The 60987-nt window shown below is 39.5% G+C and overlaps 1 protein-coding gene across 1 annotated transcript; it reads left to right on the top strand.

Annotated features, from left to right (window-relative positions):
- The first annotated feature begins 2487 nt into the window (after nt 1-2487).
- DTD1 (D-aminoacyl-tRNA deacylase 1) lies at nt 2488-55558 on the top strand. Its single transcript, XM_053459149.1, has 6 exons — nt 2488-2619; nt 3702-3792; nt 8000-8235; nt 15078-15175; nt 52484-52647; nt 54934-55558. The coding sequence occupies exons 1-5, from the start codon at nt 2577-2579 to the stop codon at nt 52637-52639; spliced, it is 624 nt and encodes a 207-aa protein (XP_053315124.1). The 5' UTR covers nt 2488-2576; the 3' UTR covers nt 52640-52647; nt 54934-55558.
- The last annotated feature ends 5429 nt before the right edge of the window (nt 55559-60987 follow it).

The following is a 60987-nucleotide window of genomic DNA, read 5'->3' as shown; positions in this document are numbered from 1 at the left end:
GAACACTATTTCTGGTTATGGTTGGATGAGTTTGTTGTGGAAGAAGTTGACCAGCCAGCCCGGTCCAGGTCTTAAGGGCCCTTTCTGAACAATTTTGAATTGACATGAGGTGACAGGAACAAGAGGTAGCAGGGGTCCCTCAGGGCCCCTAGAAGGATGGGAACCATCGCAGGTACTACCCCTATAGTTACACCAATGGCTAAGGAACAGCTACTTAAACTATGAATTTATGGACCAGGTTGGGGATGTGGTGGGGCCCACAAACTGTCCTGGAATGGATGGAAACGGAGTGAGGGATCCCAAGACGGCAAAGGAACCCTCTGAAATTTAGATGACCACCAGCCAAGCCACAGCCCGCTGGACGGAGAATCAACTGAGTTTCTCCTGATTGACATCTTATATAACTGGAACTGTTTTCCAGAATGTCTTATCAGAAATTCACCTAAAATACAATTAAAATATGTTTACATAATCAGAGTAGAAATGTTACAAATTAAAGTTTTATGATAATTATGACTAATATTAAACTAATAAAGTATGCTTACATGATCAGAAATGTTCTTAATACATTTGCCATTAATAAAATGCATTTTTATATATAAAAAGGTGATTTTTTTTGTAAATATATTACTTTTGTGTACCAACATCTGAGTAGAGGCCAGTTACGTCACTTCCTGTCTCTGATTGGGGATGAATGACCTCATAGACTTTGTTTTCAATTTTTTTCGGAACCACTGGCCATTATCGAATGCTTCGTTGTGTCCTTCCGTAACATAGTTCTACCAAAAAGAGGCTGAAGATGTTACTTTTTTGTGGCCAATAGATCTATAGCGGAACATGAGAAGGTAAGGTTCCCGAACCTTAGAGAAGATGGCTAAGGAATGAGTTGTTTTACAAAAAAATCAAAATTAGGTATTTTAATAAAATCAAATTACGATCAATCCATCCAAGAAGAATTCTGCCCGTTCACTCGTTCGTCCGACATGCTTTATAAAAGTAAATCTATTCCATGTTCTTGGTCTTTGTCGTTTTCCAGAGTTTAAGGGGACATCACCCAAAAGTAATCATAGGCATAACTACAGGGGGGCAAGTGGGAGCAAATGCCCCCTAGATTAATACTTGCCATCACTTTTTGCCCCACCCCCCACCAAATTTGAAAACTCTCCCCCAGCTGCAGGACCAAGTGACACAGTGCCATCTAAACATATGGGCACACTGGGGAGTTGCGGGCGCCTGATGAGCAGGTCTGTCACTTCAGACCTCAGCTTCCGAGCTCCCTAATCACTACCCACAGGGTGGAGGATGATGAAAGATGGAACATGAGAAACGTAAGAGATGGGGAGAAACGGAGGGAAGGGCTGTGTATAAGTACATATATATATATATATATATGTGTGTGTGTGTTTGTAAGCTAGTGTGTGTGAGGGCAGTGTGTGTATGTATGGGCAGTATATGCATGTGTAAGGGCAGTGTGTGTATGGACTGGTGTGTGTAAGAGCAGTGTAGTGTATTTGTGTGTTTGTAAGCTGGTGTGTGTGTATGTGTGTAAAGGCAGGGGTGTATGAGGGCAGTGTATATGTATATGTGTGTATGGACAGGCGTATGTAAGGGCAGTGTATTTATGTATGTGTTTATGGGCAGGTGTTTGTAAAGGCAGTGTGTGTAGGGCCAGTGAATGTGTATATGTGTGTTTAAAGGCAGTGTATGTTGGTAGTTGTGTGTAGGGGCAGTCTATGTGTGGGTTTATGCACAGGTGTGTGTAAAGGCAGTGTGTGTGGGCAGTCATGTGTAATGGAAGTGTATGTGTATTTTTATGGGGAGGAGTTTGTAAAAGGCAGTATGTATGGGCAGTTGTGTGTATGGGCAGTTGTGTGTATGGGCAGTTGTGTGTAAGGGCAGTGTATGTGTATATGTGTGTTTATGGGCAGGTATTTGTAAAGCCAGCGTGTAAGGGCAGTCTATGTGTATATATGTGTTTATGGGCAGCTATGTGTAAAGGCAGCTATGTGTAAAGGCAGCATGTGTGGGCAGTCATGTGTAAGGGAAGTGTATGTGTATATGTGTCTTTATGGGTAGGTGTGTGTTAAGGCAGTGTCAAAAAAAAACAACCTTGGTAAAAAAAATAGTTGGGGATGGCACAATATTCAATTCTTACCTCAGGTACAAAAGGAGCCAGCTACAGCTCTGACTCAGGGAATTGAAAGGCAAACATTCCTGCCAACTCCAGTTTTAAGTGAAGGTCATAATGAGTTTAGCAAACTAAAAATAAACTGTACTATACATACCTGTTGCAATAAGTATGTTTTGGGAGAAGGTGTTTTGTTTTAACTGTAAGCTTTTGGTTTGTTCTTGTGGTAATAATAATAAATAATAATAATAATAATAGTGTTCATCTTTACATTATCTCACTAAATGAGGATTCTTGAGAAGCTTTACTGTCTAAGCAGCAGCAACTGGTGTTACTCTGTACAAACACGAGAGGGCGCTCTTAGACCGAGCTGGAAGTAGGAAGCCAAGGAAACAGGGGCTGCTCCAGCTAGCTGCTCGCAGACACTATCACCCGGCAGCTGGGCGCAATGAGGGCTGTAATCCAAAGGGTCACAAAGGCCAGTGTCGCAGGTAAGTGATGGGGGACATGTCGGTGTAACCAGACTGTTAATGTAACGGTAAACCCGTACAGTAAGTGTATGCCGCTGTAGCCCCGAACAGGCAGGCCCGCAGCTTCTCTCAGTAAGTGAGCGACCATACGTTTCAATACATTTATTTTAATTACTTTATGCGTGGAGCAGGCCCTAAATGATCTCATGCTGCGCGCTCAAAGGGTTAAGGCAAACGGACAATACCCCAGCACCGGTCATAGCAGTGCCAGCTTGTAGGACAGCTCGTGACAACCTTCGTGGAGGCCCACGTGAACTGCGGGAACCTGTGCAGCTGTCAGTGGGAGTGTAGTCTTCCTCATGTCTGCTGAGCCGGGTGTAGAGTGCAATGGGAACCAGCACATACACTGTTAATTGCGTCTTTCTCTCTATAAAGAGACACACACACACACACACACACACACACACACACACACACACACACACACACACACACACACACACACACACACACACACACACACACACACACACACACACACACACACACACACACACACACACACACACACACACACACACACACACACACACACACACACACACACACACACCCCGTTACGTATTTAACTGTTTCTATCACACGTGCCCTATTTCCACCAAGTTTTTAAACTACTAATATTGCCATATTGAATGTGACCGCTCCGCTGATCTCATTCACATCTCTCATGGTCTACATCATGGTCCCCAGCCCCCTTTCACATATAGACAGAGCATAAAGCTGTATGGATGCTGCTCATTTCCTCCACATATCGCAGCAGGTTATATACCAGTGGAAGCTGGCAGGCAGACCAAGCAGAGGACCTCTGGCACATCATGGCGGCCCGCTATTGGGGAGCCAGGCCTCCATAAGGCTTAAATGGTAAACAGATGGATTTAGTTTGCCTATAACAGAAAATCAGCCCATGAAAGCCAACGCAATACAAATGCCTGACAGATCTACAAACAGGGTAACCCATAGATGTGACAGTCCTCATCCAGACATACACAGGGACGTATTTGTTAGATTAAATAGAAAAACATGTCAACCATATGTTTTCACAGTGGGCGATGAACAGCTCAGCTCCATTGGACGAGGGATCTGCGTTTTGCTGGGTATTTCCGTGGAGGATACGCAAAGAGATGTAGATTATATGTAAGTGTTTTCTTGTTTCTCTATTGCATTGGATGGTTTCTCTCTGTGTGATCAGTTTGTTTAATGTGTGTACGTCAGTCATTACCTGTGCCTAAAAGACCCTACAGCTATCGTATGTACCTTAATGCATATAAAAGCTGCGCGCTCCCTATATATTTTTGTGTTCTGCAGAATCCTGTCATATGGATTTGCCCTCCCCGTTAACTGAAGTGCAGGCATCTCCCTATACGTGATATACGTACCCTCCTGTCGGCACCGGATCGGGGAAAGCTGTCATGTGTGGAAAGCACGCACATTGATCTCAACAGACGGACCTTCCTGACACTGGCTGCCCCAAGCATAGTTCTACGTAGATAAATCAATGAGATGACTTTCAAGAAACCTCGCACATTTAAATGATGCTTAATGCAGGTATTCATGGAAAAGAAGCTCACTGGGGTTGGCCTTTAATAATGTAAATGGAAGCCCATGAAACTACAGCTCCCCTGCAAACTCCCTCTTTAGTGAAAAAACCCAAATGGCCAAGCTCCTAACACACTCAGTGGCAAACTCTGTTTATTCTTAAGCTGGTCACAGCGTTTAATATAAGTATATTTAGAACTGAGTGTCGAGGTTCAAGTATATTATTTCCATTCCCAGTTATTTATAAAATGCTCACATACATAGATTTCTCTTTGTCAACGGAAATAGGATAATAACGGGTATAAAAATCAGCTACAGATAATGTGTAATGGTATGTAAAATATTCTGGATGTGCATATCGAAGACACAAAAACAGAGGTTGCTGAGACATAAAAAAAATATTTCTATGGCCTATATTATAATCATACCTGGGACTTTCTGGGCTTCGGCTACCCGGAGCCTTCCATTGCGGGACGCAGGGAGGACTGCCCACTGATGGCAGCGGGAAATCTCTGGGTCAAACCTGGAGAGTTCCCTGGTATGATTATAATCCATGGCATATATTCAAGACACTTGCAGCAATCAATATTTCCCAGTAGATGGCTCTAAAACACAGATGGCCTAAAAAGCCATGGATGTGAATGACCTTTATTCAACCAATGAATGGATTAGCCCTGAAGGCTCCCCACATTGCTTGGGCTCAGAGATCCATATGTAAAGGATTAATTGGACGAGGTATATAAATCCTGCTTTTCTGGGGTTTATTCACTAAAGAGAGTTGTGGTTTCAACTTTCTCACTTCACAGTGCCATATGAAGGGCCAACCCCAGTGAGCTTCTGCTCCAGGAAGAGCTTGCCTAGGCCTGTACAATGTATAATTAAATCAGTGAGGGTTCTATCACCCATTGAATTATACATTGTAGAATGCCTGCTAAGCCCTCCACTCTGGAGAAACTTCATCATGAATAGTGAAGTGAGGGAGCTGAAATCACAAATCTCCTGCAAACTCTCTTGACAGCTCTCCGTGTAGTGAATAAACCACTCTGTCTTTTAGTTAAGGTCTAGTGCAGGGGTGTCCAAGTTTTCTCTGCAGTGGGCCACTTCATCAGAAATGTATGTGTGGGTGGGCCGCACTCATTTTTCAACTGAGAGAAAATATGACACTTTAGCTTTAAAATGCATATTAATACAGGGTTAATTTGGCAAAATGCAGAAAGAAAAAAAAAACCACCGAAAATAATCATCCGCAGGGGCCCTGCCGCTTCCTTCTGTGTTGCTCAGCAGTGTCTCTTGCTCCGTTGAGGGGACGCAGGAACCCAGCGGAGTCACGTGAATGCGCGTCACCTCACGTGACTCCGCTCCGTTCCTGTTGCCCTGGGCAGGTTCAAGCAGACTGCGAGCAATGCAGATGGAGACAGCACCCCTGCGTAAGTCTGCGGCACCGGAAGATCTGCAGTTCAGGTAAGGGTGGGGGAGGGTGTATGAATGAGTATACGTGAATGAGGGAATGAATGTTTGTGATGAATGAATATGCATGTGATAGCATGGATGTGTAAGTAGGGGGGGCCAGGGCACAGGGAGGCTGTAGGTTATGTGCATGTATTGGCTGCTTGTTCATGATAGGAGTCTCATTGCTATGTTAAGTATATTAGGGCTGCTACAACTAATCGATAAAATCGATAATGAAAATCGTTTCCAACAGTTGCCACCTTTTATGACTTTTATTTGAAAAATCTTTTACTCATCTACAAAAGGAAGTAAAACAACTAGCGAAATAGATTCTACTATTTGTCCTGAGTTTCGAAATACCCAAAGTTTTTATGGTTTTTTACAGTTTTTTGTAAATTATAGGGCAATAAGTACAAGTAGCGTTTTATGATTTCCAAACCTTTTTTCTAAATCTGGTCATTCTGCCTCCATCTCCTCTGTGGAACATTTTTGAAGCCAGTTAACTAAATTTAACCCCATCAAACCATATATTTTTAAGAACTAGACACCCAGGGTATTTCAAATCCTGGTATTTTAACCCTTCCCATGCACTAATTATACAACCCCACTTTGTCAAACTTTGTAATAGTAATTAAAAAAAATAAAATTCTCCCAAATTGTAATTTAGTTATAAATATACAGGTCCTGGTATATGTCACTATCAAACAACACCCCAATATGTGTTCAGCAACATCTCCTGAGTATGGTGATAGCCCACATGCATAGGTTTGTCAGATTGTTTGGCTGGTAAAAGGCTACTTTTGGGACATGCGTAATTCAGGTTTTCAACAGACTTTTAGCATTTCGTCATTCTGCCTCTATCTCCTCTTTGGAACATCTTTGAAGCCGGCTACTTCAATTTACCCCATCAAACCATATATTTTACCAGGTATTTCAAATGCTGGTATTTTAACTCTTTTCATGCAAGATATTTTAGCACCAGCCTTTGCCAAAGTTTGTGGTGTTTTTTTTTTTCTTTCTTCACACAAATTGTACTTCAGAAATGAATTCATGGCTCCTGGTATACGTCACTATCAAACTGCCTCATGTCCTAAGTGGGCCATCTTTGAAGCTGGATAATTCAATTTACCCCATCAAACCATATATTTTTGAAAACAAGACACCCCAAGGTATTTCAAGTGCTGGTATTTTAATCCTTTTATGCATGAGGCCTTTGTGGTAGTATTTTTATTTTTTTTACACAAATTGTACTTCAGGAATGAATTCATAGCTCCTGGAATGCGTCACTATCAAACAACACCCCAATATGTGTTCAGCAACATCTGCTGAGTTCAGTGATACCCCACATGCATGGGTTTGTCGGGTTGTTTAGGATTTAAAATGCCACATTTTGGAAGTGCGCTTTTTTTCCATTTTGCTCAGTCTGTGTCTATACCCTGTCTTTGAGCCTGGCCACTCCAATTTACCCCATCATGTTTTATTAAATTAGCCACCCCTTGGGTATTTTTCTAACTTGCTGAACAGACATTCATGGTGGAGCAAGGCAAATGGTAATTAGGTAAAGAATGACTGAGTGTGTTGCAGCTGCAGTTCAATTTTGATAAATATAAAATAATGGACTTTGGGTGTAAACAACCCTAGGTGGGATATGTCATTGGTGCACTGTTCTGACAGTGACAATGGAACAGAGGGACTTGTGAATAATTATCCCTAATAACCTAAGGGTAAGCAGGCATTAAAGTGTTATACAAAGCGAGCAGGGTGCTGGGTTGTATAGCTAGAGGCGTTAATAGCAGGAACAGGAGGTTGTTTTGCCATGTTACACATCCTTGTGTATGTGTGGCATGTTTGGATGCCTAGCTATTGATTCAGCGAGTGATGTCTTCGTTATCTTTTTTGTTTCAGTTTGCAGGCCATTTAATACAACACTAAGGGCATACTTTGAAGGGTTTTAAAAAACTGAAATAATTGCATTTTTCTATTTTGTTTAACAACGTATTTTCATTTTCATAATATCCTTCATCCATGAGTGGCAGATTTGCCTGGCTCCTACCTGTTTGCGTCATTTACATTGTGCTGTAAGACTGTACCTCATTCTGACTCTTAAAAAAAAGATTATCTGTTGTATATACTTTTTTTTTATTGGTCCTTGCAGACCAATGGTTCCCCCTCGTTCCCTATCCATTTCCTGCCCTCAACCCCACTCTTTTGTCATTTATTCATTCATTCACTGTTTTGTGTATATCTCTTTAAAGTAAAAAAAATAATAATTACGCTACAAATTGCATAGACTTTGGTTATGATGAAATGCAATAAAAAGCAAAACTTTCTGAACATCATTTTTATATTGCTACAGGATCAGAAAAATTCTCAACCTCCGAATATTTGAGGATGAGAGTGGCAAGCCATGGAGTAAAAGTGTTATGGATAAACAGTATGAGGTTCTCTGTGTCAGCCAGTTCACATTACAGTGCATCCTGAAGGGCAACAAGCCAGATTATCACATGGCTATGCCTTCTGAGCAAGCTGAGCCTTTCTATAACGACTTCTTGCAGCAGATGAGGAAAGCCTATAAACCAGAATTTATCAAAGGTACGGGAGCACCTGTTTGATCGTTTGCTAATGAAGTCATGTTACTCATTGAGAATGTTTCCTCAGAGCCAAGTTAAAGGAGAAATGTCATTTTCCAGATTATCCCCTTTTTTCTTACACTTACATGCATAATGTCTATTATGGTTTTGCTTCCATTTCACTTAGGTGAACCCCCCCCCCCAAAAAAAAACCCAAACGTTTACTTCTTTACCCTATGGCATTTAGGATAATAGCTTTATGAAGGAAATGAATAGTGGTCAGAGGAAGCCTGATACCCTCTGGCCCAAGGGCAGAGAAAGCCAAGTGCCTCCAGTAACCAACATACACACATTTACACACTAACACACCCTTAGACATATAAACTTACACACATACACTCATCTCTCCTTCACACTGGACTGGCTCGGGGGACAATTACTTTCCCCTAAAGGTTGTAATCAATGTCTAATGCTAGAGGCTCCTGCACACTGCAATAACATTGGGTGGCTGGGGCAGCGTTGAAGAGTCCAGGTAGTGTGTTCTATCTGCTTGAACTGGCAGAAGAATGCAATATTCATTGAGGGATCATGGATAAACAAATACTATGCATTTCCTAGATGTCAGAAGTGGAAAGATTGAAATCAAAGTACGGTAACTTAAAAACAGAAGAGTAAAATGAACATCAGAGATATGTGATTTTCAGTGCTGCATTTAATCATAGTTTTATCTCAGATTTGTCAGCAATGCTTGCCTTTTAATCTTTCACATGCAATAATATTTATTGCACTGGGCAATTTACGGTGTTCTAAATCAAAGCAACGGTATTTATTATTGATTACTGTTCAACCTCCATATCTATGGATAATTAGGTAGGTTCTCTCTTAATTTTTGCTAATCAGTATTACATCTGTTCAAGCACATCTCTTTTTGGGATGGCATCTACTGCAGACTTCACATCATCTGAAATAATGTAAAATTAACTGGTCTGCAGAGTAAAGCTGAAGATGTGTTGATATGCTTCCTTACAATGCCAACCGTTTTGTTTGGTCATGCAACCCACTGTCAATGAAATCTAGATTTGCAATCATAAAATATCTGAAAAAAATAGGAAATATGCCTTTTTGAAATGATAAAGGTTTTAAGAAAAAACAGCATTGAGACCAGTGCATCCCCTTTGTATTGTCCTTTCTTGCTTGGCAAGGTCCATACTTCTACTAGAGGTTTAGGCTCTATGCTTTAGAATTATGCGGTGCCAAGTGTTTAGAATAGGCAGGGCAATCTGGTTTCAAGGCCGAGGGGCTGTCACCCTCTGGACTTGCTGCTCTAGCCCTACAGTAGTTGGCTTAGGTCAGAATATGCCACTGCAGAAGTATAGTCTGTGTGGCTAGTGAGACTGTAGATGAAGTTGAAAGGTATGTACCATAAAATCTCGGGTGTAATACGCTCCTGTATATAGTACACAGGTACAACTTTATCCTACATTTCTACTAAAAAAATTCAGTACATGTGAACAATACATGCATAGAACTTTAGCTTTACAGGTAGCTTCACATACTCACACTTACATATACTAACACTACATATACTAACACTTACATATACTACGCACTTACATTGTTGCATACAAGCTTATTCCATCTACATTAGTAGGCTCAGTAGGAGGCTCTTTCCTTGTGGTCCAGCAGCTGGTGGCAGGTCTGGTCTCCGGCTCCCTTGTTGTCCTCAGACGCTGCGTGCCGGGAAATGACTGATAGTGTTAAACACGGCCGCCAGAAAATCCCTCTCCACCAGCATTCCCTCAGTCTGTCATTTTCTGGCGCCCAGATGCAGCTATGGTTTAAACGTAAGTGTTTTCTTCCCAGTTATAAGTAATCGGGTACAAAACGCACCCCCTTTTCAGGACTCTCAAAAAGGGGGTAAAATATGCGTGTTATACACAAGGTTATTAGAAACCCTCTCAAGACTGTTCATAGTTAAATTATAATCATTTTAGCGGGTGTGAAATACATTCGCTGTTACACCTGTGCTTATGTTTGCAACCGCTACAAAGATGTAACGGGCACGTAATCAAGAGAGAGTTATGTTAAATTTACTGCAAAAACTGTTTTTTGGCTTTTTTCTTGTTGGCAGCTGATTGCAGCTTTCTCCAAGATTACAGTATTTCTGCCACCAAACCACTTAAATTCAGTTTTTTTTCTATTCATGCAGCCAAACCAAACTGATTGCAGATAGGATGTGTTTGTCATAGTGGGAAGAAACGTGTTTAATTAGTAACACACAGTCCTGGCTTCCAATAAACGCATTCACATTTGCAGCTTGCAACAGAGCCAACATAAACCTATTACACTGATGGGTTTTCTAGTCTAATATTAGTCCATTCATGTAAAAAATATGAAATGTTTGTGAGGAAGTTTTAAAAGCAGAAAATAACATTTGTGAGCAGGCCCGGACTGGGACAAAAAATAGGCCCGGGCATTTAAGCCTGAGCAGCCCATATTTATTTATTTATTTATTTATTGTTAAAGCCCACCCTTCATGTACCATCTTTGCATTTAATCATTCACACAAATCATTAACACATTCATTAATGCAGTCTCACAAATCATTCAAGCAATTCATCCACACATTAATTCATTAGTTGTCATACGCATTCACACAATTCATCCACACATTTATTCATTCATTTTCATACGCATTCACACTACCCCCTCTCATCATCTTATCTGCCCCTTCTCACTATGTTCCCCCTTTTCACTATGTAACCCCCTTCTCCACTTATCAATATGTACCGCCTCTATCTATCCCCTCTCCCCCTTTCTCACTACCTAACCCCCCTCTGCCCCTTCTCACTGCAGCCCCTCCCTCACCCTACTTACCTTGTTGCCAGAGCAAGCAGCAACTGTGACCGCGCCTGTGGCAGGGCAGGATTGACTTAGGGGCTGATGGAGCTGCAGCTCCAGGCTAGTACCTTAAAATATGGCCGCATTAAGGCAGAGCCCCTTAAGCCCGCCGCAACTGCAACCGGGTCCGCCACTCTAAGGCAGAGCCGGCCTTAGGTGTTCTGGCGCCCTGTGCGGACTACTCCTCTGGTGCCCCCCCATCCCAAAAAAAGAAAGGAATAAAAACTTGTAACAAAACTCCCCTTTCTCACTATCTATCCCCCTGTATCACTATCTACCACCTCTGCCTCTTCTCACTGTTATCATTATATACTGAGGCAGACATTGACGGTGGTACAGCATAATACTTATCACTATATACTGAGGCAGAAATTGACGGTGGTACAGCATAACACCTACCACTATATACTGAGGCAGACAATGACGGTGGTACAGCATAACACCTATCACTATATACTGAGGCACACATTGACAGTGGTACAGCGTAATCCCTATCACTATACATTGAGCCAGACATTGACAATAGTGCAGCATAACACCAATCACTATATACTACGCCAAACATTGATGTGGTGTAGGCCTACCACTTCATTGTCTGGCTTAGTAGTAGGGATGCACCGAAACGAATTCTGGACTGAAACCGAAAATGCAGCATTTACCTGTCCGAAACCGAATATGACCTCCCCACACCATAAAAAAATCTAACACTTTTATTTAAAGTAAGTAACACACCAAAATAGGACAAAACAATTAAAAAACAATATTATATGTATATATATATATGATTGTTAACAGCAATCACATTCCTATCATGCCCAGGCATACCCAGATTCCAGAATGTACTCGCAGACTGCATGATAGGAGTATGATTGCCCTATCTACCCCTTCTCACTCCCTTCTGCCCCATCTACCCCTTCTCACTCCCTTCTCCCCTATCTACCCCTTCTCACTCCCTTCTCCCTTTCTACCCTCTTTCCCCCGTCTCACGCCCTTTTCCCTATCTACCCCCTCCTAACTATCTACCCTCTCCCTCTTTGAAGTTCACTTACCTTTCAGGAGTCCTGCGGTGGGGGTGCAAGGCCTCTGCCTCCCAGCTCTGCCACTGTATGGAACAGTATAGAGTGATGGGAGTTATGATGTACTTTTAGAGCATAATTAGATCATGAAAAAGACATTGGAAATGGTACAGCATAACACCCATCACTCTCACACACTTACCAATCCACACATATATACCAATCCACACATATATACCAATCCACACATATATACCAATCCACACGTATATACCAATCCACACGTATACCAATCCACACACATATACCAATCCACACGTATACCAATCCACACGTATACCAATCCACACGTATGCCAATCCACACATATGCCAATCCACACGGATGCCAATTCACACATATATACCAATCCACACATATATACCAATCCACACATATATACCAATCCCCACATATATACCAATCCACACATACACCAATCCACACATATATACCAATCCACACATATATACCAATCCACACATATATACCAATCCACACATATATACCAATCCACACATATATACCAATCCACACATATACCAATCCACACATAAATACCAATCCACACATACACCAATCCACACATATATACCAATCCAATCCACACATATATACCAATCCACACATACACCAATCCACACATATATACCAATCCACACATATATACCAATCCACACATATATACCAATCCACTCTCACTGAATATTTTCCTACCTTTCCTCTTTTCTCCTTACAGCTCCTTTTCCTCCTCTTCGCTCCTCTTCTTCAGTTCTTCTGTCTTCTCTGTCTTCTTCCGGTTCAGAGGGCAACAGCTGCTGTGCGCCGGGGTTTGTTGTCAGATCCCGGCGCACAGCAGCTGTTGCCGTGCAGATCACAAGGGAGCGGTATCGGAGGTCTTTAACAGACCTCCGGCTCCCTTGAGTGATTTTAAGCCGGGTTGAACCCGGCTTAAAATCACTCAAGGGAACCGGAGGTCTGTTAAAGACCTCCGATACCGCTCCCTTGCGAACCTGCTCCTCCAGCGGCGGACATTACTGTCCGTCTCTGGAGGGGTGCCGGGTGCCGCAAGTTGGCACCCCCTGATGAGCGGCACCCGGTGCGGACCGCCCCCCGCCCCCTAGAGTGTGACGCCCCCTAGAGTGTGACGCCCCCTAGAGTGTGACGCCCCCTAGAGTGTGACGCCCTGTGCGGTCGCACACCCCAAAGGCCGGTCCTGCTCTAAGGGGCCGGGAAGCCCCCACCAGGGCCGGCCTTAGGGGTCTGCGGCCGCACAGGGTTTAAATTAAAACATCGGGGGTTTTTTTCAACTTTATTTAACATCCTCCATGTTAAATAAAGTTAAAAAAAACTTTATTTAACATGGAGGATGTTAAATAAAGTAAAAAAAACCCCAATGTTTTAATTTATACCCTGTGCGGCCGCAGACCCGTAAGGCCGGCCTTGGTGGTGACTTCCCGGCCCCTTAGAGTGGCGGACCCGGTAGGTAGGGTAGGGGCCTGGAGCTGCAGCTCCATCAGCCCCTAAGTCAATGCGGCCCTGCCGTGGCCCGGCCCACCGGGCAAATGCCCGGTGTGCACGATGGCCAGTCCGGGCCTGTTTGTGAGCAATTGAGACTATGTATGACGTTGGGTTCAAGTGCATTTTAGAGATAATATCTAAAAAAAAATCTTATTAAGAAGGAAGCAGAATGGTAGATGTTGTGCTCAAACTAATGGGGTTGGATTCGGGGAATCCCTGCTGGGGAAGATTTGGGGTTTACTAGTAGACTCTTAACTAGACTTGTGCAAATGGATCTGCAATGGTTTCTGGCAATGAATTTCGTTTTCTGGCCTTCCGGTTCGGAACAAAATTCTGAAGGCTTTTTCCATTGACAAACTAGAATTGCTGTCATAGAAGTTGGGGACAACACTGAATGGCAAACTGTCCAACCAGAGTGCAGCAAGTACGCTAGTTGGAGCTTCACTTTAAGCCCTGTCCATCGTGACTGACAGTCCAAAAGATTTTATATGAATAGTTTATAATAATAGCAATATATACACACACACTGGCAAGAATTGGAATTACCAGCATTTATGTATAAATTTTTCTTTAAATATCTCAGAAGACCAACAATCAAGAATTTTGTATTTGCATAAAAGCTGGAAACGTTACAAAGTAATTTCAAAGAGTTTGCATAAATGGGGATGATTTAGTACTGTGGCCCTCAGAAGTGGGCACCCAGCCAAGATTACTCCAAGGGTGCAACACAGAATGCTCAAGGAGGTAAAAAAGAACCCTAGAGTATCAGCTAAAGGCTCTGTTCATGAGTCTGCCTTATGCTAAACATTGAACCAGGGAGGAAGCTGCTGCTCTCCAAAAAAAAAAACAAAAACCCAAAACATTGCGGTTTGACTGAAGTTTGCTAAAGAGCACATTGGCACTCAACAACGCTACTGGGAAAATGTTTTGTGGACTGATAAAACTAAGGTTTAAAATGACATTTTGCCCATAACGATCTTGGGGAGGTGTGTTCCGCAGGGTTGGGGGAGGAACTGCCTGTTGGGCCTATGGTTGTCAATGGGTGGTGTTTATCTGGTTGGTATCGCTGGCTTGGGCATTCTGATTCTATGTAAATATTCAATAAAGCTGTGGCCAATGCCTTACCCCACAATCGGTGTCCTGTGTCGTTATTGGGTTTATTGGGTTTATTGGGTTTAGTTGGGTGGGATTGGGATTTGGGTTTCGTGCTATGGTTAATCAGTAAACTAATACATGAGCATGCCATGTACAAGCCTTTCCGCTAGAAGGACTGCTCATCCAGAAAGTGATCTGAAGTTAAAAATCTAGTTGCCTTCTCATTTGTACGGTTTTATTAAGTTAACCTTTGTAGATTTTGCATCAAGTTAATGTGGTTTATATTTTGCAGATGGCAGGTTTGGTGCATACATGCAAGTCAGTATACAGAATGATGGGCCTGTGACAATAGAACTAGAGCCTCCTGCTGCCGCTACCGACCCAAAATATGTGAGTACCATATTATCTCTCATTCCAGGACCAACGTTATGATGTTAGTTCAGTAGTTAGGATGTTGGTTTCCAAAAGAAGTTTATAAGAAGCCTATGTAATGATTGGTAAATGGTGTTATTTAACACGAAAGTTATCATTCGCCGTCAATAGCCTACTCTTAAACAGACAACATGGGATATATCCATACTAGTTAGGCAGTTAAATGGTAATCGTTGTAACCACCCATTGTCCTAGATCTAAGTATTACCTACTTGTGTATAAACTCTATGCTGGGTAGTATTTGCCCCTTTCCAATTTTCTTCTATTTTTGTATTTTAAAATAATCCAAGTAATTGGATCCATGATCTAAAAAACTCAAGAACAAGTCATTGACTTCTATTAGTGTGGAAATGGCTACAAAGCCATTTATAATGCTCTGGGACTCCAATGAACCACAATGAGAGCCATTATCTACAAGAAAAAAATTGTCACAAAAGAACTTCAGGTGTCACTTGCCTTAGGGTGGCACAACTGGTTATTAGATTTGGGGGGAAATTACTTTTTTCACATGAGTGATGGGTTTTATTAACCTTTTAAGTGCGATAAGTATTGTTACAGAGCTAATCATGACAAGTACCAACAGAATAGTGACCACTTCACAAGTGCTAAGGGGTGTAGCAATGTTATACAAGCAACCTGCAGAGGGTGCTAGAGAGTTCAGTGTGAGTTGTAGGAACTGGAGTTTGGAGCTAACCAGCTCAGCATGGCAGTTGTATGTTATGAAGCTATGCATAATAAAGAAGCCTGTTTTACCCTTCACTAGAGTGCATCAATCTATGCATAGGAGGTATCAAAACATGGTGGCAGCGGTATGTGGATAATACTGAATTTCTAAACTGTAAAAGAAAACCTGGAGCTTTTGAGCAAAAAACAGCAGGGGCACAGAGAGGCCTTCAGAGCACTGAGAAGCCTGTTTGAGTAGCAGACTTATATACAGCTGAGAACACTGTAAGTAAGCTTACTGAGTATATCATGGAAGCTGTTCTAAAACCACCAGAAAGCTTGAATCTCAGTGCTGCTAACTTGTCACAAGCTTGGAGAAGCTGGAAAGAGGAGTTTACACTGTATGTGGATCTGACACTGACAGCAAGAGATGAGAACAAGAAGGTAAAACTATTTTATTATTTGATTGGTGTGGAAGGTAGAGAAATAGCCAAGACACTAAGCATCCCAGGTGATACAGAGACCCATGCACTGAGAGACATTATACAAGCATTTGATAAATACTGTGACCCAAGAAAGAATGAAACTGTGGAAAGATATAAGTTTTTTTCAAGGAATCAGGAGCCAGAGGAGAAAATGGACTCATATGTCACACATTTGAAAAGGTTAGCAACAACCTGTGAATTTGGGGATATAAGAGACTCTTTAATCAGGGACAGAATAGTCTGTGGTATAAGGGATTCCCAATTAAGAGAGAGACTTTTAAGAGAAGATGAGCTGAATCTTGAAAAATGTCTCCAAATATGTAGAGCCTCACAACTGACAAGAGAAAGTGTGAAAATGATAGAGAGTCCTTCTCATTCCATGGTGCATGCTGTAACACCAAAAGTAAGAAAGGCACATGTTAATGCAAGTAAGAGTACTGGATATCTACTGCTGTGTAAATACTGTGGCAAAAGACATGAGAGAAACAAAGAGAAATGCCCAGCTTATGGACAGACATGCAGGAGTTGTGGCAAAAGCAACCATTTTTCTACACAGTGTAAGCTGAAAGAAAACATTAAGCACGTGAAAGTACATGCAGTCACAGAGGATGCAGAATCAGATAGTTATGAGGATGTGATGTGGATTCAGTTACAGCCTGAAGCAGACAGTGTAAATATAATACAACAACCAACTACAAACAGAGCAACCCAGCTCTTTGCCACTATGATGCTGGATAAAAAGCCCATCCGATTTCAGTTAGATTGTGGGGCAAGCTGCAATGTTATTCCATATCATCTGCTGAATCAGACCGTAGACATAGAACCTACAGATCAAGTCCTAATGATGTACAATAAAAGCATTCTTAAACCCGTGGGTAAGTGCAGACTTAAACTGAAAAACCCACGTAACAACAAACGTTATAGACTGGAATTTACAGTGGTAAAGGAGGGTGACCATGTTCCTCTGCTGGGAATAAAAGCTGTTCAGGCAATTAATTTAATACAAGTGCAGTTTCACAACATTATGGCAATGGATTGTCACACAGGGCCACAGCAAACTGACAGCCAGGCACCTATTGATTTGCATACCTTACAAGCACGATTCTCAGATGTGTTTGAGGGAGATGGATGTCTGGAAGGTAGATATAAATTAGAAGTGAATGATAGAATTGAGCCAACGAAACTACCCAAAAGGAGGGTGCCTGTGTCCATGGTAAACCCTCTGAAAGCAGAACTCCAAGACCTTCAGAAAAGAGGTATAATAGCACCAGTACAACAGAGCACAGATTGGATAAGCAGCCTAGTTATAGTCAAGAAACCATCGGGAAAATTAAGAATCTGTATTGACCCAAAACCTCTTAATAAGGCACTGAAAAGAAACCATTACCCATTGCCTACAATTGATGATATTTTACCAGATCTTTCAAAGGCTAAAATATTTTCTGTCTGTGACGTCAAAAATGGATTTTGGCACGTAGAGTTAGATGAGCAATCTAGCTATTTGACAACTTTTGCTACACCATTTGGGCGATATAGGTGGCTTCGAATGCCTATGGGCATAAGTCCGGCCCCTGAAGTGTTTCAGCAGAAGCTCAACCAAGCTCTGGAGGGACTTCCAGGAATCAAAACAATAGCAGATGATATACTGGTGATAGGAGAAGGTGAAAATATGGAGTCTGCAATACAGGATCATGATAGAAAAATGACTCTATTTTTAGAAAGATGTAGGAAACACAATATCAAACTAAATTTTGAAAAATTGCAACTTAAGTTGACGGAAGTACCATACATTGGACATCTCCTAACATCTCAGGGTTTGAAAGTGGATCCAGAAAAAGTCAAGGCAATTCAAGAAATGCCCTCACCTACAGATGTGCGTGGGGTCCAGCGCTTCCTGGGCATGGTAAATTATCTGTCTAAATTTTGCAGTCATTTGTCAGAAATGTGTGAACCACTACGACAGCTGACACACAAAGATGCACTATGGGAATGGACGGAGCACCAGCAAACAACATTTGAGTCTATAAAGCAGACAATTGCAGAAATCACAATTCTGAAGTACTATAACCCAGAACAGGAACTAGTTTTACAATGTGATGCATCCGAGAAAGGCCTGGGGGCAACACTCATGCAGGAGAAGATGCCTGTTGCATTTGCAAGTCGAGCACTGACTATAACGGAATGTGGATATGCGCAAATTGAAAAAGAATTGTTAGCTGTGTTGTTCGGGATGGAAAAGTTTCATCAGTATACTTATGGTCGTCCTGTAGTAGTGCATTCTGATCACAAGCCGTTAGAGAGTATAACAAAGAAAGCATTACTAATGGCTCCAAAGAGGTTGCAGCGTATGCTGCTCAGACTGCAGAAATATGACTTCACCATCTGCTACTGTCCAGGAAAAGACTTACTTATTGCAGATGCCCTCAGTAGAGCTTATTTACCAATAACAACGGACGAAGGAATAGCTCAAGACATCGAGACTATCAATATGGTCGAATATTTGCCCTTGACACAAGAACGTCTACAATCGATACAAACATACACAGAAAATGACAAGACACTGAAACTTTTGAAAGAAGTAATTCTGGAAGGCTGGCCTAAATGTAAACAATATGTCCCAGTGGATGTTTCTCCTTTTTTCCATATACGAGATGAGTTGTCAGTACAGCATGGAATAATCTTTAAGGGGGAAAGAGCAGTTATACCTGAAGGTCTGAGACAAGACATAATGCACAGAATACATGCCTCACATATTGGCATAGGGGGTTGTTTACGGAGAGCAAGAGAGTGTGTTTATTGGCCTGGTATGAATGAACAATTAAGAACCTTTATCGAGAAGTGCAGTATATGCCGATGTTGGGAAGACAAACAAAGTAAGGAAACACTGCACTCACATGAAATTCCGAAAAGACCCTGGGAAAAAATCGGTACAGATTTGTTTACTTGGGATAACAAGGACTTTTTAATAACTGTGGACTATTTTTCTAATTTTTGGGAAGTGGACCATTTAAAGGACACCAGATCTAACACAGTTATTAGAAAATTAAAAGCCCATTTTGCACGATATGTCATTCCAGACATTGTGTTTTCAGACAATGCTGCACAATTTTCATCAGCGGAATTTAAAGATTTCAGTACAAAGTGGGAGTTTGACCATCAGACTTCATCCCCAGGATACCCGCAAAGTAATGGGAAAGCAGAGTCTGCAGTGAAAACTGTAAAAGGGCTGATGCGGAAGGCAAATCAAGCAGGGACAGATATATATCTGTCTTTATTGGATCAACGCAATACACCAAGCCAGGGTTTGTCCAGTAGTCCAGTACAAAGGCTTATGAGCAGGCGAACAAAGACTCTTCTGCCAATGAGTGAACAGCTACTAAAACCCAAACTTCTGGAGCAGACTCGAGTCAGGTTACACAAAAACCAAAAACGACAGGAACATTATTATAACAAAGGTGCAAGAGATCTGCCAGTGCTCCAAAGAAATGATTCTGTGCGAATACAGCCGGTGGATAACTACAACAAATATTGGCAAAAGGCAACTGTCTGTCGGCAAGTGGGACCCCGCTCATATGTAGTACAAACAGAAGACGGTCGATTGTTTAGAAGAAATCGTCGGCACCTAAGGAGAACAAGAGAACTGCCCAATAGGGAACCAGGTGGGGATCTTGAAGTTACTCTACCAGAAGTGTCACCTATCAACACTCGACCAGGCGAAAGCCCCATGCGAAATGTGCAGGAACCAAGAACACCAGAAGCATGGAACACTGGAGTACAAGGGACAGACAATGCAAATAGTCCAGGGAGCAATGCAGAAGACCAATATACAACCAGATCTGGCAGAATATGCAAAAAGCCAGTTCATCTGAAAGATTATGTCTGATTTTAGCTAATTTAGGACACCATTTGAAATCATATATCTTTTCTGTATTATACATGTTTATATTTACTAATGTTGTTTTTGTTTCTTTAAGAGAAAAGATGTAGCAATGTTATACAAGAAACCTGCAGAGGGTGCTAGAGAGTTCAGTGTGAGTTGTAGGAACTGGAGTTTGGAGCTAACCAGCTCAGCATGGCAGTTGTATGTTATGAAGCTATGCATAATAAAGAAGCCTGTTTTACCCTTCACTAGAGTGCATCAATCTATGCATAGGAGGTATCAAAACAAGGGGAGTGTTTGGAGAAGAATTGTGGATTCAGCTTCTTCATTGTTCATTAAAAGGGCCCAACAAGGGCTTAATCCATCAAGAGCAACTGGCCCTGTATAATGCATAATTCCATGGGTGAGGAGGCATTTTGAAATAATGTCACTAATTTACCTATGCATTATACAGGACATGCCAGGATCTTCCTACAGCAGAAACAAACCGCCATTAGCCCTTCATAACGTACAGTGAATTCAAGAAGTTCAGACCACAGCTTTCCTGCAAATTCTCCTGTCAATTCTCTGCTTAGTGAGTAGACTACATTTTACACATAACATGGCCTCTATCAACCCTGTGATGTGTATTGAGCATGTTGGAATTATATTAATACATGATAAATGATAGTTAATATTTGCTGTCTCAAAGGATTTGCTGTGTTCTACATTATGGTTTGGACAGGAACGAGCATGTCCGTCTAATCATTAAAATATCTAAGAGCTGTTAGAGGTTCTTTAACACTCCGTCTTTTACAGTGATTCACAATTTAATATAATTGCCATGCAAATTTCCCTTTGGAACTTTTCTGACTTGATATTCAGATTTACCTTCTTAGTATATTACAGGAAAACTCCACAAGAGGGCAGCAGTGATTCACTTCAGCCCCCCCCCCATATATATATATATAATCTCTGCATTCGGTATGTTACGTGCAGCGTGTAGAAATTATTGGTGTAATGAATCCTTCAAAAGGTTTTCAGGTTCAGTTTCCGTGAAGGACAGAGGAGTGCAGTAACTAATTTTTGGCCATATATGTCATTCAGAAATCCCATAATACATAGCATAGTATGTATCAATTGTGTATTGTATGGAAGGGGCAAATAATTATTTATTATTATAATTATTTTTTTTTTATTATGATGATCAAATACCAGAATTCCTTAGAAGGTCAAGATATCACTCATTTTTTCTGTTTTATTTATTTGTTTATTTCTTGACTGTCTAAGCCAGAGGTGCACCATTCCAGCCCTAGAGGTCCACAAGGAGTCGATAATTCTTTGATATCACAACTTTAGATGCAGGATCTCAAAAAGACATTTATTAAGCAATATGGTATCTGTTTCTTGTGTGTTGGCGGTCCTAGAGGAGTGTTCTCTGTCCGTGGGCTGTCAGTTTTGTGACTGTATCCAGGCAGGGCTATAGTATCATAGGACACTGAATGGTAAGCTCTAGAAGCAAATTAGAGATAAATGTAATGCCATATCACGATATATTTCTCATTTATCTTGTGTGGAATATCCATTGAATGTGCTCTATATGGGTTCTTTTAATTCCCATTTTAGGATCCCTTAGATGCCTGTGCTGTGTATGGTATGGTATATACAGCACTGTACAAATGGATCTTACAGATACCCCTTAGTTGCATTGGGGCCCTACACTTAATCTTATCGTCCAATCAGAGCTTCCTAAATTACAAAATTGATGGTATCCTGTTGCCATGGTGTCAAGTCTGTAGGTACATTTTTAATAAGAGCTTTTTGTAGATCTCAAGAGATCACTGGTTCCCACGAAATGGCATGTTCCGGGCTTTACTAGCTTACTATGGCTAGTACTAAACAAACTGAAAAGGGGTCATGCGTATTAAGCATGGATGACTAACGTTCAGTTGTGTGTTGCTCTCATTCTGTCTTTTACTTGTTTGTTTCTGTTGTTTGTTTTACTTCAAGTAAAATAAAATACTTGATGCTGGGGGGATCTAGTGCAGCTGTGGCCGTAGTACAGATCCGATTGGAATTATCCACTTTTGCGTAAGCATGCACAGTCGTGCAATGCAGACTATTATTTTGCGGTATTGTTGATACAGGTGATTTACAGGTGACTCAGTGTGATGTTAATGCAGTGTCCTTATAGTCTGCAAAGGAAGAGGTTGTATAGATTGAATGCAGCTGCCATTGCACTGAGCACATAGCATTACATGGGTCAATGTCGCTGTCTTTTCAACTATTAGATTACAGGTAACAGAGACTTATCCGTGTATTATGAATCTCTGAAGGCATCATGCACCATCTGTCAACATATGTACTTAAGTCAGTGAAAGGGAAAGCTATTTCTCTATGCAGCATTCAAATGTCAATGACATTTGCTGTGCACCGGATGTTAAGGCAGCCTTCTAACCTTGATGTGCTAGAAGCCTCAAATATTCTGTTGATGGGTTCAAATACATACGTGTCGATGGCTCTGTTAAAACTGCAATAGAAGTTTCAACGACATGACATTTCAGAGCACTGGTATATCGTCGTCCTTAGTTTTTAATTTTAGTTTCAATTACTGTTGCTCACTAAATTAAGAATGCACACGGACATAATGCACACTAATTTAACTTTTTGAGGTCAACATAATTCAATTGATCATTATCTTTATAACAAGTTAAAAGTTCAGTGATCAAAGATCTGTATTGAACTGGATATGTTATCTAGTTAGTAAAGTTATATCAGCCTATGCTACAAGAAATCTAGGAAGTAGGAAGCATGGATAACTTAAGACTTAAAAAAGGTTATGTACATTTCTTTTAAAGTTATATAGCCTAGATAGGTTTCAATACATGAAAAAAAAACCCATCAGATTATTGTGGAAGAGGTATCTCATTGTGGCAGAATTATCAGATTGAAGTTTGTCATTTTATTATTTCTGACGTGATTTAACCTTATAGTTAATCGATTTAAATCAGATCTGTCACTGTTAGAAAAACATATGCAATATTCTCGTTATATGGAGCTAGGTGCACAGTTTCCAATGTCTGGAAAATAAGCTTTGATAAACTACGTAAAAAACAAACTTACTTTATATTATGGAGGTCTCCATCAAATAGCAGGATAGCAGAAGTCGTCCCCATCTAAGCATGTGTAAGGAAGTCTCATGCTACTGTCATGGATCCCCTGCCAAAGTGTGGTTTGCACATATTATTGGCACTTTGCAGTTTACCATTATATTATGTTATTATTATTATTATTATTAATATTATTATTATTATTATTAAGTAGATACATTTCCTAGTGGAATTCCATGATTATTGCACAAGCCTATTAAGCAATACTGTGTTGTGCAGTTCCATACGAACTGACATATGATAAACACCGAGGAAAACAAAATGTGCTCTGGGCCCTGCTCACGAGTTTCTAAAATCTACAGGGATTAAAGGGCACAGAAAAAGCAGAAGGAAATTGGAAGCGTGTCTCGAGTTTTTTTCCAGCTGCTGGAGCGTCTCCCCAAATGGCACGGTGCACGTTGGGTTTGATGCAGATTTGTTTTGATACATTACCCTTATAATAGTTTCACCCCGGTGATATTCTTGTATTTACACTTTTGTGTAACAGCTTGCATTCACTCCCACTGAGATTTCCTGTCACAGCTGATTTCTGGATTCTGCTCTTCATCTCCACAGGATAGTTGTGTCTGGCAAAACACAGTTCTGAGGTTCCTACAGTTAAAGAGATACGACTCTGATGGTAAAGAAGGCCGTGCATAATGAATCATATGCTGCTGCATGTGTGCATACGGTGTGACTTAATAGTAAAAAATGTAAGTGGTAGTATACAGTGTAGTGCAGGGTACACGTACATACAGCGAAGGAAAAATGATTTGATCCCATGCTGATTTTGTTTGTTTTCCCAATGACAAAGACATGATCAGTCTATAATGTTAATGGTAGGTTTATTTGAACACTGAAAGACAGAATAACAAAACAATTTCAAATAAGTTATAAATTGATATAAGTTATATAAATTGATATAAGTGAAATAAGTGAAATAAGTATTTGATCCCCTACCAATCAGCAAGATGTCTGGCTTCCAGGTGTCTTTTATACAGGTAACGGGCTGATATTAGGAGCACTCTCTTAAACCCAACATGTTTCATGTTGGGTTTACGGTAAGGGGAGGGGGGGTACTTGAGACTTTACAAGTACTGATGCCTCATTATTAGCAGTGATTAGACTTTTTCGTGCATGCTGTCGCTTATTTTTTTTAAACCACATAAGTCACCCATACAGCATATGTGTTTGAAATCCTGGGCACAGTTTGCCAGCTGTGTACAGTGTATGTAACCACCCTAAGGGTAAAAATGAACAGCAAGTTATTTGGAAGGGTAAATGATGGAGGGTCCCATACCTGCAGAGACTCAGGTGTCAGTGATGTATTTATTTGGCCTGACCCTGGGCTATGCCCCCAGCCATCCACAGGACCTACGTGAATCAGTGTATCCTCTTCTATGCACTGCAAGTTCTATAAGCGCACATTATTTCGTGGAACGGGGCACATTGCTGTCACATTTCAAAGTACCTCACTTTGAAATGTGACAGCAATGTGCAAGGAGAGCTTTAACATCCCCATTAGGCACTATTGCCTACAATAGGATAATCTACCTAAGAGCACAGGACCTGCCTCCCTAGGTCAGAATACAGCACTGATTCCAATAATATGGAGATCCAAAACACATTTGGAGGGCAACATGCCCAGTGCAACTGATACAATGATTTCAAAATAAATATAAAAAGCTCGCAAGAGGGGCACAGAAGGGGTCCACCCAGGGTCAAATGCTGCTAAAAATGTGTTATTCGAGACACCCTGGTGACCAAATGTGTAGCATATGTGCCTATGGAGAAAATAAATATATTTATCAGCATATCCTTTATTTACAGCTGTTTCTACAGGTTGTAATGTCTCAAGACACATTCTTGCCAAAAAAAATGTGGTGTTTCGTATCATTGACTGGCTTGTTGTTGCTAATGCTTTACATAGAAAAACTATAATCTTCCAGGAGCGAAGGAGTTAAACATCACTGGAATACGTGCACTGTGTGTCCTGCTGAAATGTTACATTTGACTGGAAGGACTACTATTTCTATATAAAGAGTACAGATCCCGTTGGATTTTATTTTACCCTTTGCAGAAAACCCAGTGCCTCCAGCCCTGCTGCACATTTCAAAGGTTATCATTTATTTGTTGCAGAAATAAAATTTGAAATAAATGGGTTTAAGTAAAAGATTTATTTTGGGGATCAAAATCAAAGCAAGGCTTGTTTTTGTTTCTAGGATACTTCTACATTTTCACACGGTTTCTATTAAAGCAACATACATCAAAGCTTGAAAAATCAGGTTTTTACATATTATTATCATCTAATGATGTTCTTCACCAGCTGCTTTGTCAACTGACGTGACTTGCAATAAAAATTTTTGCTAAACTCTTGAAAAAAAGAGAAAATGCCCCACGCCTCTCCCTTTAACAATAGAAATACTAGACTTGGGCGCCGGTCAACTCTTCGTATTCGTCTTCGTGGGGAAAAAAATCTTATTTCACGAATATTCGCCCGTTCCTGTGTTCGGTTTGGGCAAATATTCGTGTACATTCCTTGTGTTCGTTTTTTTTCTTAGTTTTTTGCAGTTTTTTGTAGAAGGGGGTTGACGCGGTACGCACTACGCAGCAGCTAAGGTCCATACGAGCAACTCTATTGGTCGCCCCCTTCTGGCAACCAGTAGAGTCGCTCATACAGACTTTTAAAATCCTGGTGCTGCAACATGGGCGGGGAGACCCCACTCCAAGAGTTAATGGTCCGTACGAACGACCAATAGAGTCGAGTGACGCTAGCACGGCCCAGGAGTTAAAGGGAGGTGCTAGCGAGTTTATTGGTCGCTGGCAGGGGCCTCCTCTGGCATCAACCAATTGTTAGGTTGAACCTACGGATTTCCGCTCCTGTTAACCCCTGGGATGCTGCGTAGATAAGGTAGGCTGCGTAGATTGGGAAGGGATCGTGGAGATTAGTAAACGAAGACGAACACAAAGATTCTTCGTATACGTTTTGCCGCCGCCATGTTCGTTTCTACGGTATTCGGGCTGAACAAGAAAAACATGTTCGTTTTCATGTTCGCCGAATACGAACGCAAAAGTCTAATAAATACCAAACGATGAACAATATAAGATTTCTTCCAAAGTCAATATATATTACTTATCTCTCTGGCATTCAGAGGGTTTAAAGGTACGTTTCACAGGCTTGTATAATGTCAGCCTTATGAGTCACCAAAAGCGACTTGTCGTATTAATATAAAATTTGAGAGTTTTTGGTTGCCAATAGCAGCATCACGTTAGCTGCTTTTGAAAGCACCAAACCCAATAAATCTGGTGGTGTGTGATGCTAAAGATATTTATACACTAGCAATAGAAACAACAACAAAACTGACTGTAATTACCTTACAAGCAACCTGACATTGTCACAAAAAGATACTTATACTTAAAATGTTTTAAAAAGGATGACCTTTTTTTCAAAAACAAATTGAGCTTATTTATGTCTATAAAATAGCATACATTTAGATTTCTATGCTTTACTCGTAAATACTTTTTGATATGTCTTGCACACGTATTCATTAAAACATAAATGTCCCCTAGTTTTGAGCTGTTAGTGTGCATTGCATAGACTTGCCCCTGCTTGCTGTCTGATGCTCTATGCTTGCATGATGAGTTCTCATGTGTGTGCTGAGTGATGCACATGAATCCCTATGTGATGTTCTGACCTTGTGTCATCATGAAAATAGTGGCTTTAAAGTCTACTTTTAAAGTCCACCTTTTGTCCAGGAAGAAGGGGGCAAGTAAAGCCAATCAGACCCTATCCCCAACGTTTATTTAGATGCAAACTCACCGATTAACATACACATATCAACTTGCATGTATCAACCTTGCATGTAACTTGTCTTCAGTCCCCACTGGCATACAGTCCAATCTGCCATGGTACTACTGAAGCATCATCTATTATTGAGCTCCTATCTCCCAACGTGTGCCAGCCCATTCAAGATCTGACCAAAGGTGCACTCTCCTGTGCAAGCCCGACCTGCTGGTTCCGCGTTATAGGGGACTGCTGCTCAACTAGTCAGAGGGTCTCCCCAACTGGCTGATGATCCCCACTGCCTGCAATAGCCAGACAGTGGCGTAGCTGCATTAGACAGTGCCAAAAGTTGAGACTGTCCTACGAAAGCTAGGATACTTGCAAAGTATGTATAACGTTAATCACCACAATTGTCTTCTCCCTTTTAACCCTCTGTCATCCTAGTTCCAAGCTATACAGGACATTTCATCCATGGAATATTCTGTTTCCTGTTCTAAGCTGAACGCAGTAGTGACATTTACCAATTCATGGCTTTTTCATCGTTCTGCTGATGGTTGTATGTCAAGCTAATGTGTTTGGGAAAGCTGTGCCCATTATGTCAAGCATGAAAACAAGTGTCTCAGATCTGGTGAAGTGTTAATATAGAATTGTTTTACCCAACATGCTTCAGGGTTTTGACAGTGTGTGTGTGATACATAGACAGTCACCACATTTTTTTCTTACAATTATTCCTGGTTTGTCTCTTCTTTTGTCATTGAAAGCGAAGAAGAAAGGACAGAAAATAGTGTTAGAAACCAATAAGAGTGTTATAATCTTGTCACACAAAGGTTACTGCCTTTCATCTGCTATGATGATGTACATTTTCAGCAATAACAAAATAATTCTGTTAAAATAATGAGATAGATATTTTATATTGACGAATCTCAGAAGGCAGTGGGGTGACAAAGTAGTCTATTGATGCATTCATGAATGAAATTACCAATAACATCAGTCCAAGGGCTATACATGAAGAACTACGGGCCCCTAGCACAAACTAGCATAAACCCCTGGCTTGTTTTCTCTATAACAACTAGGATTTAATTATTATATCCAGAGTTGTCCCTTTTTTATTTACTGTTTAGTTTTGTAATGCAATTATTTGGTCTGGGGTTGGCTTCTTAATCTCTAAAACTATCGCTTATTACAAAATGTACTATCTTTTAATCCACAGCCACAAATATTCTGTTGGTATTTACAAAACTATCCCTTCCTTTACTTTTTTTCTGCCCGTTTGATTGTTCCCTGTTTCAAGCATATCATTAATTTGGATGTGGTTGATGTGGTGAAGGCATGGTACAGATTAACTGTTCTACTCAGAAAGCCGATAAATAAAAGCACTGCCTAATCACGCAGGCAAGAAGGCAAAGTGTGATTAATGAATTAGACGGCAGTGTTTGTGTAGCTCATTAATTGCCGATGCTGGCTACACAAATAGATTCAAACTGAAGGTTTGCATCACCAACTTAACTATGGGTTACAGTGAATTTCACCTGGAAGAATGTTGCCTTGCATAATCCATATTTATTAAAGGAAGGTTTCTTGAATATCCTTTCACCAACTATGCATTATACAGGGTCAAGCCAGCCCTCGTTGGAGGAGTGGCTCACAGGGGTTATGACATAATGCATAGTAAAAAGTATATAATTGACAGGTTCCTTTAATGAATAAACCTCATGTTTAAGACATATTTGTGTTAGGACATTGATACATGATGATTGCTTCTTGCTTCCTTAACTGGCCATTTGGCTTTTATGTTTAGTTGTGAGGCATTGCGAACTGATAAGATTAACAAATATATTGCCTGCCCTATCCTCGATAATATTTATGATGCTTTCAGCAAATAGAAGACAATGACTACTCGTTATATAGCCTGCATGGTTGGTTTTCGGCCCCAAATTAATACTTTTACATTTTCTATGTTAAAGTACATTTACTTTTTAACAATCTTTAATCTAGTTTATTTTTATAATTTGCTTATCAGAAACCTGTTAAGCAGTATGGGCCAGCATGAGTCCCTGCATATGATTTGCCTGTGGAATAGGTGGAGCTGAGGTGGAGGTAGATATCCTTATCTTTAGTTATGTTATCCCTGTATTACTGGAGACTCCCCTGGTTTTGCATACTCGTGGATTAGCTGAATAAGCAATGTAACAGCTACCAGACACCTATAAAACCCATTCTGTGAAAAATTATAGATCTGAGAAGTGGACACGCCATAGGGACACAATTTTTAAACCTTTTCTTTAGTTTCTATGCAGTTAAACCAGAATATTATAAGAAAAGAGTAGTTTTGACTCACAGTTTCGACTCTTCAGGAGTCAGGCAGAGGAAGTTACATTACAATGTTCTCATAACCATTAGGGACCACCAATCAACTGCTTTATCAAATCTGCTTCAACTAAGTGCTCATTTTATTTTGAACATGCTCAGGAATGGATTTAACACAAGGATGCAGAGCTCCATTCCGCAAGGTCCACAAACAGATGGATAGTTCTCTACTCTTGCCTTAAAACAAGTTGTTTAATAAAATTGTAATTGAGATGTTAATGCTCAAGCTAGGATATGCATAAATTGGGTATGTTTGCAGCCTTCTAAAACTACCGTGTTTCCCCGATAGTAAGACACCCCCGATTGTAAGACGTATCGGGAGTTTCAGAGGGGTCGGCTAATATAAGCCGTACCCCGAAAATAAGACATATGTCTTACTTTCGGGGAAACACGGGGGATTTGCCGGGTCCGCCACTCTAAGGGGCCGGGAAGTCCCCACCAAGGCCGGCCTTACGTGTCTGCGGCCGCACAGGATTTAAATTAAAACATCGGGGTTTTTTTTTTACTTTATTTAACATCCTCCATGTTAAATAAAGTTAAAAAAAACTTTATTTAACATGGAGGATGTTAAATAAAGTTTTTTTAACTTTATTTAACATGGAGGATGTTAAATAAAGTTGAAAAAAACCCCCGATGTTTTTATTTAAACCCTGTGCGGCCGCAGACCCCTAAGGCCGGCCCCTTAGAGCAGGGCCGACCTTTGGGGTGTGCGACCGCACAGGGCGCCACACTCCAGGGGGTGCCAACCTGCGGCACCCGGCACCCCTCCAGAGACGGACAGTAATGTCCGCCGCTGGAGGAGCAGGCTCGCAAGGGAGCGGTATCGGAGGTCTTTAACAGACCTCCGGCTCCCTTGAGTGATTTTAAGCCGGGTTCAACCCGGCTTAAAATCACTCAAGGGAGCCGGAGGTCTGTTAATGACCTCCGATACCGCTCCCTTGTGATCTGCGCGGCAACAGCTGTTGTGCGCCGGGGTTTCTTGTCAGATCCCGGCGCACAACACTGAAGCCGCGCCCACCGCTGTCCGTGCCCTCTGACCCGGAAGGAGACAAGAACTGAAGAAGAGGAGCGAAGAGGAGGAAAAGAAGCTGAAAGAAGAAAGGAAAGGTAGGAAAGCATTAAGTGAGAGTGGATTGGTGTATATGTGTGTGGATTGGTGTATATGTGTGTGTGGATTGGTGTATATGTGTGTGTGGATTGGTGTATATGTGTGTGTGGATTGGTGTATATGTGTGTGTGGATTGGTGTATATGTGTGTGTGGATTGGTGTATATGTGTGTGGATTGGTGTATATGTGTGTGGATTGGTATATGTGTGTGGATTAGTGTATATGTGTGTGGATTTGTGTATACGTGTGGATTGGTGTATATGTGTGTGGATTGGTATACGTGTGGATTGGTAGGTGTGTTGATTGGTAAGTGTGTGAGAGTGATGGGTGTTATGCTGTACCATTTCCAATGTCTTTTTCATGATCTAATTATGCTCTAAAAGTACATCATAACTCCCATCACTCTCAATTTTTTCCCAATATAAGACATACCCCGAAGGTAAGACATAGTGGGGCTTTTAGGGATAAAAAGAAAGTAAGACACTGTCTTACTTTCGGGGAAACACGGTAGAGCACTGTAGCTTTTGGAAAGGAGTAGCAAAGAATAGTAGAAAAGTAGTAAAGAATGGTGAATGAGAAAGCTAGGCTTTTGAGTCGAGATGAGTACCAGTGAAAGAAGCAGCGTGACATCAACAATAAACAGGTCACTTGGTGCCAAGTTGTAATTGTTTTTAGTGTTGAGTTGTTAAAGTGTTTAGATGCTGGAGAAATTCTTTGATGTTGACTTGACTTGAATTGTGCATCCCTGCTTTAGACTGTCAGAGCTTCTGATGCCTACTTACTCATGTGACAGACTTTACTCCAGTTTTCACTGTACTCACGGAATTTATAGATGAAAGCCCCCTGACTGCTATTTTGTATAATGAATATAATTGTAGTATATTCTTGAAAATGTCACTGTTGTTATCGCTATTATGCTAATCTCCAGTCAGATTTATTAATAAATGCAGTTGCGCCAAAATTAGCTGCGTAGAAGTGAGAGAGGGAACATGGAACAACAGGCATCTGACTGGCTTTTGTGTTATTAATTGGAATAAAACTGTTTAATGCTTTTTTTCTGCAGATTAATCGTTTAACTAGTGTCCATCATTAAACACAGGGCAAAAACGCTGCCTGAACCTTACCTTTTAATGAAATCGTGGATCATTATCATACTTGTCTCACCATCGTCATTTTTCCTCCTACCCCTCATCTCCATACCTCCTTCATGGCCATGCCCGGTTACACATTAGGACATGCTAATACAAAAGGAGAAGAGGGCCCTGCTCTCGTGAGCTTACAATCTATTAGGGAAACATTACAATTCACCATCTTCCTCCTCACTATCATCTTCAGGCCTCACAATCTAATTTCTTCTCATCAGCTTTATACCCATTATTATCTTCCTGGTCCAGAGGGCACAAAGCTGATGAAGTGTCAAGAGATCCAACTTTCTCTTGTGTTCTTGATGTGTATGTAGACCATTTGATATCCTATCACATGCAGCAGCTGTCTTTGTGAAGTCTGCTAGAACTGGTGAAGTGAAACGGTGTGCCAGTATCTAGGAAAATAGATTTGTTATTATAGAAATGTAAAACTTCATTTGTGGGCCAGTGCCGTAGCAAATGAACAGGGTAGGAAGCCCAGACCTAGAGCATCCCCAGGGAATATGTCTTATTACCAAACTTCCCAAATCATGTAGAGCCAGTCCGTCCCGGGTTTAGTATAGAATCCCTTATCATGTTCATGCGCTTCTGCTGTTCCACTAGTAGAAAAACAGATATTGTTATTATCCTTTCTGTGGACTGATGGGTTTTCCTGAGAATTATTGATTTACCTTCAACATATATAATGACCATGGTTTACTGATGCCTGCGAAAAAACAAAAAATAGACCGTTACTGCCACATGCAATAATCAGCGGATGTGGAGACACTATTTTTTTTTAACTAATTTTAAGGCAACCTTCTATGAACCCAATCTCAGTGAATAAAAAATATTCTTGTAGAGTCAATTCTGTCCTATCAAATTTTCTTTTTTTCTTTTTGATGTTATGACGGTTTTTAAACCAATGGGGGATTGAAATTGCCAAGTAGCTTTGGTCGTAATTGAAAAATGAGGCTGAAATGACTAAAGTTAATATTTGAACATTGGGTCAGACAGTTTGTCTATAACAATCAAGATGCTTTAGAACATCGTGCATCTGACACAATAAACATATGTCAGAAGATAGTATCTGTGGCTAGGTGTATTAATCTGGCTAGTTTATCCTCAAATGTCCCAGCAGCTGATTATTATCCCTAGAAATCATTAAACTGGCAGTCTGAACTCCCAACAGTTTTCTCTCCAGCATATACCTGGAGTGACCTGCTTATCTTCATGCCAGAGAAAAAGAATCATTTATGTATTTATTTTTTATTCTTCTTGGATTTATTAAATATCCGGATGCTTATCACAAGGAACGTTCCAGTATTTCCTCTAAAATAGAATTATATTAATGTGTCAAAGTTTCTCTTAATGTAATTCTTAAAGGAACAGTAAAAGTCCATTGGGACCTAACTAAAGCATATAAGTCATCCATACGTGGAAGAACATGAGGAGTGCTTTCTGGTGCAAAGTATTGTCATCATGGAAACCAGTGGAACCTTCCTAACTATTGATCCCCTTTAATCTTTTCAACTTTGTATCTGAATTGTTCTTTATATGTACACAGTCTAATAAAAGAGTCGGTAGGTTTTGTGTTTCTCGAGAGAAAGTTCAAATGGGTCCAAATGGGTCTGTGCTTGTAGTAATAACGTTCATTGTGCATTTTACATGAAGGTCAGGATTTTCTCTGATTTAGATAATGTTGAAAATCTACATGCGAAGAGGACAGTTTTGCATTTCATCACAGCTCATTTTGTGTAAAAGTTTATTCCAAGAGAGGTGGGGGGATACAAATTGCACGTGAAAAGCAAATCTGAGGGAGCTAGAAATATTTATTGCAGAAAACATTTCTATGTTACTTGGTCCTTGAAAAAGAACATTGTAACATTTATTTTGGCATCTAATTACACAAATAAATCACAGCCAATGGCATGGCCCTTACCCTTAATGACATAGGCAATAATTGCAATTGATAATGTTGCATATGTTGTTCAGTGATTAATGTTCCTTAAGCAGAGGATTAGTTGAGCTGCGTCTGGTAATGGAAAATACCTTCTTAAGGGTCATTCATTTATTTATTTATTTCCAACACCAACCAGTTGTGGAGACTCTTAATTCTTTTGCAATATCGAAACAAGGATTTAGATACACGAAGAACTTTCTGATTACCTATCAAAAGTGATACCAGTCCACCTCAAAGGCATTACACCTGTGGAATAGACGACCTCTGAAGTCCCAAAAATGTTTGTGACTTTACATCATTTTCTGTGTTGGCCTCATAAAAAAAAAATCTTTAACTAAAGGTTGAACTAATAGAGCTATATGTGTTTTTCTTATACACAATGTTTTCAATCCAACAAGAGCCTCTGGAAGAAGTACAGCCACAGCATCACATCAGCGTTTTTACAACACGTGAAGGAAAGGTGAATTCTGTTCTGTTGCATGAAGCACACAAGGCAGGTCTTTCCTTGATCTCTTCTTACAAGACGCATATCTGGGGACTCTGCTCTGCTTCCTGTGGTCTCCAGGACGTTTTTTCCTAAATCCATCTGCTTTCTGCCAACACATCCTGTGTTCCTGTCAAGTTGCCTCCTACTAAAGGGTCCTTGGGCCTTGCCCCTACGCATGGCTAGCCCCACCCCTATGTGAAACTATGTTTTGCTAGCAATAGTAAAATATATTCAATTCGTGACCAGGACCAGCTCGTTTGCCTCTATAACTTGGTGAATGTTATAGCATTTGACGTGTATATAATGCAATCACAACATTTTATGGAATGCTGATATTTTAATTTACCAGAAATCTTAATAAACAAATTCTGCCTTTTGCTTTGTTACATATGTAAGCAATGAATAAAATGGTTTATATATAATAATAGTTATATGCTGGAGAGTGCCTTCTCATAGTATTGGGTCAGCTTAATGATGCCATAGCCCTAATCTAAAAAAAATATTTACATTATTAGCCATGCAGTTGTCACCACAATATAAAGAGTATTTTTTCACATCTAAACTCCATTTAAATAGCTAATTATTTTCCTCATACATAAACCATTACAATTTAAATATCACTGTACTGAGAAAAGAAGTTAATCTCCCAGATGTATAATAATCAACATGCTAATGCCAGCATCTACCATATTAAAACATGCTAATTATTCTTTTAACAAGCCCAAGCTATGGCATAGTTATTAGCAATGCGTTTTTATCCACAATATTTGAGATTCCTCCTCTCTTTCTCCGTGTGTGCTTATGGGAGAGAATAGTTAATATTGCCAGATGTAGGTTAAATAGGACAGTTCTTCATAGATAAAGGAGTAAGGATTGAAAGTCAAGGGTTAAAAATCCGTACACTTGTTCAGCACACAGTGAAAGCCTTAGAGAAAAGACCTTCAACACAGTCTCAGAGGACAGCCACACACGCTGTAATATCTACCCATGCAGGGGTGGGAGACAGCAACAGGGAATCAAAAATTAAAAACCTTTGAAAGCATTATAGATAATTATGGGAATTTTAAATTGGATATGTAATGTGAATACTTAATATTTCTACAAGACAAAAGAGTAGAGCAGCTTTAAAGTTTAATGTTCATTCTGTAAAAACTGAATTGATCTCCATGGTGCCATTTATTCCATTACTGTCCCATCAGAAATAAATTATATTCTATTTTAAACCCAGCCTTTGGAACAGAACACAGTTGGGTGAGGGAGCAACCTAGATATAGATGACTTTACAACAATATGCTCTCTATATTTCTCAATATGCATCAAGACATTGTGCCAAAGTGAATTTGAACTCTGTAATAGTATTTTTCTCTTTTTTTACCTTTCACAAAGTGATATCAGCTAGAGTCAGCTAGCCAACGGCTGAAGGCCTAAGGATTTGCCACCATAGTAATGTTAAGGATTCAGCTATAACCAAATTGAGGTGCCTGATTATGCAAACCCTTTACTGCTACTGTTCTTATCCACTTCTTCTTCTTTTTTCACAGTCTACAATGTATTATAATGGTGTCACATTAACTAATAGCTTAACTTGTATGTCTGTCCTTTTGTTTATGGAACAAAATGGTCAATGCTGGTGGCATAGCACAAGCTGAGCCAGACCTTATCAAGGTAATGGACTTGTGGGCAAAAACCAAGAAACTAAAGAGGAGGAAGAGTTTGAGCTGGCTTGTACTTCTAATGAGACCGCTCAATCCAGTTGTTGGGGTCAGGTCCTCACAAACACCCCAGCTATAAGACATACAATTCTTAGGATTATTATATGACTTTAGTCTTTCTTTTAATTCTAAAAAGTATTCAGTAGATTTATTGTGTGATTATGACATATTGGTCATATTTCTTTTAAGTGGTAAATGGATAAAATGTTTGCCAATGTAAGGCAAATTTATTTATTTTGAAGTGCAGTCTCCTGTTTTGTGTTTTTAGGGGTAAGCAAATAGTTTTTTCATGAAATTATTTTTACGGTTTTGAGATCTTCCATTCCTGCTGCAGCAGAAGTATATTATTTCTGCTATGGTCAGATAGGATAGGAACTGCTACCCATTACCCCGAGTGTAAAGGTGAGTCCAGACGTGGTCCTTTTTGCTCTCTTGCCAAGAGGGATATCAACCGTACCCCACTGACGAGGGCAATGAAGGCTGAACCGTACGTCTGGTGTTGTTGGTTCCCTCATGCATGGGGCATTTGTCTCACATTTTGGTTCTGGACAACCCTTTGGGCACAAAAGAGCTAAAACTTGAGATGCTGCCAAATGGGGACGCACTGTAGGACAGGCTATAGAGTGTTCTTGCGTGATGAGTCTCAAAGTTGTTTTGGCCGATAGCACTTATCTTGCTAACATGACAAAATGTTGTTTTTTTTAATAGCTTGAACTGAATGGCTTACATCATTAAAGTGCCACACCACTGTTGCTTATAATACAGTTTTAATGCGACTGTGGAGCAGGATTGGTTTCATTAAAACTAGTGATTGCCTCTCCACTCTGTCCTTGAACTAGGTGTAACTAAACATCAAAACTAGCTTCATCACAAACAACACTTATTCTTCCATCTTTGAACAGCTGGAGGGATATACAATCACTTCTGTTTTGCCCTTAACACATTCTGGAAATGTCTCCACGATAATATATCCTGTAACAGGTCATACTAGCCATCAGTAACATATTCAAATAACAAAATTGCTTCAGTGTGTAGGAATGCTGAAAATGAAGTGTAAGTTTATTGCTTTTATTTACTGTACAAATGATTTTGACCCAAATAATTATAAATATCGGCAACTCTGTGTCCTTTGAAGCTGTCAGTGTTGTAGATAGGATTTCTGTATTGGAAAGCCCGTGACCTTGGCGTATATAGGACATGTTTTAGGAAAACTATTTTAAGGGCATTACTTTACATAGCATATATGTTTACTACCAGTTTATACTGATATTACACCATAAAGCAAGGCTTCGCAAATTTATAAAATTTGAGTCATTTTATATTTATTGTATTGTATACGAAAAATATTATTATATTAAATGGCAGATCATTCCCAGCACGTGTTGAAGCAAAAAATGAATTTTTTTTGCAAAAGTATTCATAGCAGCTGATAGGAAATTGTCCGCTGTCAAGGCTATATTGCATTTGAGAGCATGGAAATACTTGTGGAGACTGGAAAACTATTTTCTAAAATAGTCCAGCTACAGGAGGAGGTAGAAATGAAGTTTCAGTACCATGTTACAGCCTTGATGGCTTCTTGTATGAAAGAATGGTATGAGTATTTATATCCATAACCCCTGCATTCTCTGCTTAATAACATTACTATCTTACAGTCTTTGCAAAGTAAACCTTCTTGGTTTAGTGTTCACAGGTGCGTAAATAGAAACCACAGCAGCTTGGTACGAAAATTGCCCTGTGATCCCCCAACTTCACCAAGCAACCTGTCCCGCAGTTCCATCTTTTACCCCAAACAGCTTGTGATTGCCTTTGCCCCAAGCAGCTTATCAGTGCCATCCTAACCCCCAAACAGCCTGTGACATCTTTGCCCCACCTTATCAGTGCCTCCAAACAGCTTATCTGTGCCATCTTTGCCCCAAGCAACTGTGTTATTCATCATTGCCCCCAAACAGCTTGTTTGTGCCATTATTCCCCCAAGCAACTTGTCTTTGTCCCTTGCCCTCTTTGAACATACACTCTGGCGTACATATGTAAACACATTTACACAAATTATACACACTTACTAACACACATGTACATATTCATTCTAACACACATTCCCTCTCACACCACTCATGCTAACACACACTCCATCTCGCCCCACTTACACATCCGAGCTCTCTCACATCCATCCTCACACACACGCAATTATACATCCATGCTCAGACACACACAATTACACATCCATGCTCACACACGCAATTACAAATCCATGCTCAGACACACACAATTACACATCCATGCTCACGCACACTATTATATAGACATCCATGCTCACATACATACAAACACACACACGTACAGTGTCACGGAGCTGCATAGTCCGACCGACTACCTTCGCTGACTTGTGCTCACTTAGCCTGGGACAACACACCCCGGTTTCTCAGTCATATATATATATATACATATATATATGTGTGCAAAGGAAAATGTAGTTAAAAAAATGGAAAGGAAAATAGGTGACACCCCTCTAGACCCCCAGTCACACCATGAGAAATGTGAAACAAGGAGAAATACTTCTAAAACCCCACTTAACAAACTGTGTTTTGTCAATATTTGTTTTATGTTAATATCTAATATTATTGTTATAACAAATTTTACAAAGAAATAGTACATGAAAAAAAGGAATTCGAATTATACTATGAGATACTATTGTATGTATGTGGGGGGGGGCTTATAAAAATAACATTGTGAGCTGTTGCAACAGTAATGTGAACATATCTGAAGATGACCTTGTAGCAATGCTCTCAGGCGGCTCACTTACCTTCCCTGAAAAAGGAACAGATAATAAAAATTGCCTTTTTAAGCATTACAGCCATTGTTGATTGGTTAATTTCAGCCATGTGAGATCTGAAATTGTATCACAAGGGGGTCCATGCCATTCTAGTTCTTCTTTTCAAATTATTTTAATTCTTCAATTTGTGTCATAGCAATGATTTTTAAATGTTTTTCTCTTTTCTTTTTTTTTAATGGTTTTATCCTGTTATGTATCAAACTTATGAGTGTTTACAGACCAGAGCTGTTTTAGTATATAGCTTGGCGGTGTCCTCCATGTTTTCTTCTGATTCACCATGAGGCCTCTCCATCCCCCTTTAATCAAGTGATATAAGCAGATGGAAAAAAAATGTCTCATTGGGTCAAACATTGCATTAAAACCCTTTTGTGTTGCCTATCCGTGACTGTAGCAGAAGAACAGCTGTAGCCTGCAGGTTACATTATTATAAAAACGGTCCTGTGCTGTTGATGAGGCATTGTGAATCCATAGTGTCTTAGGAAACAGAGATGAATATGAAATGATGGCTGCTATATGAATGTATTTACTCATCCTGTTGTCCAAGGTCAGTGTTCACGAGCAGAATGCACGTTCCGATCTAATGGCTCAATGTGGACCTGAATGCTAATGTATCAGGTTATCAACATGACATGCTTTGGTACATACATAATCCATGCAAAAGAAAACTTGATATAGGCATTAATCTTACTGAACGGCAGGAGAAAAAATATTACTTTAGATTTTATATTTATAGCACATCATGACATCAGGAACCTCACCACTAGATGATATCACGGATCAAGATGGCTGCCCACAGGAGCAGGAAAGATCTAGCTTGCCACAGTTGCGACCTCCATTTTAGATGGGGTGAACTGCATGCAAAAGTCTCTCCTGCAATAAGAAATGATTTTAGAAAGCTGATGCTGGCATTAAGGGAGCACATTAAGCATAACTCAAATAACCACAGGATTCAAATTTGAGCAACACGATAGATGGTATGGTAGAAGCACATAACAAGCTATTAGACATGCATAATGCTTTAAAACGTAAATTTGCACAATTATAATTGAACTTCATGAAGATAGATCATGCTACGATAATGTATGGATTAGAGGGGTGCCGGAAGAAGTCTCCCACAAGACCTACCAAGTTTTTCCCTACATATAAAAAGAAAGTGACCCTGAGGCCAGTGATATTATTATTATTATTTATTTATTATTATTATTATTATTATTATTATTACACCTTGTTTGTCTAAACCAAAAAAAACTAAATCCAACCCAGACAAGTGATGTTATGACCTGTGTCATCGCTACCACTTAAAGGAATGAATCATAGGAGATTAAAAAGCCTACCAGACAGGTTCAACAATCTTATTGTTTTATAATCTCTTACTCTACAAAAAAGGAGAGCGCTTGCATCTAGTACTGCAACTCTTAGAGAGTAATACATACCTTACCAATGGGAATTTCCTGTGTAACTTTTGATCAAGAAAAACAACTTCATTTTCTTTAGGAGTTCTAAGTCCCTGTGGGCCTGGAACCACTTCACACCTCCTTGGCCACAGAGGTCACCTAGACTCATTGGACACATTAGACCCTGTTCAAAATAAAAGAGCACCCAAAAAAACACCACTACAACCTGAACATCTAAAACGCAAGTCAGTGACTTCGCTTTTTCCCATTTTAGAATGTTTTCCTTCTTTTTTGGTTCTGGCCTCTCAGTTGGCTCTCTACAATAACCTCTGTTAGAAGGACAGTGTCAGGGCCTGGGTAATCAGGTTGGGTAGGAGCCTCACTGCAGTCGATACCTGAGGTTCTGTCTGCACACGGTGATGCATGGTAACCGAAGGATAAGGCAGACAGGCACAAAAGGAATACACCACGGGCAGAATTCCAGGTAATGCTATGTATTGTATATTATGGCAGGACAAGTAAAAAAAAAAAGGTTAAACAGTCTCTTAGCAAGAAAACGGACGTATGGCAGAATGTATTGTAAATTATGGCAGGACAAGCAAATACAGGTTAAACAGTCTCTTAGCAAGAAAACATATGTATGGCAGGAATCCCACTGGACAGGGCTGAAGACAGGAGGCCCCCTGGACAGGGCACAAGGCAGGAAGCCCACTTGGAAGGGCACAAGGCAGGAAGCCCACTTGGCAGAGCTGAAAGCAGGAAGCCCACTTAGCAGGGCACAAGGTAGGAAGCCCACTTGGAAGGGCACAAGGTAGGAAGCATTCAGGATCAGGTACAAGTCAGGTACAGGTACAGGTACAGAGCAAACCAGTCCTATAACTTCAATGCAAAGGCCCTGACTGAAGGGCAGAGCAGGATGAAATAGGCAGGCCCAGTCCAGTCAACGAGGCTCAGCTGGTTGCACTGATTAGGTCTGGGTGCTCCAAAGTGAGAAGGGTTACACCCAGGTAAGCAGAGGCAGCTGGTCTGCTTGTTAGCCTACAGGGTACTGTGTACACACAGGAGGCCTCTAGGGCCTGCCGCTGATATGACACGAAGTAAAATAAATACTTCTGACAGGGTGGAATCCTGACAGACAGATACCATATTTAGAAGCCATTTGAGTGTAAAGGGAAATTATAGTTCATGACCACTGTTGTTTGGAATTGGGAAGTTCTTGCCCTGCACAGCAATTGGTGAATATTAAAAGATGGGCCGAATGGTTGTTATCTGCAGTCACTTTCTATGTTTCTATGATCTAAGGATACGTTTGATAGTAAATTCCCTCAAATGTATCTTTACCTTGGTTATCGGCAGACACCCTATGCCGAGGTTAGAATCCAGAATTTAGCCCCATTCAAGAGCATTTTACAGGTTTCTTTTTATGTTAGGTTTAGGTCTTATTTTTATTTGTAAGTACAATCTCATCCTCTGACATTGATCCTATTTTTGGAACTGACCTTAAATACGCACGGATACCATAAACCTTATTACAGTGAGTAAAGTAAAGCTTCTGCTTCCTAGGATTCCTGTCCTGAGAAACTGCATACAATACTATACATATCAAACAATGGTTTTGAATGTTCTGTCCTTAAATGTGAAGGAGGTATAATAAAATCTTCCCTTTTTCAATCCCAAGCATACACGAGAGCAGCACAGGTTGTAAAATAATTGTTTCTTTAGTAGGTTGAGTACGTGTGTTTGATTACTCATATACTGGCTGAAGCATCAATCTAGCGTTCAGAGTGTACAAATCCAAAAGGCATTCAAATCTAATATATCGTCGTAAATTCCTGTAAAAATGGGTCAAATTACGGATGTTAAGTAAGTATTCATTTTGACATTTGATTGACTGTATTTTGTAATATGTTTGGGCAACTTGTCAGGAACCATGAGGTTTGAACCAGCAACACTGCCTCTGGTAGTTGGTTCACCTGTTTCATCACCAGGTGGCTTTTTGGTTCTTGGTCCCTTTACCTCCTCATGGATATACAATAAAGGCAATCAAAAACCTATAAATACCCAGGCGTGCTCCTAGCTCAGGACTATAGCATTGTGTTCGTAGCCCCATTTGTATCCTGAGGATTCCTGTTTGACTGTTGGTTTGAATTTTGACTCTTGGCTTGGACTTTGCCATTGAACCTGGTTTACCCCTTTGTACTGATATTAAGTTGGGTCATCTGGACTTTGAGCTATAGGTGTGGACTTTGACTCCTATTCTGTATTATCCCTTGATACCGTCCTTCAGACCCCCTTGCCATCTACTCCTCCTACAGACCCACTTGCTGTCTGCCAGTATCTGCCTGCTCTACAGAACCAGTTGCTGTGAGCCTGTTCTCCTGGTGTTTTCCCTTTGTGTCTACAGATGGCGCCAAACAGAAAGCCAAAGGCTAAAACAAACCGTTGTCTGCAACTCATCACAGCAGCATCCGTTTGCCCCTACCAAGTTCAGAGCCCCTTGCTGCCCCTGCACAGGGACTCTAACATGACATGGCACCCTGGCACAACTTTATATTAACCATTTGTATTTGTTTAAGCTTTGTTACTTTGGCCCCATCTGTTAAACACACTGACTCCTTATCGTACTGCTTGATAACATAATGAATGAGCTCAGTGTGGTTTGAGCAGGGACAATTGTCCAAAATATAATTTGACTAACAAAATTGGATAATACTAGGCTTTATCAATACTAACATACCGATTCTGTACACAGCACTGTATTTTTTGCTCAGGGAGAAACATATTTTACATGAGACATCTCACTGCAGCCTTTATTCTTTTAATAAAAGAGATGATTAAGGCCTTGTGTTTGCAGCCAGAACCTTCACAAACCTTCCTCCAATGTAAAGGTATATGTGAAACTAAATGGTATGCTGTTACAGAGAGCAAATTATAGTTGTGATGTGCCTCTTTATGGATTTTCTTGTGCATTTAGCCACGCGTTCATCCGGTGAACATTTAAAATGTATGTTAGAAAAAAACGGAGGAAATATTACATACATTAAACACTTCCGACATTTCATTGCATCCAGTAGCATTGATTGAATAAATTAAGTATGTTTGTGTTGCTTGGTTATATAATATCAATAGAGATATGGTAATCAAGCTTCCCAGGCTTTCTAATCAAAAATAAATAATTGACACTAGGAAATATGTAAATTTCTCTAGCTTTTAATGATAAATAAGGAGAAAAATCTGGCTCTATTTATGCCCATTTTGAAGCCTGGAGAAAGATAAATAATGCACGCGCGATAAAGCATTTCTAATTTGTCAGCTCACCAGAGGCGGCTTGTGCTTGTGAAAGTTATTGAAAAAGGTTAGGGTGATGTTTATGTACTTAGTCTGTACACGATGTAAAAAGCTGCTCGAAGTCTATATCAAGCAACATGTCATTGCAAGCTTCTGTATGTGCTTTAAGGGAAATAGTATTAGCAGGTCTTCATGCTATAAGCAAAATGACCTGAGACTCACCTACACAGCCAGACTGCCTTTATGCACAAGGAGATAGCTAGAGTATGTTTCTGATGATGTCATTTCAGGGCCTTCAAAGGTATTAAATATTGGCATATCATGACCTAAAACTACCACTCAACCTTCACATCCTGCCACTTTTTTTTATTGACATTTACATTCTAGAATTTCATCCTTTATTGTGAAAATTCAAATATTCCATATTTATTGCTTTCCAACTATGTTTCATTTGACTAGAGGTGTTCATTTACCGAAACGGAAGTTTACAGTTGAGTTATAGTTTCACCTCACTGACCTCACTGTGCATATGCATTATGCAGGGCATGTTCACTGTTCTTTGCTGAAGGAACAGTGATGGCACTTTATATTACATAGTGAAGTCAATGAGATGAAACTGTTGCTTTCCAGAAAAAAATAATAGGATGTAAACCTCACTTGGGTGAGAATTGGCAGGTGAGTTGTTTCAACTCCATCACCTCATTACGACAGGAAAACACTAACAAGTTTCTCCTGCAGAAAGGGCTGATCAGATCCTGCATAATTCCGGAGTCACCGAGCTGCTTACCCAGGTCTCTTTCTCTGGGCAGGGGATTGGAGTTTGGCCATGCCCACTCACCAGCCCCTCCAATGCCCAGCCTATTAAGGCTGTCTGCTGCTTGCCCCTTTTATATAGCTAGCCCCACCCCTTTTCTCAGAAGAGGGCCGAGTAGTGTGTTATGGGAAGTACTGTAGTATGTCAAAGACTGAAGTGAGTGACAAAATCTCACTGACTTACCTATGCATTATACAGCATAAGCTCACAGGGGTTGGACCTTAAGACTCCTATGAACTGTACATTTAGTGTATAGTCCCCTCTGTTTATTGTGGGGTATATGAGTTATACCTTTGTGCCAGAGCAAATTTAATTTTATCATTTGTTTAACATAAAAATAATATATCTGTCACCATGCATTTTAATTTATTAAGCTTGGTTATAATGGTTCCTTAGTGTATGAGATGAGTACATAACATCCTTTGCAAGCCTTATAACATTGTGCCATATCAAGATTGAAAATAATATTTTGGTAAAAATAACACCTTTTATTGGCTAACTGATGTATAAAGGATTGCAAGCTTTCGAGGCTTTCTGGGTGTCGTCTTCCAGCATATTATATCTATGGCTCAATGTTTAATACACTTCACGTTTGGAGGGAACGAGAAACCTGCATTATTAATGAAACTTCACAAATAATAGGAGTTTCCACAATAAACACTGACTTGACAACTAAATTAAATGGACTGGTTTTTAGGGTAACTCGTTGTAACATGATATACTAGTTTATTACATTTAATTACAAAGAATTCTAGAACTGCAGCATGAAGACAGAGTCCCGAAGAAATATGTTTTGCACCTTTGATCTGTACTGATTCAATAAAAGATTTTACCGTTATTACAGCTTAGAACACAGATATCTTGGTATGTGAATCAGCTGATTAGGACACGCTTTGTAAGACTGCTTGCAATGGATCGTGTTGTATACAGGGCCACAGAGCTCTTCTATGCATCCGCCATGAATTCTGAACCCGGGAAGAAGGGGTGAAGACTTTGAGAGCAAGTGAACAGAGAGAACAGATAACCAGACACAAGTAACATAAAAAGATAGCAGCTGCCAAGTAAGTTTCCCTTAAATCCCGAGTGAATATATATTGTGTGACAACCCCTAAGACTTTTAAGACTTTCCAGTGTATAATATATTCATTTTGTTACAGAGTTAATATTTCAAAGTGTTTCCATGTCGGCTTACTTAAAAAAAATAAAAATAAAAAAAAACATTTAAAGAAGTGCATTTACTGAATAGTACAAAATGTGGAATTATGGATTTTTCTTATTACCTGATCACTGAGCATGCAGAAATGAAATGCACTATTCACGTCAATAAATGTATTCAAATGCCTTGAAATCGTGTGACTTCAAGCAGTCCTTAGATTTCCTCAGCAGATTTTAACAGAACAGGTTTAACCGACGTGTTCTCTCCTGACACGGAGTCTGTGCGTAGAATGGAAATGATTCCATGTACTCATAGAAAAGGACATCTTAACTGTCCTGTCAAACTTCATCTTTACATTAGCCCACTGATTTAAAAATACATGCAAGCTATACAGGTTTTTACATATACATTATGAATAGTGTTTACTTTAGTAATATGTTTGCCCAGTGCAAAATTATAACACTGTAAACATTTATTGAAAGGGACATAAAGCAGGCCATAAACTTGCCAGAAAACATTCGTCTGAGCCTTCGTTGCTCAGACGTAGACTATTCCGATTATATTGTAAAGTTTGGCATGTTAATCCAGCCGTAAGAATTTGTTCTCCTTGTGTCAGGGACTCGATGATCAAAACGGATGACTTTGTACACTGAAATCCATACAAGTAAAAATGACAGAGCATTCAAAGATTTTTTTTCTCATGAAGAATTAGTTTGAAAAAGGCCAGTTTCTTAGATTTCATTTCCTTGATGTTGATAATATATCTTTGTACAGCACAGCTTTCCTTATATGACTGTCCTAAGTCAAGGGATAGAAGAGAGAGGGGGGTGTTTGATAGAGAGATTGAAACAGGAGGAGAAAAGATGGTAGAACACAGTGAAACAGTTGGGAAAGGTATGAAGAATCATGAACGAAGACATGAGTGTTTAAGACTTATTGTCAACAACAATTAACTAAAGAATGCTGTATTTTTTCCGTCAGGCGTGTAAGTAGCCGTAACCAGACTGCAAGGGTAAGGGGATCTGCATTTTTGTTCTGCCCCTTTGCATTACAGACCTTGCACTTGCAAAATGTGTATCATAATTAATGAGAAACCAACCTAGATCAAACATGCTAATAGCATGTATAAGACATAGCACCCAGCAGCAGCAATCCAAGTGGAATTGTACGCAAAAACTGGAGCACTCCCCAGAGCTTACATTTATTGCAACAAAATATAACCATATTGGTGACACCAAAACAACAGACAGTTTATCACAAGGCATTTTCACTTTCGATCTGAGCGCTATTTTTATGCGTGTGTAATTCTTGTGTGTGAATGTATGTGTGTATATATATATATATATATATATATATATATATATATATTTATATATATATATATATATATACACACACTTACATACATTAAGTTGTGCAGCTTGAATCAAACACCCTGGGAGCGCACTGTATGTATTATTGATGAAGCATGCTTATTTATAGCATGTGCCTGGAAGCGTGTTTGGGATGTAGCGTGTTACCCACACAATTTTACGAAATGCAGGACATCCTTCACAACCAAGTATCCTTCTTCCTAACACCTGTGCTCTGTGCACAACGTTTACTTCATATCTAAATTACCATAGTCTACTTTCTGCTGTTGCAAAAAGCTGTTATGAGAAATCAGTGAAGGATAGACTCTTTCTATTTTTGTGCATAAAGCACATGAACTTCTGTATTTCAAGCCAAATTCTTGCTGATTATGCGCAGACTCTGCGTACTAATTGTTCTGTAGCTGGAAAAGATAATAAATAAACGTGGTTTTGGTTGAGTTGTTAGGTAAAATGCACGTCATTATATTTATATGCTGTATAAACAGGGCTGTATGAATAAAAAAACAATGAGATTAATCCCTCTTTCCAACTATAACCTCAGTCCTTTCTCTCATTCTTCACCCCCTACCTGTTCTGCATCCTCTTCCTAAAGGGAGGTTGCTCATTTGTTTGCACAGAAGGAAGGGGGCTCATTTTTAGCAGTGTGAATACTGACTCCCTGTTAAATATTCTGGGGGAGGATCCGTCCCCTGTGTAAATATTCTTTTTATAGACTGTTATGTATCCTACATCGATGCCGTATTCTCTGCATCCATCGTATAGCCGTTGTAAATGAAAACATATGTCTGTCAATATGTTTAGGTATTGAAGTACCTAGTATTTAACGTGTTAGCACATTGCAGGATTGTTAACACATTGAAAAGGTGTGTTTTCTACACCTGCCATACTGTCCTCTGCATGGGATGGAGAATTGTAGTTTCAGCTCCTTGACTTGACTATGCAATTTAAAGTTCCAAGCCCTGCGAGCTGCTGTTGGCAGAAGAGCTTGGCTGGTCCTGTATAAGGTTCAGTTAAGTCAGTGGAATTACACTATTGAATTATACATTATATAGCATCAGCACTTTTTTACTGGAGCAAACTGCCATTGTTGGCCCTTCATTGATGAGAGGAAGCCACAACTCTCCTTTTAGTAAATTAACCTCTTTGTGCTTTTTAGGTTTTCCTTTGTTGTCATCTTAAAATCTTTCAGCTATCACCCAGCCCACGGTTCATTCCAGCTGTTGTGATCCAAGGTAGTCTTCTGTCAGACCTACAACAAATAAGATAAAAAATGATGCTTGACACTAAACAGACGTGTCAGCATGGCTTTATTGACTATTATTAATTTCCCCAGGCATATTAAAATAGTAAACTTTTTGACCATACTGAGGGGTGACAGTTGTTGGGATTTTAGCAGGCCTTTGTAGTTTTAGTGATAAACAACTCTGTTTTCTGTATAAGAGCTGTGTGTTTGACATATTACGCGTGTGTTTGACATATTACGTGTCCCACCTTACAAATTATATAGATTTTTTCTTTATTACCAATTTATTGTTTTATGTTAATCCTTGCAAATATAATCTTACCTCATAGATTATTTCAGTAAAGGGAGTTAGGAATCACAGAATTCCCATTCTAATCCACTTTGATGTTCCAGTGCTCTGTAGTTTTGAATATTTTTACACATTGTTAAGGTTTACATTTCATCAGGTCAGATTTATGTTTAGGTTTTATGAAAGCTTATACATTTATAGTGTCCCCAATCAACTTTACAAAGGGAAGGACCCATGGAATTATTTACTGCTCTGCTCATGTTTATTTTCGTAAACTTTCTGAAAGTTGAGCATTTCAGATTTGTGTGCCGTATGTATTTTCCTCTACGTGAAGCTTACATTCACAATGAGTTCCCGTGTGTGCTTTTCTAGCTCTGGTTGCACTGCTAAACCATGTGTCACTGTGGATCTCCTGCGTTTGACGATGTCTATTGTATCACAAGTTATGCCAATTGCCTTGACTTTGGATTGTCTTCTAGATCAGACACTGCCTGTCTTAATCTCTTAACCTTGACCTGGCGTTTTTACCCTTCCTCTTGTCCTGACACCTGCTTCCCCTTCCTTTCCCAGAGCTGCACAAATACTTGGTGCTATATAAAGAAATAAAAATGACTCCTTTACAATCCTCGGGTGACGGGTCGGTAGCAAATAACCAAATAGTCATAGGAATGTGTCTTCACTGGTCATTGGTGATGATTTCCGGTGTTGATTATTTACTTTATTACTTAGATATGTTAGCCTCTGGCATTTCTAATTGTTCTATTTAGAAAACCGTGAACTACTAAAGTTGTTGCTCTCTCCTCTGAACAAGAGTACTTGACATATGCAGCAAATAGTGATCACAGCAGCAGTTTTCTCAGCAGAATATTTATGTACCTTTTTCCAACAATATACTTGAAAAAGACAACTTAACGCACAAACCAGACAACAACTAAAGTCGCATCTATTGTGTATTTACAGGGCCCTAAGTGGCAAATATTTTAGCCTTTAAAATCAATTGGCACTCTGTCTGCACTTGCTGAGCCAGCCCTGGTGCTGAGTTACAGTAAGTATTAAAAACACCATCCCTGGTGCTATTTAAAATTATTCCTTATTAGAGATAATTATTTAATTTTTCTTAATTGTCATGTGTCTGAAACTGGCACGGAGAGGTTATTTTCTGCCAGTCATATGTGTTGTTATGTGCAATGGCATGATGCCTATAGATATATACCTCTGATTGGACCATTCAGTTGGTTGCTGTGGTGATAGGATTACTTTTCATATTTTGCACCAGAATTACTTTTTTTTATATAACCCTATTGTTGATGAAATAACTGTACACCAATCTTTCATTGAAATGGACAATAATTTTATTGCTTAATTTTTATTATATAATTTTATTTTTCTTTTACTTTTTTATGCAAATTACCAAACAATCTTGGGTATCAAATGCATGGTTTACTCCTTTTTCTAGTCCTGAAAAGGGGTTCTTTCTTGCGATGATGCCTTTATCTGAGTGCTGGGAAATGACCGATAATGATGAGCATGGCCGCCATCAAAGCCTTCTCCATCAACGTTCCCTTGGTCCCAGCACGCTGACTGAGTCTGTGTGGTGCATGGAGTGAGTTTGTGTATGTGTGTTCAGTATACGTTAGCTTGAGTATATGCGTGTATGTGAAGCTACCTGTGAAGCTGTGGCTATGGATGTGTATTATACACAACTACGTATTTTATTCCTAAAAAATCAGTGTAACTTTATACCTGCGTCTTATACACAAGTGTATATTATACACAAGATTTTACGGTAATAAAAGGGTTTCCAATACATGCTGGGAATCCTAGGTGAAGATGTGAAGTATAGGAACAGCTCTGACCCATGCAGGTAAATCAGATTTACATGCATGAGGTGTTCCTATTCTGCTGTTATGAGATCTGACAAAACTGACACAACTGTACGTAGATGGCGCTTTCTGGCTCATGGTTTTCATGGTTATGTAAGTGATAAAAAGTGGTATGGTTCAGCTTACTGAACTATTCTATTCGCTGCTGTGATGTGAAGACCACATTTGCAAACTTTGTAACAGAATCAACTTTTCACATGTCACTCATGGGGGGGCTTAGCAAGGGGCCGGGCTAGCCATGTACACAGCCCCAGATAGCTTGTGTGTGAGTGGGTGGGGAATAGGGCGGGGAGTGGGCATGCCCAAACACTGTTCCCGTGCCGCATAGCACAGAAACTTTGGGAAGCTGAGCTTCACTCGGAGGCTCCAGATAAAACCCAAGGAGTGTTCCCAGGTATGCTGATACCCCTTAATTTCTAGAATACTAAGTCCTAAAAATATGTTTACCTTAATGGAAGCAGCAAATTCTAGTATGATGTACTGTAATAAAAAGGATAGAATTCTGAATGCAGAACCGCTGAAAAAGTGGAATCGTATCACAAAATCCCAGACCAGATAAATCAAATAAATCATATAAAAAGAAAATGCACATTATAAAACTGCCCTAACCCTAAATGTGCTTGAATACAAAATATTTGCCATGATACACTCCTTTTCAAAAGCCTACCACTTCCTAGTTTTTTCAGATACATGCACACACGGTTCATTGCGCTAACACCTGCAGATAGAGAGTTGCCAGTAACACTATACAATCTACTTCCACATCTCCTGTTAAGACATTTACGTTTGTAAAATATTTTTATATATGAAATCTTCCAATTCAGCATTGTGATAGGAACTACATTGAGGTTTTTTTCCGGATGTCAGGAAACCCAATCGCTACCACTATATTCCCACTCGTGTGCTGGATCAGCTGCATCTGTGTGATTAAAGGACATGAGTTTATTATGGGAAAGCAGGGATTTGTCGGCAGCTATACCAAAGAGAGATGTGATATATGTGCCTGTAGTTAGATCTGGGGCATTACTTATCATATATTATTTACTATTATCTATCTAAATGGAATATGGAATTCAATTATTGAAATAAGGAACACATTCTTTATTTAAACATATATATACAGGAAATGCAGCAAATGGGTTATGGGCAAGTGTGGCAGCTTATAGCTATTAGTGTGCAGCTCTGGTAAATAATGTATGGCAACAACAGGGGTCATCTGGAAAATCTATTGGAGCTGTAAGTGTAGGTTTGTATCATAGTGCCACCGAGATGTGCAATTGTGTAAAAAAAAAATAATAATTAATAATAATAATAATTAAAATAAATTTTTTTTTAAATGAGGGGTTATGTGTTGTGATACATATAAGAAGAAGACCAACATTTGGTGCTTGTTTCTTGAAAAGCAAAGAAACCTTAGCAGATCTTGCATTGTATTCTTCTCTTTCAAGCTTTTTAGAGGAGCAACCTTCCTTAGGGTCACAAGTAAGCTTGTGTTTCCCAGAAAAACATTTAATGACGTAAAACTTTACACGATTAAAGATTTATTTTAGGGATTGGTTGGCAGTTCAATTGGCATGATTTTTCTAATGCCACATTAAGTTACGAACGGTTTTAATTCAGCAGAGGAGGCGAAACAACGCCTTCTAAGATAAATAACATTTGTGTTAAAAACCCACCAAACATGTATGACTGTGAGATTCTGTCACATCATTTGCATTATTATTTATCTCTAAATAAAGTCCCTGCTTTTAGTGGAAGCTGGTGTTATATGTAATTTTAATACATAGGACATATATAGTCTAATTTAAGAGGAAGGTATATGAGTCCATTTTAATAGATATTTATGTTATTTAAGCAAGAAGTTGCTGTTAGAATAGCACAGGAGCTAAAAAGAATAAAATAAGGGTTATATATAAAAAGAATTAGATATATAAACAAATAATAATTTATTGAGTAGACTAAACTTGGTGTAATCATGTTTTGTTCTCAAATGCCCGTTTTGTTTAAAGGATGAACTATTAGTTATATTCATAGACACATTGAGCTGACCTTGAATGTATACCTGCGTGTCATATAAAAACATACTTGGGAACTCCCAGTGTAGGCTACCTTTAACGCTTCCTCTTCAAGGGAAAGGGACTTTGAGGTTGAGGAGCTAGCCGCGCATGGGGTGTGCTAGCCCTAGACAGCCTTAAGTGAGTGGGGATTAGGAGGTGAAGCAAACCTCGAGAGTTCCTAGGTATCTGTGCATGGATATTTCCACAGCTTAACCTCTTCTCTTCTCACCACATCCAGCTTACAAAGCTTGAAAAACAGCAGCAAAGGAAAGAAAAGACAAGAACAAAGGTGCCCTCAGAATCGGGCCGGGAGAAGAGTGTTCCACGCAGCAAAGAAGATCCCAGCGCAAGTAGTGGAGCAGATGGGGATGTGTCATCCGAAAGAGAACCATAGAATTTCAGGTACACAATATCCCCATGCTGACCCTGGTAATCAGTGGTGTAAAAAAAACCATCATGAATGTTTATTTTACTTTTAAATTGAATTGACTTCACTGGCCACTATTCAGTGAAATCAGAGCAGTAGCTTAATGGAAATGCTGCTTATACTCTTATCCAACAGCTGCCAGCTGAAATATTGAAACAGAGTTTGACGGCAGATAAATACTATTGGGCCTATTTTGTCAGCATATTTTCCTGCTATAAAAAATAAAACCTCAAACCTTTTGGACCCTAGTCTTGTCTTATATTCAGTTATGCCTATTCCTGACATGATTGAATCTGTTGGTCAGAAGTACCAGGTCTCTGCGCATACAAGTTCACTTTTCTCCCAATAGATTCTACCCTAGGGTTCCGGATTGAACCCCGCAACAGTCTGTCTGTAGTCATTGGTGCTGTTAATGTGACGTATGACTGAAAGGAATGAGCATAGGTAAACTGCATTATGTTTCACATAGATTGACAGGCTTGAGGATTTCTGTTTTTATGGGCTAGGTACAGCCATGTCATCTTTTTCTAGTTTCTTTTAAAGCATCCTAAAAGTTTAACTTATGTTGCAAAATTGTATATATGGTTTGTTATTCAGAATGTTAATATCATTTTTTTGCAAACTAATTGAATAAATATATTTTCTAAGGGCAATACCCTATTTGATACAATTTACGATAGATCACCCTAAGCTATGGAAAATCAGATAAGCTGACATTTTATTCTATGGAGTATTGTCTGCATTTCCATATTAGCTTGAATATAAGGCAAAGGCTGAAAAGGGGGCATTTTTCCAGATGATATCTTTTTGCTGCTGTTATCTTCCTTCTTTCTCACCAGGAGAACTAACAGACGCTCATAGAATTTCTAGAGATTCCTATGGAAAACAGTTCTTAAAACTGATCTGCCATTTCTCTAAATGCTGTATGTCACAGTTCTATACACTAGATAATAAATCTACGTAATGACATTTACATATCAAATTATCGCTCTGTCTCTTTCTCTATATATATTTATGTATTTGTATTAAAAAACATGTTCTGTTATAATATGGGGAACGATGTCACAGCTTTGGTTTTCAGGATCTGCATGATTGTTCCTCCTTATCAAGTTAACCTCTCTTCTGCTTGTAGCAGCCTTTTAAAGGGTTGTGGAGACTCCTAATAAGAATCTTGGTACTATAGGTTTGCCACCTTTTACCATAAATACCATCTTTCAGAAGCTGGCTCGTTACTTTTAATCCAAAAATAATTGCACAGACTGATAAACAAATAGTACAAACTGTATGGAGTTTTCCTAAATGATTCAGTTAAACAGAAACCTGTGACGTGGAAAGTTTCTCCATGTTTATCCATTCGCTGGATAAAGTCTTGCACATCTCTACGTACTGCATGTGTTTGTGTAGACGATCACTTCTATAAGTTATGACAGACAGAAAAAGCAGCGGTTTGAATGAATGCAGTATACCATCTCCTTACACTGCTGAAAATGGGCGCTTTTGTCCATTTTTGGTTTTTGAAGAAGCATTATTATAAATCTTGTACTCTTCTATGCAGACTCGTGGCCTGTATCTAATAAACAAATATTTTATAACCAAATGCTTGATGATATGGAATCCGGGGAACAATAATAAATATGACTGCACAAGGCCTTGAGGATTAGTATATTTATTGTAGATAGGAATGCGTTTCCCCAATATATTATAATTATGATAATGCTAGACGGAAAAAGCAGGCTCATATCCATTTATGTTTAAACAGTCTGGCATCCAATACAGCCCCACCAATGATGAATGCATATTAACAAGTATTCTTTATTTAAATTCAGTTTGAGGGCTTTTCGCATATGCGTCCGGAGGGGTTGATCTTAGACCCCCCGGAACTCTTGCGCAAGTCAGCACTGGAGATGGCTGGCAGTGAGTATAGCATGCATCTCCTGCAAGTCAAGGGGCTGGGGGGCAAGAACATATTTTCGAACAAATCTTTCCATGCATTTGCATCTGCAAAAAATGTTAATGTAATGGTGAAACTCGGCTATCATATTAATTAAAATGTATTTGATGCCTAGAGTATGCCTTGAAGTTTGGAACCCACACATGTATCCTGGCTCTCTTGAATTATGAGTAAAGACAAACAAATACAACACATGATTTCCATAGCGTTAATAAAAGGTTGTAGGTACAATTAATTTATTTTAATATGCATGGTCGCTTACTTAGCCTTTTTACTTACTTATCATTTCTTGACTTTAATTCTTTTTCAGGACAAAACAAGACCATGGAGGAAAGAGACATTGTATGTGTCCATTTGGGAAGCCGGCCATCTGTATGCTTTAATCTGTGTAATAAAATGTTTGTTTTATTTTGAGTGCTTTTATGTATGTTTTATTTAAACCTGCTTAATCGCTTCTATGCTTTCTTTGATGTTCACAAAGCTTTTGGGAAAGGAGTTTGCCACGTATTTGGCACATATTTGTTTGGAAGAACACTTTATGAATGAAATATTAGGGAAGTCCACCTTTTGAGTTAATACTACAATCTATATTCAGGTAGTATATCAGGTTTATAACAGTATTTTTAGTAGTAAAAATGTACATGTGCCAATATATTTAAAATCCGAGATATGTACATGATAAATATGTTGGGGATACACATGTATACTTAAGACAATATATGAGAGATATGGCATTTGGTACGAAATGTATGTATAAAAGTTGGATCTATAGTGAGTTGGAAATGGAACATGGTTAGAGGTGTCAGTGTTCCACAAATAAATGTCATTTTGAAACCACACGCTGAACATTTCCAAGTGTATAAAAATAAAGCTTGTTTAACTTGCAGATAACAAGAACACAGTGGTTATGCCTCATTAAAACCTTGGGAGCAGAACACTTTTGCTGTGCGAGTTTCTTGTCAGTCGTCCTCCAGATTGGCTCTCAGCTTCCTTTGCTTCTGACAGCTGCAAACATTACTGGAGGTCTCTGTGTCAGGGACATGAAAAATAGAGAGGGAGATGTGACAGGCTGCAAAACAGTGGAAAGCAGTGACCCCATAACCACATACAAAAAAGACCAAAAAAATGTATACATAAAAATGAACATTGCTTTCCTAGATTTTTAAGGATAATTTTAAAATCCTTGTCGTTCACAACTCAGTATGCATGCACGTGTGGGTATCCGCTTTATCCTATATACTTATTTGTATTTAAAGCTGCATTGTTTGAATGTTATAAACTCTGGCGTTTACACTAAATTCTTGGGTCCCTAGCAAGTCCCATGAAAGGGTCGTTTGGTACCCTTTTGTGGTGGAGTTTGCTCTGTCTCAAACTCTTCCACTCTTGAGTGGGACAGGGCCCAGCCTTACCCAGCAATGTGCTTTTTCCCACCGTTTTTCCCACCGTCCTGCTGGCCTTTGCCTTATGTCCACATACCCATGTTGCTGCATTAACAATTACTCCCCAAGCGAAGTGTGACATCTTCTCAAAATGGTATTTAGATATTGTCATCACGTCTTCTCAAAATGGTATTTAGGTATTGTCATGAAAAATACATTTTGAGCAGACTATTGATTTAAGTAAATGGCTCCGCATTCTATGTGCTGCTATAGCTTTGAAGAAAAAATGTTTTGTGAACCTCTTCTCCCTGAATCATGGAGAGCAGGAGGTCTTTCTGTCTTTGGAAAGCCAATTCATTTCAGAAAGCACCATAGAGACTTGTTGGACAGAGGAAGTCACTAAATTCTTGCCACCTTTGAAGAGTCAAGTCATCCCTTCTTGCAGTGGAAACACTTAAGGCACCACTTTGGTTTAGACCGTTGCGAATTCTCGACAAGTGCCTGAAGAGATTCGAAATGTGTGCTGTTTGCAAAATTGTACCTTGTGCTTCCAAGTTCAGTGTATTTGAAGTCATTGGTAAAATAAATTGCTGGAGCTGGGAAATGTGCAGAGAATCGCTGTACAATATCATAAGAGGTACGGTTAAATTACGCGGTGTCACCCTTGAAAATTTATGGGGGAATTTTGCAGAATCCCCCATAGGCAGTTGCCCCTTTTCCCAAGCACTTATTTTGATCATTTTAAATAATGCATATTACATTTCTTTGATGTGCATTCTTCTTTGATGAGACTGTCATTAAACTGCCCCATTAAAGGAACACTATGAAATTTAAAATATACAAAGCACAGGATAAAACAATACCTTTAGTTATTGAGGTCTACAATGGAAAGGCATTTCTATTTTGAAGAAAATTTATTTTCTCCTTAACCAATGCTTCCCATGTATCCTTATTTCTAACACCAGACTTTTCAGTTTGTGGAAAGGTGCCCAGTTTTCATCATATTAGACTTAGCAACATGATGTATTGTAGCTTAAACCTTTGATGACACTCAGCTTGTTCAAAACATTCTTGAGACAATAAAACATTCCAGAGACCAAACTCCTATATTTTTATAGATAATGCTTTGTTGCTGTACAGCACTGTGGCAATGGGAGTTGCTGTAATGCCAGCTCCATAGCCCGGTCAATGCTCCCACGTGGTGCAGTCACATACATTCCAGTTCTTGCTAGCCTTAAACCAGGGGCCTTCAGTTCTGTGTGTGTATTCGCTGTCTGTTGGCCATCACTGAGATCTGTATAATGGACATTCCCCAGCACTATTTCACTATGTATGCTGCTGTTCCTCATACCCTGAAACACTTGTTGGCTAACACACCTTCATCTGCTGCCTGTTAACTGGCTATATAAAGCTGCCTCCTCCTCAGATCCCTGCTCAGTTATCCTGAGTAACACTTATTAGCTAATTGCCTTAATATATCCTACCTGAACAGCCCCTTTGTTTTGGTCTTCTCTCTAAGAGGTCTGTTCACTACAACATCTCCAACGCCAGCAGTCTACTTGCATTGTTGTTCTGATTAACCTCGGCTCCAATGTAAACAACCAGGCCTCTTTGCCCTGACATGTACCATTGATTGGAACCACATTACAGCATTGCATAGTGACATGTTGCCTTATGATGAAGGTTTACTATTATGTATCCTCTTCATGTATAGTGTTTGTGAATAAAAAAGCAAAATATGTTAACAAATATTTGTTAAAATAATATATTATTGGAAAATAAATATATGTAAATGTTATTAACATTAATCAAAGCCTTTTTTGGTCTGATTTTACTGTCTCGCATATCAACCTGTTCCTCCAAGAGGGGAGATACAGAAAAGCGGCTTTCTAAGAGTATAAATCAATGGGTTGTACTTTTAAGGGAGGTATTTTTAGGGTCCAATTTGAAACAATGTCCATGCTGATTTCCCTTGTTTGCCAACATTATTTTAGTCTGTGTTAATTTATATGGCCAAATGTACCTGCAGTCTTGGTATTACTTTAAAAAAAACACCTGACACAAAGTGACTGATTTTCAGATTACATTCCATTTTGTGACCAGGCATCTGATATATTGTGTATATGCAACGTGTACTGTTTATTTACTTCAACTCTTATAATACATTATTTGTCCCATTTTCCCATGGACTTTTTTTGGCTTGCCAGGGCTCTAAAACCCCAAACATTTTGGGTAATATGGTATAGCTGGTTACCTCCACCCCCCCAGCTCATAAAGTGGTTCTGGCATAGCCTACATTGGTGGTCCTGTACATTAAATATGTTTAACTATGTAAACAAATTCAAATAAACAAAATATGCGTATAACACAAAGGCAGCGTTACTCTTTTTTTAGGATCTGCATAAATATTCCTCCCAAATACTTTGCAAAACTGTCTTTATTGTTTAACCTTTTGATCTTTTCTACAAAAAATGCACTAAGAAACTCTGCTCTCATGGATCTCAAGCAATTGCAGAACACAGGTTTTCTATGGGGTTCAACTCAGACATGTCCACTTTAGCATACTAAGACATTTGGGCAAAGCCCTGTTCTATTCCAACATGACTGTGTCCCAGTGCACAAAGCAAGCTCCATAAAGACATAGTTGGATGAGTTTGGTGTGGAAGAACTTGACTGGCCCACACAGCCCTGACCTCAACCCTACTGAACACCTTTCGGATGAACTGGAACAGAGATTGCGAGCCAAACCTTCTCATTCAACATCAGTGCCTGACCTCACAAATGCTCTACTGCACGAATGGGCAAAAAATCCCACAAACACTCCAAAATCTTGTGGAAAACCTTCCCAGAAGAGTGGAAGCTGTAATATCTGAAAAAGGGGACCAACTACATACGGGTGTAGTGGTCAGGTGTCCCAATATGTTTGTCCATTTAGTAAATATACTGTATATATTAATCTGGATATCTGCGTTGAATTCTCGCTAATAGCGTCTGACAATCCACTTGTACAGGCTGTCCTCCACAGAGTTTTAATCTCCTGAGACTTAATATAGCCAAATTTCAGTCAAAGTCAGTCATCCAGGTCTTTAACACATGCAGATTTCTATATTTCTATAAATGTATATTAATATGTAGCATATGATCAATATCATATCATTTGAACTTCATTTTCATTACCAGAAAAGAAAAATGTGTAGTCTAAAATGCAAAGACATTTATGCATTCAAGATTCGCCTATTAGTCTGACCTTATCACAGTTCCCATGAAAGGTTCTAGGTCCTGCCATTACTGGCAGATCTCTTTGTATAGCTTTCTGTTTTGTTCCAGCAGTCTTTTGAGGCCATTGTGTTTTTTTTTTACTATTTTATTTAGTGCTGTATATCCAATTTTGCAATGCTATATTCATTAATCACATGCATTGTTTGAGGCCAGGAGCTGTCTGTAAAGTGCAATTATATGGGGCTCCTTTTATGTTCCTAGATATCTAAGATTATTTATTTATCAATATGATATTTAAATGAAAGTTTAGGATGATTAATCCAGCAGCATCAAACCCACTGGAAAATGCAAAGTGCAGGGCGTTGGTTGTCTTTATATGTCATTAAGGGGCCAAGATTTTAAGATATCCTTCCTTGTTCACATTAAAATGAGTCAAGATAATTAAGGCTGAGATGCCATTACTCAGGATTAAATATTCCCACTGCCTGGCTTGTTTCCAACACCTGAATTTGTTTAGTGGTGTAATACACTGCGCACACACTTCTGTCTTGCACTAAAAACATAAAGCTCTGTGATGTGATCTATAGCACTTTGGGGCTTAAGGATAGATGCATTACAAATCTTTGTAATATTGTTTTCATTTATCATTATTTTCACTATGTATTTCCTATCTATGGATTTTTTATTTTACGATAAGTACCCTAAGGCCAGTTAAAAAAATGTTTACGCCTTGACATGAACGCGTCTGCAAGGTAACCAGCCAGGCACTACTCGGTTTTCATAGAGGCAGCCAGGAGAGGACTTACAGGGCTCTCCACTAATATTGACACCTTTTGTAAGTATGAGCAAAGAAGGCTGTGAAAACCTTAATTGTTTAACCTTTTGATCTTTTCTTCAAAAAAGTCACAAACATACTCTGCTCTCATGAATATTAAACACTTGCAAGAGGAGAGTCCACCACTATTGACCTTGTAATTTGAAGGAGAGATTCTGTATGGAGAAAGGTCCCAGATCCCTTGCCATGTACTCAGAGCTGTTATCTTGGCAAAGGGTGGTAGTACAAAGTATTGACTAAAAGGGTACCAATAATTGTGCCGCACATATATTTCACAATTTTGTATTTGGATAAATCTATGTTGTGTTTGCAATTGTTTGAAATCCATAAGAGCAGAGTATTTTTGTGTATATTTTTTAAAGAAAAGATCAAAAGATTAAACAATAAAGACAAATTTGCACATCCTTCTTTGCTCATATTTACCTAAGGTTGCCATAGTTGTGGGATGGGAGGGCGGAGCTACAAAGTATGGGGGTTACAAAAAGGTGGGGCCATAATGCAAAGCGTTAGAAGTAGTGAAGGTTTACCTGGAAGACTGGAGCACTGCCTGACCGCCTGTGACACTGATACTCACACTTCAGAAGACTGAGGCAGAGCGTGCACTTCCCTCCATTGACATTGGAGGCACACATGCGCACAACACACCATCTGAATATGCATTCATATATTCTGTCAGCCTGCCACTTCCTAGAACTATCATCAGTAGTTTTGGGGCCCCTTACAAAATAAATGGTCTGGGCCCCCCTACCCAGATGACTCACTCTGCACACCCAGTATTTTCTCTTCTAATTATCTTTTTGGTGGCAAGCCATTTGGGTGCAAGTATGGCGCAGACAAGCTGTTAGGGGGCCTTTCTGAAAAAACAATCCAACCAGGTGCGCTCGTGTTAACCGATAAAATAAAATGATATGAAGAAAATAATAGTGTAGAC

Source organism: Spea bombifrons, chromosome 3 (assembly GCF_027358695.1).
Source record: "Spea bombifrons isolate aSpeBom1 chromosome 3, aSpeBom1.2.pri, whole genome shotgun sequence".
Taxonomy (NCBI): domain Eukaryota; kingdom Metazoa; phylum Chordata; class Amphibia; order Anura; family Pelobatidae; genus Spea; species Spea bombifrons.
The sequence above is the reverse complement of the archived record's forward strand: the minus strand, read 5'-3'. Positions and strand labels throughout refer to the sequence as shown.

Bases quoted from the DNA above. Each gene is read 5' to 3' on its own strand.
- DTD1 (XM_053459149.1), top strand. From the start codon at position 2,577: ATGAGGGCTGTAATCCAAAGGGTCACAAAGGCCAGTGTCGCAG. The intron at 8,236-15,077 runs GTACGGGAGCAC...TATATTTTGCAG, and splicing joins TAAACCAGAATTTATCAAAG to ATGGCAGGTTTGGTGCATAC. The intron at 15,176-52,483 runs GTGAGTACCATA...CACCACATCCAG, and splicing joins CCGCTACCGACCCAAAATAT to CTTACAAAGCTTGAAAAACA.